The 72,089-nt window shown below is 36.4% G+C and overlaps 1 protein-coding gene across 1 annotated transcript; it reads right to left on the bottom strand.

Annotated features, from left to right (window-relative positions):
• Positions 1-37,627: 37,627 nt before the first annotated feature.
• Positions 37,628-63,890, bottom strand: ugt8 (UDP glycosyltransferase 8). Its single transcript, XM_079846920.1, has 6 exons — positions 63,555-63,890; positions 56,190-57,016; positions 49,772-49,914; positions 43,265-43,341; positions 39,679-39,898; positions 37,628-39,140 (listed from the first exon to the last, which is right to left on the bottom strand). The coding sequence occupies exons 2-6, from the start codon at positions 57,012-57,014 to the stop codon at positions 38,780-38,782; spliced, it is 1,626 nt and encodes a 541-aa protein (XP_079703046.1). The 5' UTR covers positions 57,015-57,016; positions 63,555-63,890; the 3' UTR covers positions 37,628-38,779.
• Between the last annotated feature and the right edge of the window lie 8,199 nt (positions 63,891-72,089).

The following is a 72,089-nucleotide window of genomic DNA, read 5'->3' as shown; positions in this document are numbered from 1 at the left end:
CATAGACAACATTTTAATAATCCTAAATTAAATATTAATAATATAATATACTATTATTGCTGTGTTTTGGTCCATGTAAAGTAAAATCTTTAGACCATTGAATTTCCATTAGAATAAGAAAGAATATTAATTTCCTCACTAATTTCAAAGTCTTGCCTCTAGCTTAAAGATGAATCTGTTGTATACGTAAGGAATAATTGACGACAGGCCGTTGAATTATTAGAAAAATAATGCACACCCGAGGTGGTAATGCGGAGTGGCCGTTACACCTCGGGTGTGCATTATTTTTCTAATAATTCAACGGCCTGAAGTCAATTATTCCGCTTATACTACAGTTACCACACCTCGAAACATTGTTCAGATTATGTATTTCAAGACGTTTGTAAAGTTTTTGTCATTAAAACGCTCTTGTATGTAGGACTAATTTCTTACGCATCTAATCCAATGCCTCCGTTGCTAATTCCAAAACGTCATTTTAGAGTTAGTAACGGAGGTTTGAGCCACTGATAGCAGACTAATGCTGGGGACACACGACTAGCTGACACATTCTCTGACTGTTTTCATCGCAGCAGATTTTAAACACTGACTTTGAACACAGACTGAACGCGCTGAACACGCGTTTGGGCATGATCAGTCATCAAATTACATTCATAACCGGCCTTAAAGTGTGTCCTCGGCTCGGCTTTATGCAGTTATTAGAGAGAGATGTTGCAATAATGAGACAGAAAAGCATGTGCGTCAATATTATTTATTTATTAATTCAATTCGTTTTAATTAATTCGTTCATTCTTTTTTTTCTATTATTGCCAAATAAATGAAGAAAAAAAAAGCCTTTTAACAAGTAAGGCCTATCAATAATTATTTATTTGTTATATTATCTGCAATAAAAATCCGTGCTACAGGACTATCCATTTATTTAGCCTATATTCAGTTTAATTTTCTATTGATTATATAGGAATATACTTTATTTATTAAAATTAAACTGCATGTTTCCATTGATTGTGAAGCTAGACATTGAAAATTGCAGATCAAGCGCATGGGGCTAAATGTTTTTTCTTGTTATGAATTGTATCCTATTTTCCGTTATTACAGTTAACTACGCGAAGTGATATGGAACTGTAATGCGGTCAAGACCTGCCTGGAACTACTTTAGCTGTGCGTTTCCCTGAAAATAATGCACACCTTAGAACGTTCGTCAACCAATCAGATTCAAGCATTCAACGGCCCTGTAGTATAAAATGTTATAATGTGCAGATTTGCAATGTACACAGTCTCAAGTTTCAAAAACATGTGACACACAAACATATTATATGAAGATTTCATATTTTTGGTACTGCAGAGAAGAGGTGTGATTCAGACTTGATGCTTTTTATCTCTGATTTCTTAATTTAGTCTCCAGCTTGCCAACACCTTTCTTGGAAACCAAATGTTGGCAAATGTCATTGTGTCAAAATTGAAGCTGCCCTTGCCAGCTCATTCTTTTCACACTCATGACAGAATTTTGCTCAGGTCATGATCATCATCCAAGAAAATAAAGGGGACCTGGCCATCAAATCAGAATTGATACACATAAAACAACATTATTTGTTACATACTAGATGATTAAGACAAGACTAAATGTCACACCATTTTTAATACTATTTGTAATATTATTTAGTGCTTGATTTGATAAGAATCTAAGTCAACAGAGAGAAAATTGAAAAACATTATGACAATCTTAAAAACCTGTGCAAAGATGATAGAATTAGAAGTTTTGCTCATCGGAGTTTTAGTTCTTATTCATTATAGATTTTTGAGAATCCACATAGACCGTTGCCCATGGCAACACTAAAGGGCCATTTGTATTAAAGAAGCTCTTTAATGTGGTAAAGAGACTCAGTAAGTTAAAATTCTTCAAGAAATATCTAACACTGCCAATGAAGGACATCCCTGTAGTTAAAAAAATATATAAAAACACAGAAAGGCATAATATAAACTATTAAATGTTTAACTTGGAGTTTAAGGAAACGCTCAAAGAAATGAACATGATTCTCTTTGAACCTTTCTCTCATTTCCCCCATCTTTCCCTTCCATTTCTGTCATGCAGGCACATTCTCTCATGGTCTCTGTCTAGCACCTGGTAATAAGTTGACACCCTTGCATTCTCCCGTGTGAGAGTGACACCAGACCCAGTCCGATGATAGATCTGACTTCTGCTTTAACCAGCCTCTCATCTCACCTCCTCTCCACTCCCTTGTCATCTGACAATGCAAATGGATATTTGGGGATTTTGGAAATATATACTGCACTGTATGTCTTAGTGCTCTTTCCCTATGTTTGTGTGCTTTATCCCTTTTGCTTAAAATGATATGAAATGGAATGTTAGATCCCACCTGTAGGAGAATTCCAATGTTACCTTGGAAGACTTGGGTATTGTCCCACTTTATATGCACTTACGGTAATGTACAATGGCCACCGTGTGCCTGTGATCGTAAAGTCCACGAAACCATAGTGTGTCCTGTTTTAGATTTTAGAAGTATGCTCCCGAATGCTTCGCTGATGGCCGATATGCACCCTCGATGCACATTTTTACCAAGCCTGTAATTGGTATGTTACCATTATGGTGATCAGTGTTTGCTTTAGTTGGGCTGTTGACCCTTAGAGCATTAACTTTAGATTTTGATTGGCTGCTGTACCTGAGTTATAACAGCCAGATGAACAAAGAGAAAAGGTGTTCTGATGGTGTTGGTTGTGTTTTAACATAATCATTATTTCACAGTCATTTGACCTGAATCACTGAACTCATATAAAGTCCAATTCTGAGTTAGATTTACTTAATTAATTATAGCAGCACTGTCCTTGAAAAGCATAATATTTGTAATTTTTACAATGTAATCCAAATAATTTCTTAAAAGTTGTTCACATACAAATTATTATTTTTTATTTTTTATTTTAGACACAGACATCAAGAATCAGCCTGTGAATCTCAACAATGGTGACAATTATAAAGCATGATGCAGTGCCTTCTTGGTGCCAGCAATCAAAACTCATTCATGGCTCCCATCATGCATTGCTGCATGAATAAATAATGAGCTTATGTTCAGAGGTGATCTGTTTGTCACCATTGTTGAGATTCATACGCAAATTCTCGATGTCTTTATGTGCCTACCTGAAATACTTTTTAAGATTTTGTTTTTCAATTGATTTGATCATTTGGATTTCATTGAAAAGGCATGCTCTACAAGGACAGTGCTGCTATAATAAGGTAAACTTAACTCAGAAATGCTGCTCTCAAAGAGTTAGGCCAATTCAGGCCAGTGATTCAGGCCAACTAATGATTATGTTAAAACATAACCAACACCATCAGATCACCGTTTCTCTTTGTTCATCTGGCTGTTATAACTGAATTACAGCAGCCAAACAAAATCTAAAGTTAAAAAGTAAGGGTAAAAAAAAAGGGTAAAAATTGCACATATCAGACATCCCATTTCTTAGTCAGTCCATTAAACACCACCCATGTTTCAAAGCATTGACAATAGCCTCTGCTCTGACAGCCTGGTGGAAATATCATCACATCACAAACTCTAATCAGGCCCCATCTGAACTCACCCCACTCTGGAATAACCCTGATTTCACAAGCAACAAAAAAACACTCAATTTCCAAAAATGGGCACAAAAGGGCATCTCACATTTAAATGACTTTTTTCAGTCTAACAACTTTGTTTCATTTTCTTACTTAGTCCGGGAGTACGGTATCGTGAGCAATCAATTCTTGAATTATCTGCAACTCAATCAGCTGTTTTATCCAAAATCAACAACAGAACTATCAATATTCACCTTCCTACCCCATTAGCAGATCTAATTAATATATCCTCCCCAAAAAAATTACTTTCCAAAATATACAAAATTTTAGCTAATTCAAATAAAACCATATCTTTACCAACAATCAAATGGAAAGAAGACCTTTCGATTGCTCCTGATACCGACTTCTAGACTCAAATTTGTAAAAATATTTATTCCATGACTAAAAACGCCAACCTTCAGCTCATACAGTATAAGACACTTCAGAGAACACACTACACTGGGGAAAGGCTGGCTAAAATGGGATTCACATCAGGAATTTGCTCACACTGGTCACAAAACTGTCCGGACACATATATCCATGCCACATGGCACTGCCCACCCATTAAACACTTTTGGAAAGACGTCACTGAATCCCTATCCCGCCTCCTGGGCTGGCCCATTATCCCATTATCCCCCTTACTCTGTCTACTAGGTGATCTATCAACTCTCAATCAGGAAATAACAAACAAAAGGATGCTCCTTGTAGCCTTAGCCATCGCCAAGAAAACTATCTTCTTGAACTGGAAATCCCGAAACACTATTCACATAACACATTGGAAAAATTTGCTCATAGACTACATCTCCCTAGAATATTTTTTACCTCATTACAACTGTATATCGGAACCACAACACTCCAGATCAGACCTCATTCAACTATTACAAATCTGACACACTCATCCTGATTAATTACGTATTCATTTATTATTATACATTTATACAAGGTTTTAGTAATATTGTGAGTATTTTCATTATTATAATTATTATTGACATTATGGTTATTAATAATTTCAATATCATAGAAACTTTTAGCAGTGATGGAATGATGGCGATGTGATGATAATTTGCTTGATATAAGGACGGTAATGGTATAATGTATATCTTAAATGATTAAAATAAATAAATGAATAAATAAATGGATAAATGAAATAATGATGATAATAATGATATAAATATATAAAATATAAAAATATAACCAAATCAAGTCAACACCTAACACATACCACACATGATTTTAATGCACCAAATGCTGATTTTAATTCACTTCACCTTCTTTTAATGCACCACGTTAGCTTAGGCATACATACAAATAGTAACTGTACAGTGAATGAGAAGAAAGGGAAAGAAAAGGGGGAAAAAAAAGAAAGAGAAAAGAAAAAGGGAAAAAAGGAAATAAATAGGGGAAAAAAAAGAAAGAAGAGGGGGGAAAAAACATGCACACTGACACAGAAACTAGGAGATGTGTGGTATGTGTTGGGTGTCTGTCACACGTTTGTGTATTGTTATTATTATTATTATTATTATCATTATTACTACTATAATTATTATTGATATCACTATCGCCGTCATTGCAAAGTGTTATCATCATCGCCATCTTTAGCATTACTATTATTATTAGGCCTATTTTATTTTCTTTAATTATTACTATTGTTGTTATTATTATTATTATTATTATTATTATTATTGTTATTATATTATTATTGATATAACTATTGCAATTGTACTGTCAATACAAAATATTATCATCATCGCCATATTTAGTATTACTATTATTACTGTTATTACTGTTGCTATTATTATTGATATAAATGTTGTTATTATTATTATTATTATTATTGATTTTATCAATATCAATATCACTTTTTTTGTGTTAGTATGAGTACCAATACTGTTATTGTTATTATCACTATTATCAATGTTATATATTATTATTATTATTGATATTACTATTGCCGTCAACACAACTTATCACCATCCTTAGTATCATTATTGTATTATTACTGTTATTGTTATCACTGATATTACTGTTACCATCACCACAAAATATTATCATTATTATTATACATGCTATTACTATTTAAATACTTCTACATATCACTATTATTATTTGTCGTTGCTGGTTTTTTTTTTCCATTGCTGTTATTATTACTGCTGTTTTGTTGTTGTGTTCTGTGTTCACCTTATGTATAATAATAAAAAAAAGAATAAAAAAAATAAAAAAAAGTAAGGGTCAATAGTCCAACTAAACTAAACACCGATCACCAGGGGCGGACTGGTCATCGGGAGCACCGGGACATTTCCCGGTGGCCTGACGGTCGTTCTGGCCTGCCGGCTGCCGCTGTGCAGACCATCAGCCTGGCATGTGATAGGCTGGTGTGCAACTACGAATGCAGACGCAGTGCAGTGCTTTAATGCCTTGTCGGTTAAACATTTAATTCGCGTGCTGATGCGCTGTTCTAACGTGTGCGTTTCTCAGCGCGTACATGTGAAGTTCACATGCACTAAAAGCCTGTCTACCAGCGCCTGGATACTGGACTAAGTTATCTTTTGAGTCTTATTGTGCTAATACTGTCAAATACACACAAGGTTTACATAAACAAAGTCGGTTATGTCTAAAGTGAACGCAAACTTGAGAAAATTGAGAGAAAATCTGCTTGTCAAATGCGTGTATAATAGACGCGTCGTGCGCAACTCTTAAAGAGACAGTAGTAATAGTAGTAATAGTAAACACGCTGCCGCTTCTCCTTAAAGGGATAGTTCACCCCAAAATAAAAATTCTCTCATTATTTACGCACTCTAATGTTATTCCAAACCTGTATTAATTTCCTTTTAATATTTTCTAATATTTTTCTAATATTAATATTTTGAAGAATGTGGCTATCCAAACAGTAGCTGGTCCCCATTGACTTCCATAGGAGAAAAATATACTATGGAAGTCACTGGGGTACATCAACTGTTTGGTTACCCACATTCTTCCAAATAACTTTTATTTTCAACAGAAGAAAGAAACTTATTCGAGTTTAAAACAACTTGAGAGAGTAACTTATGACAAATAGCATTTTTAGGAGAACTATCCCTTTAATGTAATAAAACAACAAAATGCAAAGAGAAAATCACTCACTGCTCCTGACTGATAACTTTTAATAGTAGCTTTAATAAGTATCAATGTATAATTTATACAGTGAAGTCTATGTTTTGTTTTATTTTCATATTTGTTATTTTTGTTATTTTAAGTACTTTCTTCAATGCTACTGTTAAGTACACCTACTGCAGCTGAAAACATAAAGCACTGTTTATTTAATTTGTATATTAAGTTGTGTATGTGTAATGTGTATCTTTGATCTTAATATTTAATAACAAAGAAAATGACAAAAAAAATATCTTCGCCCCTGTCTGCTATTCTTTTTTATTTTATATTTTGTTACCTAAGGCTTTGTTTTTAAAATATGGACATTAGTTTGGCTGTAATGCTCAGTCACAAAATAGTAAAACCAACATTAAAAAAAGAATCGTGATAAAATCGTGAATCGTGATTTTTCTGAAAAAAATCGTGATGATATATTTTTGCCATATCGCCCACCCCTAGAGTTGAGCACTGAAAATACATAAAATGTAAATATTTCAACATGTGAATGTGTCTCTTATTATCTCTTTTAAAAAGCCAATTTTCTATTTGTCATTGGTTTGGTAGTATAAATGGTGTATTCCTAGTGAGTTTTTAAGGGTTATTTTTTTATTCATTTATATTGCATCTGGTAGTCTACCTGGTACATTAATAGGGTTAGCCTACAAGTTTATCAGTCCAGTAGATTACATGAATAGGGTGGTGGTGACTGCAGCAGCAGAGGTGGCCTGGCAGTGGAGTCAAATTCCCGGCCTGAATTATTGTCCCAGTCCGCCACTGCCGATCACCATAATGATGACCATTTTAAATAATATACAAATAATTTTAATAATTTTAACAAATAATAGGACAATATTTGGCCGAGATACAACTATTTGAAAATCTGGAATCTGAGGGTGCAAAAAAATCTAAACATTGAGAAAATCGCCTTTAAAGTTGTCTATTTATGTTCGCGATTGTGCTGCATTCACTCACAAAAATAAATGTTTTATATATTTACGGTAGGAAATTTACAAAATATCTTCATGGAACATGATCTTTACCTAATATCCTAATGATTTATGGCATAAAAGAAAAAGCGATAATTTTGACCCATACGTGCAACTTGTGACCGGTTTTGTGATCCAGGGTCACATACAAGTTGTATGGAACACTTTTATGATGCTTTTGTGTGCTTTTTAAAGCTTGATTATCAAAGAACGGCCTGGATATTCTTTTAAAAAAAAAGAAAAAAAAAAGCATCTTTAGTGCTCTACGTAAAGAAAAATAGAAAGTCATACAGGTTTCCCGTACAGAAAAAAAAAATATTGAAATATATTTTAAAGTGTCAAACATATATGTGGCATATATTCCAAATACATTGAAATATATTTCCATTGTTGTTCACTTATATTTATCATTTTGAAATATATTCTGAAATATAACAAAAATATATGATGTTAAGTGTGAAATATATTTACATGTATAACATGTAATGTAAAATATATGACAAAATATATGGTCAAAAAATGTTTAACTTGCTAAAGAAGGGTCGAAAATGTATTTTGATCATAGTAATTCCTCTACTTTTTCCCCTATACACAACAGTAGGCTACCATATTTCACTACTGTATTATGACACACAGCTATAATAAATACTGTACTTACATTTAAATGACTGCAATGTAAAATGACAGATAGTTGCTTTACTAGGACTATTAGGCCATATTAGGTGGCACGACCCTAACACTAAGTGCAATTATTAGATTTATTGTTGTGTTTTATTGACATCTTTCCTAAAGTCATTTAAATATTGAAAATATGCACAATATTTATGATTCAAGTATAACAGTGACACTCCAACAGTGAAGTGCACTTAAACAATAGATAGAACTCAGTGTCTAACACTGCATATACACACTATTAAATAACTGTATTCAATTCTGTAAAAATAGAGGAAAAAAAACTCTGCATTCTGTGTTATTTCCTACATAAAATTGTCATTTTAGGCCAATAAAGTCAGTAAAGGGGCAGCTGTGGCCTACTGGCTTCGGGCTTCGGGCTTCGGGCTTGTAACCGAAGGGTTGCTGGTTTGATCCCCGACCAGTAGGAAAAATGTGGGCGGGGGAAGTGGTAGAGCACTGCTCTCCCATACCCACATCCACAGCTGAAGTGGTCTATCTAAAAAATAAATTGAAAATGTGTTGTTTGTTTGTGAAAATGTTAACTTTTTAAATTTCTAAATATATTTCACATGAAACAATTAGCAAAAGTTAAAACATATATGAACATATATGTTGTTAGTAAATATATTGACATATAAATATATTCACATATTTAACTAAAATATATTTATTGGGCCAATTTCAAATATTTGCATATATTCCAAAATATATTCTGAAAATATATTTCAAATATATTTCTTTTGTGTATGGGTTAGAATGAAATTAAGGTGCTTTAAGTTATAATCCACTCAAAAATAAAAGAACTGTCAACATTTACTTTATTTATAAGTCGCTCCTGCATGTTTTTTCTTTCTACCTTTCACAAAATAAGATATTTCAAGGACAGGTTTGAGATGCACTGCTTTAAGGTACCTTAAGGTTGCCTTGTTTCCCACTCTGATCTACACAAAGATCTTTACTTTATTATCCTTGATGTGTTGTATTTTTATAATTTCAAATGCAAGGATTTAGCTAGAGTTAATTTGTGTTCTGGTAATAATAATTTTGTTTCCTGCTGTGTCAAAGGTGGCTAATAAGAGGAACGGGGCATCTTGTGTGTGTGTGTGTGTGAGAGTGTGTGTTTTATGTCAGGGCTAAATGAGGATCATTGTGACTGACTAAACATACACAAAAACTGTTTCTTTTTTACTCACACACACACACACACACACACACACACACACACACACACACACACACACACACACACACACACACACACACACACACACACACACACACACACACACACACACACAGGTTAAACACATACACTCTCACATGCACTCTCTCTGACACACACACATTTCAAGATTAGTATTCTTTCCTCCCTGTGGGTGGGAGGTGTCTGCGTTGCCATTGTTTGTTTAGAGAATTAATTTAGCGCAAGCTCGGTGCCGTGCTCCGGCTAATTATTCGCGCCGCTGCTCATCAGAGCGGAACAGAACCGGTGACGGCAGGTGAATAGATGAGTGTATTTAACCTCCACATCTTGCCGCATTAATGGCCTGACTCTCCGTTTACTGACAACACTGACAGTGACTCTGGTAGCCATGCAGAAAATCGCGCCATTATTGCTGCATATATTAGCTCTAAAAAGCATCCACATAAAGGTACAGTCCTGGTCAGAATTATTGGCACCCTTGGTAAAAACGTTCAAAGAAGGCTGTGAAAATAAATATGCATTGTTTATCCCTTTGATCTTTCATTTTATGATTTAAAAAAATCATAAAAATCGAACCTTTCATTGAAGTAAACCTAATGAGTAGGGGGAATCACATCATGAAATAGGCTAATTTTGTTTTTCTCGAATGCACATTGGCTACAATTATTGGAACCCTTAGAAATTATTTTGAGTAAAATATGTCTGAAGAACATTCCCCTTCATAATTAATTTTTAGCACACCAGGGTGACTAGGAACATGAAATTATCCAACCATGACTGCCTGTTTCACATGAGGAAAAACAAAGGCCAAATTCCCTCAATCATCCATCACAATAGGTCAAATCAAAGAAAACTGTTCTGATGTGCAGCAAAAGATTGTTGAGCTTCACAAAATAGAAAGTGGCTGTAAGAAAATAGCTAAAGCATTGAAAATTCCCATTTCCACCATCAGGGCTATAATTAAGAAGTTGTTACAATATAACAATTGTTATATTGTTGTTGTTGTTGTTGTATACAAGTTGTTGGAAATGTTACAAATCTGCCTGGAAGAGGACGTGTGTCTATTGTCTTAATGCACATTGAAGAGGAAAGTTTGAGTGGCCAAAGACTCTCCAAGGATCACAGCTAGAGAATCAAAGAAAATAGTTGAGTCTTGGGGTCAGAAAGCCTCATAAAAGAATATCAAACAGCACGTGCATCACCACAAATTGTTTGAGAGGGTTTCCACAAAAAAAAAAAAAAAAAAAAAAAATCCTCCTCGGTCATCCAAAAACAAACTCCAGCATATTCAGTTGTCAGACACTACTGGAACTTCAAAAGCGACCAGGTTGTATGGTCAAATAAAAAAATAAATAAAAAAAATGTGTTTGGTGCACATAGGGATAAAAAAGTAGGCTACCCGACATGTACGATTAAATACACTGCTGGATCTTTAATGTTGTGGGCCTATTTTTCTGCCAGAGGTCCTGGACATCTTTTTCAGATACATGGCATCATGGATTCTTTCAAATATCAACAGATAAAAAATCTAAACTTGACCGCCTCTGAGAAATCTTCTAACGGCCTGTGGTTGGATCTTCCATCAGCACAATGATCCAAAACAAACATCAAAATCTACACAAAAGTGGGTCACTGGGCACAAAATTAAGGTTCAGTCAGGACCACTTCGCCAAGTATTTAAATGTATTACAATTATAGCATACAGTTAGTGTTGGTGGTATGGTTCTGTTCTGGGCAAAACTCCCACGCCTGTCCATGCAGCTCTGCCTGGACAGAGTGGGGAGAGCAGCAAGTCAAACCCCCTTGGGGTACAGAACAGAACCAGTATATGCATACATAATTACAATTTTCAATTACATAAGTTGTGAAAATACAAATACATGATAGAAAAGCTTGCAATGTATTAAACTGTACGGGAAAAACGAAATAGTCAGAATGATTAAAGGTTCGGTTGGGTGGAGTTGGGGTTGGAGGGAGTTTAAATGCGAGCAGCGATGCTATGGAGGAAATGCTGAAGGAATGGGAGTTTATATGTGCCACTGTGATAGATGTCGACACTGGATTGGAACACGTCATGAACAGTTGGCTATCACGTGATGCGAGTTTGGCTTACGTGGCCTGCCTGAACTTACGCGATGCTTGATTTCTGTCATGACCATTCCAGTCCCTTGACCTGAATCCGACAGAAGACTGAAGAGGAGAGTGTATCAACATGGACTTAGGAAATTGAAGGATCTGGAAAGACTCTGTATATGGAAGAATGGTGTCTGATCTGTCGGGTGTTCATCCAAACTCATCGGGCATTATAGGGGAAGACTTGCAAAAAGTATTGAATCAAATTAAATATGGCCAATTTGTCTCAGAGAAAAACCTTTATTTCATAATGAGATTTTCCCTGCATTTTCAATTGTTTTACTTCAATATAAGTTTTTTTTTTTTAAATAAAGGATTAATAATGCATATTTATTTTCGCAGGCTTCTTTGTTATTTACAAAGGGTGCCAATTCTGACCAGGACTGTATGATATTAGGGCCTGTACACACAGTAGAAAAAGTGCTCGAGTTTCCTAGTGTATTTGTACCAACGTTAAACATCACAACTCTGAAAACAAATACATGTTTGGACAAAATCATATCAGCTTAAGATCTTAATTTATTTCTGGTGATTTATTATTCTCTAGGCACTTTTGCCGTTGTTAGCACCGTAGTTATTGACACCTCAGCTCTGTTGTCACATCTATGGATTCAGTTGGCTGTGTGAGCTATAATATCAATGAGTCTTTATTTAGCTTCGCTGGGGAGCCATTCATTTGGACAGCGGAGGTTTAGCTGGTTCTTACAGAATCTCAGCAAGGGTTGCACAGACACTGATTTCTTCCACTCCAAGACATTTATTTTAATTTAAAACACATGTACCTTATTCTTAGAAATGTATTCTTTGCATTCATATTCGTTTCATAGGTATCTACAAAAGTTTAACTTCAATGCCTTTGAAATGTCATTTGGTAAAGCATCAAGTAAAAACATATTTTGTCCTTATAACTTGAATAAATGTGCAAGTATACATATTTTAATCATCCATCCATCCATCCATCAAAACCACTTGTCCTCCTATAGGGTTGTGGACAGCTAAATAAGTTTTTTTTTAAGTGAAGTATATATTTTACAATTATTTTTCATGTTTTATGTTTCCTTACTTGCATGCTGGTTGCAATACTCTTTCAAGGAAACATTTCTAGGAAATAAATCATTATTTCATACTATGTTTGCAAGAATCTCTTAGTTTTAAAATTTTACTTCTTTGATATGATTTCAGGACAGTTGTGTCATATTGAAAAAAATGTATTTATGTATAGAGAGTTGTATTCAAGGCAAGCTATTTCTGAACAAATGAACAGAGATCTAAAAAAATAAATATAATCTGTATTTCATGTATGTAACAATTTGTTCACATTTATTAAGAATAATTATTAATGGGTTCAAATAAGAAAAAGGTCATTATTACCTGCAGTGGTTTTAAAGAGAATACAAAGACTTATGCACACACATCCCTCGTAACAACACATATGGAGCCACAGAAACGTCTTTCCATTAAAGCTAATTTCACTTGGATCTAAACTTTCAAATATGACCACTCTACTCCCTGTTGAGCATCTTTAAAAAGCTCCTTCAGCCTGTACAATACTCTGTAAAATAATAATCCACTCCTGAGGCTTTCTCAGAGTGTTGCTGTCATGCCCGTGCCCCACGAGACACACAGGGTTGAATAGACCTGTTCTGACATATGAATTTGTGGAATAACGATAGCGAGACAGAAATAAGGCCCTAATAAAAGAATCTACTCCCTCTAAAACCTGCTTTAGATAAGGGCCCCTGTGCGCAGCTAGAGCATTGAGAGCCACACAGAACACAGAATTTCCATTTAGGTTAATCCACCCATTGGTTCAGGGGAGGGTGTATGTGCACACACTCAAATACAATCACACGCACACACACAATCTCTGTCATACTATTGTAAACACATACACAATATCGCTTTACACACAGTCCCTTTTTTTGTTAAACACACACAATGGCAGCAGTTTTTTTTTTTTTTTTTTTTTTTTTTAAGATTTGCAGGCTGCTGTTTTCCTACATTTAAGTGGGAACACTGGAACAGATGTTGGCAAATCGTATAAGGAAGAAATCCCAATACCAACATAATCCCAAAACACAATGTTATTGCTCCAATCCTGCACTGTCGTGCACAAAATTATCCAAATCCAGGATTTCAGCAGAGCCAAAAAACTGTACCGTTTCCAATCTCAAAACTCATTCTGCCTTACAGAGAAGCAAAGTTGTCAAACGAGAGAAATGCATTTAATAAAAAGCATTAGTTCTCAAGGCAGACGCACCAATGGCAGACTTCAGTCATGTTCTCTTCAGGCTGAACAGTAGGCAAAACCGCAATCATTCAGTCATAACCAGTTCATTCCTATTCACGGATTGGCTTTTTTACACTGCAGTTAAACACAGGAGTGTGAAAAGCATAATGAAATGACTATTCCTTGGTATGTTTACTGTTTCAAAATATACCCAATTAAAAGACAAAGTTGATTCCCTGGCCCTCATGTGATCCTGCCATGTGCTCCCCTTGTCATGTTTCCTTTGTTCTCATTGGTTCTTTGTGTTCATTGCTTTCAGGTGTGTCTTGATAGTCATTAGTCCTTGTGTGTAAGCCCTCATGTTTGCCTTGTGACTTTGTTGGTTATTGTTTGAGTTCCTCAATGTATGTTTGTTGCGTAGTCTTGTCATGGTGTTCATGCCTAGTCTGCCTTGGAGTTCATGTTATTGCCTTGCCTGGATTCATGTATTGCCTGTTTGTGGATTATTGTAACTGTTTGCATTTAGATCTTCATCTTTCTTTATTTGAAACAATGCTGCAGATGTTGCAGGTGCACTAATTTGAATACAATTCTAATCTAATATATGAAACAGGATGGGTAGTATCTTATGTGAATTAGGATGAATATAATCTGAATATATCCAACTATGCTAAAAACTAAATCTGGTCACTTTTGTTCCCATGAAGACATGACAAAGGGACAGGCCAATGGATTATAACTTTATGGCTAATAACCAATAGCAAAATTATATATCTTAAGACTTAGAAAGGGTAGTGCCAAATATATTATATGAAGTGAATGAGGCTGTGAGGGATAGAATAGAGTGTTCAATGGATTTTACAGTTGTTTAACAACTTTGTTCAGCTGATGAAAGGCATTTTTGAAAAAACTTTCCACAGACAAGAATATAAGTTGTAAATCACGACACGTACACGATTTAGGACCTTATATTTATCTTATATTATGCTTTAAATTCAATATGATGTCTAACCTCACTAAGGTCTATGGTGTTTTTATATGTAAAATGATTTGTTAAAAAAACAAATAAATAAAATTACAATGGCCTGATATCTTCGGCTTCCAATATAAAACAGGTACCCTACTACCGTTGGCTAACCTGTTTGTTAACCCAACTCAAAACAGTTATTCATTCATGAAATAAAAATAGCTATAGATCTGGGACCGTATGTATAAAGCTGCTCAGAGTAAAAATTTTGTCGTAAGTGTGTCAAAATTCTAAGAATGACGTCATTTTACTCGTATTCCTAAAATTAAGACTACGTGTGATTCATAAAGGTTAAGTGTGAAGAATAGGTCTCAGCTCCTAAATTATTTAAGAGTGGTGGTGAGGTATCCTAATCTAGTTAGGAGGAACAAGATGGCAGCAGAGAGGAGGAGACACACACTTTCCAACGGACAAACAATGTATTGGAGTTATGTATATTATGTTATGTATATTATGACATGATAACAGGGAGTTAAATAAACGATACTTGATCGTAAAAGTATTCTTTATGTAACTGACCTTGTAATAAATTTAATAACTCCTCCCACTCTACAAATCAATGCTCTGACTGCAGTAATGAAAAGTAATAATGACATTTTTGGCAACTGGAAAAATGCAGCAGTGGACCGGTAACAACGTAAGCCCATCAGTCCACAGTAAGCAGGGTCTGAAATATCATTATTGTGGCACTAACCATGCACACCAAACATAGTAGTGGCCAGAAGTGATGAAAGGTTGTTTTTTTTTTATTTTTTTTTTTTTTTTTAATGACCATACAAGTTCCCTCAAACTGCATAAAAATGTGAGGAAAATATTTTATTTTTGTATATTTCAAAATATGAAGGAAGAACTAAAACTTAACAGGCAAACAACAACTACAGGTTTTAGAAAAACAAAAAAGCTCCAGGAAAAAGAATACATTGACAACAATCAGTTATTAATATTTCACTGGTTCTCTCTTGTTTTGCATGTGTTCTTTGCACGATTTGGTATGTTTCAGTGCGTCATCTCATCACAAATAAAACAATTGACTCAAAGCACAACTACGCAATATGCTTACAAAATCTTTAACCTCTTAAGTGTCACCGGCCCACCGGTGGGCCCAAAATCATTACATATTTAAAACAGTAATATCCTATAATAAACAAACTAATCTTGACAAACTATATATCATTTGAAAGCTTACAAACTCTAGTTTTCATATTTGGTGAATAATTTTCAAAATAAATTAGAGAGGAGCTGTAATTTATCAATTTGCAACAACAATATTTTCATATTCCTAAGGCGTGTTCAGACCTTTATTTTGAAATAGCAATGAACATGAAAAATCATGAAAGAATGGTTGAAACCTCAGTTTGTTTTTATGCCAAGAGTTCAAAAGGTATCATCCATTAAATTATTTTAGAAAAAAAGATATTAAAATGTTTTTAATAACGCATATGGAAATGGAGGCGCCCTTATATGGGCAGTAATGGAGTCCGGTTGTCACCTGAAAATGTTTGGTACTGCGCCCAAACAAAAGCTTTGATTTTTCAAAAGCTTTGGCTTTGATTTTCTAGCAGTTTTAGAGTCGGCCAGGTTTTAAAAATATATATTTTATGTAAAATATTAATAATTAAATTTTTACATTGTACATTTTCATAAACTCAAACTTCTATAACTTTTTTTTGTTTCACTTCCTTAATTTATTTCACTTCAACAAAAATCTGCCAAATGTCTTCTTTAAAACAAGACCAATTTTACGTCTATACTCCAAAGCATTCTTTAATTACAACCATTTAAAGTCGAAATGTGAATTTTCATGTATATTTAAAAAAAGGGGGGTGACACTTACATTTTTAAAAATGTTTGGATAAAGGGTGAAGATGTCAATTTTCATAGGCAGCTCAACACTTTTGGCCACTACTCTATGGCAATTCATTGACTGATCTACAAACCATGCGGAAAAAACAAGCCACTTTTATGAGGATTTCGGGCATCCCTGGAGTTGTTGGAGTCATGTTTGCATCATCACTCCAACTGTAAATGAGGAGACATATCAATAGAAAAGGATTCCGTGGAACTTTATTATTTTTTATTTATTTAACTTTTTAAAGTAAATGTAAGTATTGAAATAAATGTTTCAGTGTCTTAATTACGTGATTTTATTATAATTACACTAAATTATTGGTGTCATGCTGCTGTGACCTCACCCTTGCAGGCTCACTATTGGCAGATTCAGAGGTTGAGGGCGGCCATTTTGGGTTGACATTGTTGTAGTCCTTAGTTTGCAGCAATTAAGTGCCACTTCATTCAGCACTTAAGAATCAGTCTTAGACTTTACTGAAAGTTGTTTTTAGCTTCTTTATAAAAGTCTCTGACTCTTAGAAAATTCCTACTTTTCCTAAGAATTTTTTGACACTTAAGACAAAGCTTATAAGACTATTCTTAAGAGCATTTCTGAGAATCTTTACACATACGGGCCCTGATCCTTAACAGTCAACTGAAAATAACCGGATACACAACTTGATTGCTGAAATATTATGAAAATGTAACACTGCAGAGAGTGTTAATGCTATCCTGCTACTAAATCAATAAAGATCAATAAGTGCCAACACTGAAAAATTTAGCTACTGCCCAAACAGTTATCGTGTCATCAATGTCACATCATTGTAATTCTTCCTTCTCCTTGAGCATTACTATTATGTCTTTAGCTAATCAAACATATTTTCCTTCAATTAAATGTAGGCTGTTACATGTGCCAGTGTGTGGTTGGACGAGAGTCAATCTGTGTTACAGAGTTTTCTTTATTTACTTGTCAACTCTCTCTGTATAACCATGTCTTGTTTGTACATAGTGGCCATGGAGGACATTCTTTGTTGGTGCTTTATACAGGAAGGACACGATTGTTGTTTATTGAAGATAAACAGGTTTCCGTGAGCGCATTTGTTCAACCGAGGGTTATGGCAGGATTTCTTGTTTGTTTTCGATTTGTACTCTTTGTCTTTGGAAGCACTGGTTTGTTTGTCTTTGAATTAGAGTTTGTGTGTGTGTGAGAGGGAGTATGTATAGTTGCTTTGTCCATATAACAAGATTAATCTGTGTGTGTGTGTGTGTGTGTGTGTGTGTGTGTGTGTGTGTGTGTGTGTGTGTGTGTGTGTGTGTCACTTTGACAAGGTTCCAGTAGCCGCAGCCATCTTTCCCTTGCAACCTCCCCTCTCTCCAAAGATCAATGCAGCTCCTGTCTTAGCCTTCACCTCCAAGAACACACATTCATTTCACACATACACCCTGGAACAAAATGCTGACTTTTCAGCACAGCCAAAGCACGCGCACGCACACATGCACACACATTATTTATGACCTGTTGTGACAGATGGATCAATAGTTTAATATCAGTGTTTGAGGAGTGCAGTGCCTCTGTCTATCAGATATCCAGACAGGCTACTAAACACACACACACACACACAAAAGTAGCACTTAAACACGCACATTTGAGTGCCATCTGTTTGGTGGACAGACTGCTGCAAAAAATCAGTGCCACTCACTGACCCGGTCCCTCAAACATGACAACCACATGAGCAGCCCATCAAGAGGATGCTGGATGCCTGATTCACATGTCATGGTTTGTGATGCATATATTTGGACATTATTAGAAAAAGTATGTTTTTTCTCCAGTAAAAATATCTCAATATCAAAAAAGATACATTTACTTGAGAAGCACACTCTCACATGATAAGACTTTCAGGAAATAATATCCTAAATTAATGACATTATGCACACACACACACACACACACACACACACACACACACACACACAAAAAAGAATGCACGGGTTCCTCTTTTCCATTAAGTAACAATAAATGGGAATTGGAGTTTGGAAAAACACAACAAAAGTATTACAAATGCAGTCCGATCCATGCGCTATATTGCAAGACAGAAATTTTATTTCATACCCCCCCAAAAAAAAATCTGTTATAATTTACTCCTCTTCATGTTGTTTCAAACCTGTATGACTTTGTGTTTTTGATAAAACACAAGAGACTATTGTGAAGAATGTATAGCAAATGTTTTTTGTCCTTACAATAAAAGTCATTAGGGTTCAATACAGGACAATAATGGACTCCGTTAACTTATTTTATGGGAAAGAAATTATTTTTAAAAAAAAATTTTTTTTTTTTTTTGTTACTTATTTTTTTTTTTTTTCTAACCCAATTTTCCATCGTTTTCTTGTTTTAAGAATAATCCCCTCAAATTAACAAGATTAAACCAATATTTGCCACTGGGGTAAAAAAGCTTAAAGTTTTACTTAACTTCAAATTTTAATGTAATTATACATTCAAAGAAGTCTTAATATGTGGGTTTTGCTTCTAAATCATTTTTTTCCATTTTTCTTATTTGAAACTATTTCAATATGTTTACTGGAAAACAAGACTAAAAATACTGATGAATAAAATGATTCTGTGATGTAATACACTCCAGAGCACATTTTTACAGCTTTATATATCTCGTATGCGGCTTATTTGTCTTTGTGTTTAATGTTTTGTTTAGCCTGTTTTACAGCCAATCGGATCCCAGCCTCATCCGGGTTATTGATTGCTTGCGCGCCCTTATCCTCCAAGGCTGTTCCTTTAATAGACTACAGAGGGCTGTAAATATTATTGCTTACTGTGTGCCTGGCGCACTGCAAATGCAATCACTGTTTTATGACAAATATAAACACCAGTGAGCCAGCAGATCAGGAGTTATCTGAGGTAAGCTTAAAAGAGAGATTTTATTCTTTTAATGTGTCACCCTTTCTCCTTTTTCTTTTCTTGTCGTCTGCGTTGATTTGAACCTTCTGAGAGCCTCATATTTTTTCACTGACCTTTTCATAGAGTGTAACTCAATTTCTGTAATTTTTTTTTAGAATAAAAATAATAGGAAGACATGTTTTATTCACATTTATAATATTATTATGCAATCTTGGATGCAGGATACAAGCGTGAACTGCATTTTTAACTTGTGTTACAGATTAAATAATAAATTATCTGTTATCAATATTTAAGTGTCAGGCGTACGTATGTATCAAACATTAATAGACTATGGACTACCACTACAGTCTTACCCACACTGCACTTTATGAATATGATTGACATGGCATCCTCAGCTGGGGGATGTCAGAGGCTAAGCACTTGAAAACATGTTGTCTCTCTCTTATGCTTCCCTTGCTGCATTTCTTTTTTTTCCCCCACATTGCAAATTTTCTATCTGAATTCTTTCTGTTCCTCCTGCTTGCTCTCCTTCTCTGGGATCGGCTGTCAGAAAGTGCCAAAAAGTTCTGGAACTGTTTAAAGAGTTTCAGATTTAAAGTGGGTTACATTACTGCCAGTTTCAGTGCAAACTGTATGTTCTCACAGTAATAGCTGAGATGAAACAGTACAGGCCCATTTAGGCAAAGTGACACCATTTAATTCCACTTTTTATAATTTGGTTGTAAGGAAAAACCTGTGTTTTTATTCTACAAATAAAGTCCCCCTCAGATTTACGTCAGGTCAGAGGTCACTCTTCCGGCCGGAACTAGACTCGCGTATGGCCATTACCGAAAGCCAGTGATTATAGTTTATAAAGTTATAAATATGAATATTTTTCTTACAAAAACACATTGCTTTGCTTTAAAAGGCCTTTATTAATCCCCTGAAGCCGTATGGATTACTTTTATGATGATGATTTCTTTTTCCTAATTTCACCATGTAATCACATGTGAATCACCATGGGCAAAGGTCAAACCAACAGAAAATATGACTACCATCCTGTAATATCAATGGAGAGGGTAGCATCAATACTATATTTCTGCCACGCTACAGTTTCATTTATATTCATTGGTATGAAGTGAGGCAGTAATTGTTGCCAGAATAACTCGTGCCCATTCTGGCAAAATTGTCCCCTATTAGAGCAAGGAACCATGCATGACCAGTGGCTCTGCTATTATGATGCAAATGAAAGAATCAGTCAAACAGATTCTAAAGTGAATTTGTAATATTCTATAATATTGCTCTCCAGTTCTGAAACTATTACCCAGAGTTCTATTGTCTCTTCACTCAAGGTGAACTGATAGGGGACGAAATTGACTGTGACACTTCTGATGATGTGGCTGGTTTGGAAACACAACTGTCAATCAATCAAAGAGAAACAGTTAGGCAAATGAGTTGCTCAAAAACAAATATACTTATTTAAATAAATAACAATGCATCATTTTCAGCCAAAAGCTGTCCTTGGTGTCTTGAAAAGTTTGAAACTGAAATCAACAGCAACTGCATACTGCAAAAAAAAAAAAAAAAAAAAAAACAGCTTCAATTAGTAAGCAACCATTTATAATTATACAAAACACAGCTATTCAAATGGTAGTGATCAATTTCATCCAGATTATACACATTACCAATCCCTGAAAAACCAGTTGAAAGGTGCTATTTTTTGTTCCAGTATGTTTCAGACTGTTTACTGAAAATATGGCGATCAGTACAAATGAGGGGTTTACACCAGTTAAAGGAGACCTATCATGCTTTTAAATCGTTCCTTTTTACATATAAATCATACATTTGTAGTCTATATAAAGCGGAACTGCAATGCTTGGGTCTGAATTCCTCATTATTATAGCTCCACAGGCCCCTTTTCTACCCCTTTCCTGATGTGCGTCTGAGAGCAACTCGTTTTGGTGTGGTCTCTTTAAAAACAATTGAGACACTTCATACCCCGCCCCCTCTCCAGGATGCAGAGGTGACACTCGGTTCAACTCCACCCCGTTCGGCCATTTTTGTAGTTTGCTAGCAGAGATACGATTATCTAGCGGCACAGAAACTTTTTATTCACACGTTATTAACAAAATGTCAACAACGGAAGACTCGTCCAGCCAGCCTTACATGTTCGAGCCAGAGTCGGAGCCGGAGCGAGATGAAAATGAAGACGATGAACCTGCAGAACAACGTCTTCATATGGATGTATCGCAATGGTGTGTTACTGTATTTACACATGAAACTTTGGTCTTCCGACCTTTTACCACCGTGTCGATTTATTTTGATTAATATGTGCGAGGGAGAGAGAGCAAGACAGCGTCTAGTTTGGAGACGGTGTCTTGTTTACATTTTCACCTGGCTCCGAAGAGAGAGAGAGTGCGTGCGCGCGACCGGGTCTCTCTCTCTCTGCTCGTTCTTTCAGTTAAACATGCGCCCTGTCACAAGCGCAGCAGTTCATCTACATTAGACGGTGTAATGAAGCGTGTGGGTTACTACATCCAACAACCGAACATTTTAACTTACCCTCTCGTAACTTCTGCATCTTTTAGCTTGGACTACAAAATTGCAGCGAGAAATAAAAATGGCGGATTGCTCGAAGTGTTGGGCTGGAAGTCAATGTCCTTATTTGGCAGTTCCGCTGCAAATACTGTGACGTAATAGTTCACAAAACATCATAGATAACAGATAACAGAAATCGGAACAGGTTGAAAAATAAGGCCAAAACAGAATATAAAGATATCAACGAAGCACCTGAAAGAATAATTTAAACTTTTCTGTATTTCTAAACACTCCAAATATACAACAAAATGCATTTAAGGGCTAAAAAAGTGGATTTAGCATGATATGTCCCCTTTAAAGCATACATTTTACCTTACACTATCAACAAAAAAACTAGACCACAATGCAGTGCATTTAAATTACAATAATAAGCTATTATTAAAAACCTAAAAGCTATTAATTTCCAACCACTAGTCATCAAATACTTTGCAAACACTGCAAGAAACAGTCGAAAACACCTCTTTTGCGAACACAACAATAACTCCTGAGCTAATACTTGAAACTTGGCATTGTGTACAGAATATATTCTTGGCTCTAATCATAAATTGCTTGCAATGATCCTCATTTGTAAGTCGCTTTGGATAAAAGTGCTAAATTAAGAAATGTAAAATGTTACGTAAATGATGGTGACAGGCAAAAGGTACACCTTTCATTTAAAGGGTTACTTCAGGATTTAGCATTAAGCTTTGTATTAGTAGAAAACCTGTAGTATTTTCGAATTACCATGCTTTCCACCCTCATATCCCCCTGAGACAAGAGATTTATGTATTTTTTGTCTGGAAAAAATCCTCCGATGACGCAAAAATCGTCATTTTGCGTCATCGGAGGATTTTCTGGTCAGAGGCTAAAGACTACAGCCAGTAGATGGCGTTGTTCCGCATGTTTTCAGCCCGCCCATAGAGGGTGGGATCTCACTCACAGAATGTACACAGTGTCAGCCGTCTTTCTTTGGAAGCTAAGCTAGCAGGCTCTTGTTCTGTGGAGAAAGCTGAATAGTAGGAGAAAGCTGAGTAAGTAGGGGTAAACAACAACATCCTCCTTTTCCCGGACTTGTCCGGCGGGCGAGATCGTTCAAAATGTTGGGGATTCAGCTTTTGCGTTCTGCAGTCGCCATTCATTGTTTACATGCACATGCACCTTTTGTTTCAATCTAACTGAATTCATTCCGATTGGTGAATGTGAATGTAGTGTTTACATGAACGCTAAACAAGTGATCGGTTGATGTGCGTTTTAACATTGCTAAGAAAATTCCCGCTCCTCCGTGAGAGATGCGAGACCCGGCGCGTCTCAGTAATGACGCCACCGGCCTCGCGCCGTTCTCCCGCGGCCGTCAGCCTCGTCCTGCTCGCCACAGTAAACATAATGAATGGCGACTGTAGAACGCAAAAGCCGAATCCCGGACATTTTGGCCCATCTCTAAATCACTGGCAAACTCATCACGTAGGCTAGCCTTGTTGTTTTCAACTACGCACTGTTACCGGTAGGCGTGGCCCCCTAACGCAGCGAAGCAAGTGCATTCTGGGAGTTGTTGTCTTTCATCCACATAAGACAAAAATGCATTTTCTGGCTTTTCTCGGTCTAGAAAGCTCCAAATTCAAAAATTTCTTCACATTTATTTTACTTAAATGACCTATTTTAAATACACATTCATCTTCCCAGAGGTGAAGTATCCCTTTAAAAGAGCTTAGTGCTTGCTAAAAAAAAGTTGCTCTCAGATCTTCACATTTCCATTCAGATGAGACCAGAAGTGATAATGTCTGAGTGGGAGTGCGTTTACTTTGGAATTAGTCTGTCCATTTCCATCAGTTTGACCCATTCAGGCAAAACAGCTGCGAACAAAATAGTCTGGCATTATCACATTGACAGAGCAATTAGCCAATCACAGCAAGAGAGGGGCACTGCCTCCTCTTAATTGATGTTATTTAATAAAAATTAGTGATTTACATTCTACATTTTGTCATATTTCAAAACATTACTTTTGTACTATTGCCTCTTTAGTGAAAAAGCCCATGCAGTGTTAAATGGCGATATACAGTACACACTTCAAAATAGTACTTTCACCCCTTTAACTTCACTTCTGCAATTCTGAGTTTGAATTTTCAAAACAGCAGGATTCAAAAATAAATTATTCAGGATTCAGGACACACATTGTAGACTTGGCCAGTAGAATTAGCATACTGAAACTAAAGCCTCAGGGATACACTCAAAACCCACTTAGGGTACTCTCAAGTTAAAGACACAATTTAGTGAAACTGAATAAGAGTATGATAAGGTTATTCAAGGTTAATTTGAAGCCATTTCTTCTTATCTTCTGTTCTGATCTCAGTGCTAGAGCTATGGATAGCAAGCATTACCTTTCACTTATGGACATGTTTTGTTCCCAAAATGGCTGCCTGGTATCATCTCAGAAATGAGGTTTGTCTTTGGGTGGGAAACAGGATTATGACTGCATGAATCTGTCCTCAGTCCAATATACTTTAAAAGGACATCTCACACTCAGTGACAAATGAGGATAGGCTCTCAAAGCAGGGTTTAAACAGCATCACAAAAAAGGTTGGAAGAGAAACATCTATCAAATGCAGGCTCAACGTTGGAACACACCGACAGTGATGGAGAAGAGGAGTTAGACTATTGTCAAGGGTGAGAAAATTCCTTGTCTTTTTCAGAGCAACAAAAATGCTGATTAGAGGAGATGAGATGAGACTATATAAGATGAGAGAAGACAGGAACAGGGGAGAAAATACTGATTTGAATTACTGAGAATTAAAAAAGAGAAAGATGTCAGGCACAAATCAGAGGGCTGCATGCGTCACAATGTCTTACAAGACAAAAGACAAATAGGCAGAGACAGTAAAAGGGAGGAAAAAGGAAAAAGTGTAGGGGTAGAAAGAAAGATGATTCATGTTGAGTATGCTGACATTTGAGAAAGCTGGAGATGAAGGCACATCAGGGGGAGTAAAAGACAAGACAGTTTGACGTATAAACTGATCACTTTTCATTCATATGTCCATTCACTTTCAAATCTGTTTGGTAAATTTGTCACATTAAAGATCTTATTGTTATATAAGTCAATCAGACAAAAAAAAGCACAATTTTTCTGAAATTAAATTCAATTAAATGTAGAACAAAATGCCAGTCTATTATCAAGACACGGTCTATTTCAGAGAAATGGGCTTTAAATGGCAAGTAAAAAAATGTGATTGCATTTACATTTACTAATTTTTTCAAACGCTTTTATCCAAAACAACTTAAAAATTAGAAATACAACAATCGATTAATCTTAATGAGGCAATCACAATTTTCAAAGCTAGAACAGGGAGGGATACAAGAAATAGTGAAAGCATAGAATTTTCTTTTTCTTCTTTTTTTTTTTTAAGTCAGCAGGGTGGAGTTATGATTGGCTTGTTAACATGGCAGTCACATGGTCTCTTTCTGTCTAAGTGGGCATTTCTTGGCCGTATAAGGTGCAGTAGTGACCAGACCTCATGCCGTTAAGTCAAAGATTCTTGCTAAAAGAGACTAGTTTCATATCAACATCAACAATCCATGTAAATGAGTCAGTTAAGATCAGTTGTGAACTAATCTAAAAACTTCATTTCTATTCGAGATAAGAAAGAGAAAGGAGACAAGAGATGCTGTTAGGTTGATGGAGGTCAAAAGATGGGCTGGAGGAGAGATAACATGTGAACCTTTCAGCTGAGAGAGCCCAAAGCAAGGGTTGATAGAGGTGATGAGATAAAATCAAACCTCCCTCGTGCCAACCACTAAAGGAGAGCAAGACAGAGTGTGAGAGAGACAGGAAGAGAGAAAGAGTAAGAGAGAGGGGTCATATTCAGTCACCTTTCCTCTCCAGACACCTCCAGACTTTATCATCAGCCCATCAGAATGGCCTGTGGTCAGCAGAGAGAGATTGACTCACGACTCTTGTCTTATGAGACCACCTGGAATTATAATTCACACCTTAGTACAAATTTATCCTTAGGGTTGCCTGCCCCTGATTTACTGTATAAATTAGGTGAATAATTTGGCTTCTTATCAGCCAGTCTCATGAGAAGTCGTAATAATTTGTACAAGAAATTGTAAACATTTGGTCATTTAAAAACCTATAACCATGAGTGTAATTGGAATATATATGTATATCAGTGGTGACGATCTGTGGGTTTGTTAAATTCAATATATTTAGGTAATTGGGATTTCGCACAAATATCACCAAAAGTTCAACCAAAAAATGAATAAACATGCTAAATAATTTAAATGCAGATACGTTTGTGGGAGTGTTATGTGTCCTTCAAGTGGATTTTTAATATCAAAAGTGAAAGAAAATACTTTTATATTTTACAAGTAATGATGCTGAAAAATCAGCTTTGCCATCACAGGAATAAATTAAACAGGCATTTTAAATCGTAATATTTTAACATATTACTGCTTTCCTTTAGCTCAAACAGTAGAGCGTTGGCGCTTGAAATGCCAAGGTCAAGGGTTCGATTCCCAGGGAAAGCAAGAACTGATAGAATGTTAATGTGTACCTTGAAATGCAATGTAAGTTGCTTTGGATAAAAGTGTCTGCCAAATGCATAAAATGAAAATATAAAATATAAGGTCTAAAAAGACTTAAAATTATGCGTGTGATAAAAAAAATGATTTACTATACTTGTTATACAATATTTCAACTCTTGTCATGATCAGGTGAAGTCAGTGACCCCTGTAACTTTCACACAATACATAAAAAGACATTACATTGGCAACGCATAACCAGGTATTCATACAAGAAAAGTAGTTCCACCACTGAAAGGACGATTTAAATAACTGCACTGCTCAATACAGTATTTTGTAGAAAGGAATTAATACAAGTGCTTAAACAACTATAACTACATTTCTGTTTTAAACCCTCCAGAATGTCGTGCCCCATAGACTACCATACGATTAAACAATTTTTGCTTGTTTTTAAAAATTGTGAAACTAGTGAATTTTTTTTTCTCCCTATCACAGATGCGATCGAAGGAGCTTAACTTGTACTGAACACAGAACATTGTTTTAACACAACAGTTGTAAGCTATCTCTGTTCACCAAATGTCCAACACTAACAATAGTGCACAAGCAGCAGTGGATGGAAAAAGGAGTAAATCCTCTTGCAGTAGCATTATGGTTTTTTTTTTGTCTTCGCACCAGTGTTTTGCCCCCCACACTCCAATTTTATTGAACAGTATCCTGTCCTTTCTTTCTCTCTCCATCTTTGTCATTGTGTTGAAATATCCACACCCGAATAAACGATTTGTCTTGATGAGGTCACTATACCCTGCATGAGATGACAAGGAAGGGACAGAAAAGCCTACAGAATTGAGGCTGGTATAATCAGAGCCAGGACAACAGTTGGCTGACCATGTCCACTGGTTCTCTTCCAACTCTCTTTTGTGTGTGTAAGTGTGTGTGTCGCCTGGTATGGTTCCAGCTCATTTCAGCGTTAAACCTCCCAGAGATGATTCCTGTGTATGTGTGTGTGTGTGTGTGTGTGTGTGTACATGGATGTCATGTCTAAGCTGTTTTCGGTGCTAAATCTCACTAAGACGACTACTGCTGGAAATGAAGAATTTAATCTTCAATCTACACACAACCTGTAAATATAAATCTTGTACACCCCACACACACACCTGACTTTGACGACTTGACTTTGACTCAGTTGTGACGATCTGTGTGGGTTTGTTAAATTCAATATATTTAAATATGTAATTGGGATTTCGCACAAATATCACCACAAGGAAAGTTAAACCAAAAACGTAATAAACATGCTAAATAAATTAAATGCAGATAGATTTGTGTGATTGTTACACTCTTGATTGCAATGTGAAAAACATTGCATAAACGTTGATCTATAATGAAGATGATATCATATAGCCTATCTTTATTCTATATAGAGATCAGTGAACATAAAGTCTGTAGTGGATTCAAAATTAGGTAAGAATCTAATCTTGACATATTTTGAAATAGGCCTACATTGACATATCTGAAAAACAAACTTTATGTTGACTTGAGGTCTTTTCTTAAAATGTAAAATAATTCGAAGGTCAAGATTAGATAGAGATATTTTTGTGTTCTGGGTTGTTGCTCAAGTGCTGCTAGGCGGTTTGTGGTTGCTAGGTTGTTCTCTGGGTGACCTTCCATTATGCCCACATACAGACATCTGTTAAGAGGTCTCAGACGTCTCAGTGCTTTTGTTGCTCTTAAACCTGCCTATAATATTAACAAATTCTTCTTTATATGGGGAACAAAATAGGATTTTTACCTAATAATTTATTTTCCAATTAAATGATTTAGTTTGAGCAGAAGCATAAAAAATCCCTTTATAAATCTATCAGTTTCAATACGAGTTATAGTAATGATAGGCCTAACGAGCTCAGAGACGTTTAGAATGTGTTGAAGTGTTAATAGTTAATAAATATTAGTAACTAATTGACTAATAGTTAATAGTCAATGGATATTGATATTTTGTCATTAAGGAGAGCAAGAGCCAAAGGTGAATTGGACCCCTAGTGAATTTTATGTTAACTGCAAATTGTAAACTATCAGCCATTTGAAGGCTGTGAAATTAGTGTCGTCTACTAGAGGGAGCCACAGGATAAGGAATCTTTTAATACTAATGTTTTTCTATCAGTCTCCATTCCTTTGAATGGAAAAAAATGCATTGATCTAGTTTACTAGATGAACTATGATGTACTCACAGTAGTAGTGTAGTTTTATATAGTGTATAGAAATCTGTGAAAATGCTTAGCCTACAGGTCATTAAATGTTTATTCAATATTTATAGATTAAACATTGCTGTCCATTTAAAATAAAGAAATCATTTTATTTGTCTTTTTCAAGATAATATATATACCATTTCTATAAAGACACATATTCACTGTTGTGGTATGGATAATAAAACAATGTAAAAATGAAAAGGGCCATAAGATAAACGCTTCAGATAAATACGATTTTGAACTGCAAATGATTTTTCACATTTATTTGAAATGGTCCTGTGACATCCTATGACATGAGATTAAATGTTGAATATAACACATAGGCTAGGCTACACCACCTATTATGATCACATTCCTTACGACAGTAAACATTTTTATACAGGTTTTTTGCCTTAATTTGAATATAACAGTAAAAGGAAATTCCTTTGAAATTCAGTTGCCCTTTTTGACACCTGTATGTTTCTGTTGCCTGTTTCATCAAACCATAACTTTGAAGATTGAAGATTGTCTTCTCCAACTTGAATCAAACCACATAGACTACGTTAGTCTACTTAAAACAGCCTACATTATCGCTATCATGGGCAATATTGGTGCTTGGACCCTGATGATTGCCAATTGTGGCTATATTTTGCTTTTAATTATACTATAAATTAGGGGTGCAACGGATCAAAAAACTCACGGTTCGGATCGTTTCTCGGATCAGAGTCAACGGATCGGATCATTTTTCGGATCAGCAAAAAAAAAAAAATTTTTGTTTATTAACATAATATATATAAAATCAACTTAAAGTGCACAAGGCGTAATATCTTCTTTTAAACATAATTAATGAAAAACAACTTAAAGTGCAACATTCCTTTAAACATGGACCAATGCTTGATGTGTTTCCACTGTTAAACATGCTCAAAAATATTCCCTCTAAATAAACACATATTCGAACTATTCGAACATCTGGTTGCGCATTTTGTCAATGACGCGCATTATGTCAATAACAGGACAAATTAATACAAAGAGACATAACTACTTGTATAGATAGTTTATTTAAGTTTAAACATATTTGACAACGTATTACCTACACAAAAACAAGTAAATCAACTAATGGCCAAGACCCGAAGACCTCTTTCTCTCTCTTGCCCTCACCCATGCTGCGTTCACACCAAACGCGAATAGAGCGTCTGACGCGAGTGATTTCAATGTAAAGACGCGTTTACGCGCGTCTGGAGATCTTGCGGCGCGAATGAGGCGTCACGCTCTACACTTATCTACACTTTAGTAATGTTTCTGTTTAATGTTAAATAAAATGACCTGTCCCTGATCCCTCAGGCAGCGCGCCCACTCACAAAGCAGACAGCCGCGCCTCTGCTACCGCGGGCGTTTTTCCACAATCGAATATTAATTTTCACCTTCTATATTCTGTTTTTTAAAACTATTCGAATATATATTCGAATTTAGAATATTCGTTGACAGCCCTACTGTCATATGGCTTTTTTTGTGCCACAGTGCCTATACACACCGTCACGGTTTTATCCACTAACCTCTTTCCTTCATCATTATATTTGACAGGGAAACCAAAATGCTCCCATACAGGGGAATTAAATGACGCGGGGCGTTCAAGCTCCTCCGTTCCTCCGCTCGCCATCCATTGACCACGCTGTGTGTGGACCGTCTATGGTGTGGACTGAACATGCGCACAACTTTCTTTTTTTCATAAATCAATCCGCGGATCACGTGTGTGCCGAACCGAAGATATTCGAACGGATCACGGATCAATGATGATCCGTTGCACCACTACTATAAATGTAGCATAGATTATATAGTAGATTAAACATCATTGAATGCTTGTTTGCTATGTTGCCACCCCTCGAAGTCCTAATGCTACCATATAAATAATTTTCTAGATCCGGAATAAAATGTGACGTGACTAAAATTTATAGCAACTTACCTGAAAAATAACACATCCGATTTAATGTCAGACATTTGAGGTTTGTTACCGTAAGACCAACGCAAGTATGTTCAAACGGACAGCGCGTGCCAGTCTTTCAACCGGAGTCCCGGACCACGTGCTGTGTGCATTGTAGCACTTGCGTTCGCGTGCTTGCGTGAAGCATGTTTACATTTATATTTTAATTTAGGTAGGCTTCATGTTTTTTCTATTATTAGGGAATAGAAAATATTTAGCTCATTACAAAAACAATACCCAATGTCAAAGACGTGTTACAACTGAGGGAGAGTTTTTATCAGTGTAATGTCTTTGCCACTATTATCTGAATAAATCAAAAATTATAAGGTGTATAATTGATAGTGAGACCAATTGTGTACATGAGTGTTGCATATTTTATTAACTCTTCCCCCTTAGGCTATTTGACCCAACCTTGAGTCACTGGTCTAATCACAATGTGACTCTTTTATGATTACAGCAAAAGATCTATCAGCTGAAATATAGCAGTGTCATCTAATTGCACAGAAATATGGTAGGCCAAGTTTAATCTTTTTTCACACACTCATTCTCAGTATTGCTGAGGTTTACATCAGAAAGGCCGCCCTTCATCAGCAAAGACAAGGGTTGCAGTTATGAAAGCTGGAGAATTGGTGCCACTAGAACTGAAACAGAAGAAAATCTGGATTCATCTTACTGTACAGTAGGCTACACTTCAGCGGGTGAGTTTTGCTGTAGTTCTGGTCTGCTACATTTATAAATCAACAGTGCCACCTGCTGTTCTCATATAATAGCACTACATAGTGTTCTATAGGGCCCGGACCCCAACTCTCCCATTAGTAGAAATTTAAAAAACAACACAAAATCTAATCAGATCATATTAAAGGTTTTGTTAACGTTTATTATTTTGCTAACTTCAGCCATTCACACCCTCTGGTCTAAACCCCACCCTCCAAAGACAGGTCTGCTACCTTAACATATAAAAGACAGAGACAGAGAACATTCTGTATTTGGATAGGTTTTCTGGCTGGATTAAACTCTTTTTTTTTTTTTTTTTTTTTTTTTTGCTATTTACAGTAAAGGGTCAAGGTTTGACTGGTTAGCATGTCCCCATTAGCCACTGCTGATTGATGTAATTATACCATCTGGCAGATGGTACTATAATTACTTCAATCTGGACAATGTTCTGCTGGGAAACCCTGGGTCCGGCTATTCATGTGGACGTAAATTTGACACGTGCCACCTACCTAAACATTGTTGCAGACCAGGTACACCCCTTCATGACAATGATGTTCCCTTGTGGAAGTGCACCTCTTTCAGCAGGATAATGCCGCACTGCACACATTATTCAGGAATGGTTTGAGGAACATTATGAAGAGTTCAGGGTGTTGCCATGGCCTACAAAATCCCCAGATATCAATCCAATTGAGCTACAGTGGGATGTGCTGGACCAACAAGTTCGCATCTCGCAACCTATAGGACTTGAAGGATCTGCTGCTTTTACTGTCTTGTTGCCAGATACAACAGGACACTGTAAGAAAAAAATTATGTGGACGTCGAAGATCTCAAAAATTTAATTTATTACAGCATAGCATTGGCAAAGTACACAAAGCACCTTGGGTTCACCGGCATCAGCATGAACCCAGAACATCCAAAGCTTAAACCTTTTATCCTGTTACAGTTTACCACTCTTAATGTAAATGAAGTTGCTCTTGCTCCAACAGCTGTGGTCTGTATGTTAATGAAGTTGAGACACCCCATTGTCTGAGATGGTTCTCTGTGTCCCACACCCATTCTACAATTGACCATTTGCTCAGGATGTGATCAACCCAAATGGTGAAGAAACAATGTAACTTGACTTTCTTTCATCTCTATGTTAATTAAGCCATTTTGGGGATGAGCTCATTCTAAAATATATTTTGGAGAGGTATCTGGGTCGAGGCAGATTACAATTTCTTACAACACCTTCAGAGGTCCTGTTGGGTCCATCCCTTGGTGGGTCGGCTCTGTTTGGCAGCACGCGGAGGACAAACAGCATATTAGACGTGGTCATAATGGTTTGGCTCATCGGTTTATGTACATACATACTGTATTTTAAAAAAATACTGTATTTTAAAGATAATTATGTAAAATCCAAATTAAAGGGGTGGTATAATGCTCTTTTCACAAGATGTAAAATAAGTCTTTGATGTTCCCAGAGTGTGTATGTGAAGTTTTAGCTCAAAATACCCCACAGATATTAGCATGTTAAAATTGTCCATTTTTGAGGGTGAGCAAAAACACACCGTTTTGTTTCTGTTCCTTTAAATGCAACTTAGCTGCTGCTCCCAGCACAGAGGGCGGAGCTTCAACAGTTTGCACTCACACAGACATACACTGAAAATTTCTAAAACCTTTAGCCTTTTATGTTCAAACTGGATTCAAGAAGACTCAAGAAGAAGTGACAACATTTAGAATGCAACAGGACGTTTCTGAATGGTTGAAGAATTTATGTAGCTTATGTGTAGTTATCTTCTAGTCATTGATTAGCATATTCTGTCTTGATAATCTATAAATCGTGTTCAGGAGGCGGGGTTTATGTAAATTTTAGGGTTGGTGATGTCACTAACCCGGGAGGAATGTTGTCTAGTCCCTACCAGCCGTTTGTTGAAGTCCTTAAAAAGTGAATTCTTTAAAAGCAAATATCTCCCTTTGCTTTGAACTTTGAGCGTTGTAACTTTGCAGATGTTGTTTATGCTCAAACAGCAACATTACACACTAACTAAAGTTAAAAAAGTGAAATCATATTCAACCACCCCCCTTTTTTTTTTTACAGAAGTTTTTACAGATCTTTATTGGAAAGGGTTTAAACATTGTTTTTCATGTTTGTTCAGTGAACTATAAACAATTATTGCACCTGTGGAACACTTTACAGACAATTAAAGTCATAGTTTTATGACATTAAAGAGACCTTAGTTACTGACTCTGAAAAACACCAAAAGAATGGGTCCATGGGTCCATGACTTGTCTTTTTTTTTTTTTTTTTTTTTTGCTGCTTTTTTTCTTTTAGTTTTTAAGTTTATAAAAGCAATATCAGTATTGCAGTCTATGATGTGCCTTTATATTAGCATGGCTGTGATTACTTGCTGTATATATTGGGTAATATTTTACTATTTTATGGTTTTTAGCGAACTTAAAATGTGCTTATCTTTTGCCCTGCCTGCTGCCTTTTAGGCTTGTCAAGGTCAGTAATAAAGGATTTGGGATCGCATACTCTTGTTGTGCCATCAACCAGGCAGTGTTGTCATGATATAATTTCCCCTTGGCTCTTAAATGGTTAGTCTCATGACATTTACTGCCCAGTAACTGGCTCAAAAGCATTCAAGGTGCCCTGGTATGTGCCTGACCGACTGATCAGGTCAGGTTAGGGTTGGGGCCTCATTAGCCTGTCAGGTTAGAATCGAGGCACTTTTCTGCAATGAAGGAGTGTTTCTCAGAACTCTAATTGAAGCTTGTGTCCTTGCTCCCCCTTTTTCGGCCTCTGACCTGTAAATCGATTGAAGTCTGCCACCATGAAGGACATATCAATTCTCTGAACATACTGAGGAGGCAACAAGAGAAAGGAAGCTTCCAAAAAAGCTAAGAGGATCACATCTGAATCTTCTACTCATGCTTCATGTTGCCAGAAGCACACTCCTCTAACTGCAATTTAGGCTGTACATTTTTGCAAACTTCCATACAATACACTGCAGTTTCCAGCTGAAATGAACACTAGTGGCCGTAAAACACCAACAAATGTTATCCCTGTTCACATGATCCATTCTGTTTCATTGTGATTAGAGGGGCAGATTATTGATTAATAAAAACAATTTTTGCACGGTTTCTTGCAAAATAATATATGATCTCAAAACTAGGCACAATATAATGGCCACCATATCGGTATTGGCTGATATATATTCATTTTTAATGTTAGCGGCCCGATAAGAAGATTTAGCCGATATACAGTATTAAAGAAGCCTTCAGCTGAGACACTTCAGATTCACACTGTTAGTCATGGTGGTTTTGAATTTGAAACATGATTGGAACCACTTAAAAAAGGAAAATACAGTTAAGTGCAACATGTGCAGTCTGTCATATAGGCTACAATAAATTATAATGAGAACATTATAATTGTGTGCTTGGGACATGGCTTCTTTTTTTTTTTAATCAGGCTCTTAAAAATTTGAATAAGAATTTGGATTTAGAATTCAAACTAATTCTAACTAATTCAAATATAAAGAATTATCGGTTATCGGTATCAGCTAAAATGTTCATATCGATGCACCCCTACTCACCCCTTACCGTAGTGCATGGTATGTAAACTAGAACAAACGTTTACATGCACATAACCAGCTTCATATGTATAGCTTTTCTGATGTAGTAAACTTGGGGTAGCTCACCTGGAACAGCATCGTGTATGAGTCTCGCAAAACACAGGTCACAAAAAAAGAGCTCAAAGACATGTAGAAGCAAGCTAAAATGGCATGGTAGTTGTCGCTGAACGCGATAGCATCTCATTTCTGAAATGCCAAGATATGTACAACAACCAAAGTAATAAAACGTTCACATTCATTTTTAAAATAAAACTGGACATGCTTTTAGCACCACTCATTGGACATTTCATTTTGAAAGTGTTGCGAAATGTGCAAGAAGCAATGTAATATCATTTTGCAGAAATGTCGCCACAGGCACGTTTTTTTCAATGAGCATGTGTTGTCTAATTGTGAAACCAGAAAAACTGTTCAATTAGCAATAAACAGTCTTAATACACAAACATGCACACATTATCTGCTAAACTCTCAGTGAATAATTAAGGGAAAGATGGGATAATGTGTCAGTTTATCTCTTAATCAACTCACACACACAACTATTTTCTGGATACACACCCATCTAGTGTGGCAGCGCTGAAAACATAAGGACAATACCTGATACCTGATGTCCAACAGGCGTGTAGTTTTACACTCCCTCATGTCCCACCGCAGTCATCTGTTATCTAAGAAATCAGAAAAATAACCTGCTGTCTTTTTTATTGCAAAACGTATTGTAAAAAAAACAATGAAAAAAAACAATGGTTTGATAAATGTTTCTAAGCGCTTTCACAGGATAACAATAGTGATTTAGCAAAGCGTATCAACCTGATAGCATGAAAAAACATTTTGTAGAATAAGGATTAGACAAAACTATCAAAGAGGTCATGGGAAAAAAACGAGACTTCAGGACAGTGGAACTTGACACCACGCATGTGCCCTGTGGCTTTCAGAATAGCTCACTGAATTTCCATTGGTGTTACAGGTGGCAACATCTTCTTACACAATCAAGAGAGAATCATCAGATGACAAGAATAAGCAAACAAAATGTTTAATGTTTATTTAGCATTAGTACTTTTGTTTGTCTTTTTATGTACATGATAACACAGACACACGTGAAATCATTATGAATAAAAAGAAAGAAGAAACGACTAAACTCCTGCGAGCAGCTTTTAACATACGTCTACAAGAACTTGATCAGGAAACAGACTACAAGAGACAAAGAAAGGCATTGATGTACTGTGAACTGGAGCATTGGTTTTAAATCATCAGTATATAAAGTGAAAGCTGGGCACAAGTAGGCTCAAGCAACCCCATTCAAATGTGCACGCATACATTTTCACAATCTATACCCACTCACATACACACACACACAGCCTTTAATGTCAGAGCCCATCTGCAGCTTTTTTCTTTGTTGTTAACCATCTAATATTAATACTGAAAATCATACAAAACAAACTACAAAAATAATTATAATGTTCAAAGTGTGCGTCACTGTTTCACCAGTCATAGCTCTAATGCATTTGCAGCCAGTGTATTTTCAAGTATGGACAGTCTAAAACAGTGCTTGGCTCAATAAATGCTTTAAACCTCATGGTAAAAACAGTTTCCAATTTTTATGACTTCAATAATTCTTCAGTTCGGTTATTTTGGTTTTATGTTCTTAGGTGACGGTGTTTTGGTGATCTGGGAAAAATATGGTTTACAGTATATGAACAGTGCTAGAACATGACAGTGCTGTTCTAATGTATTTTACAACACTTTTCAAGAACTGATAACCTTTATAATCTCCACTTAATGCAAATAACTATGCCTACTGGCTTAAATATGTCCACAATTTCATAGTCATTCATAAAAACTTAAATGTAACGTACCACTTTGTATTTTGATAAATCAAGTGCATTTCAAATGTTGTGGTGCAATTAAAACAATTATACACTTCCAAACTGAGACCATTACTGGTAACAGTTCAGTCTGACATTGAGTTGTAAAACCAGCATGTGATTTTAACAGGTTGTCCAGTGGCATTTAAAAAATAAAATAAAAACTCTGAGGGTGAGAATGCACTTTAACGCACAAATAATTTGCAGAAGTTCTGTTTATTGCCACTTCAAAACATATTTTGAAAAGTTGCAGAACTAAATGTTAGATTGAAATGTTACCAAAAATCGCCTTTCACAGAACGCCCGTTGATGAAAATGGCTGAAAGTTAGAAGGAGCAGTAGAGCACCATGGGATATGTTAATTACAGTACAAAAATCCTCCAGGTCACTCTAGGCCTATTGATTTGTGGGAACATGTCAGTAAACAGACTTTTGCTTTGATAGCAACACTAGTCTGATACACGTTATAATAAAAATGTAGTTTGTTTGGGACATTTTGAGACACAAAGGCACTCACACATAAAAATTCTGTATACCCCTCCCGCGTTTGAAAAAAAATGACTGTTCCTCCTATGATTTGCTTAATGAAAGAAACCATACAGTAAAGATGAACGGAGGACTTTAAAACATCCATAAAGCAACAGAATAGGGTAAATGGCTTAATTCAAATAAAATGTATAATTTTGCTCATTTGAACCCATATCTGCCAACAAGTGGACTGTGTGAAGAGATGTTACACGTGATCTGCACCCTTCTGAAGATAAACTAAAGTTGTGTTATCAACGCTAGCTGAGAATAGCAAAACAAAAGGGGAAAAGTGGTAAAGATGCTCTAAGAATGTTAGTATACCAGTATACTAGCTCCAGGAATCCCAAATTATTGTAAATGGAGGCTAGATTTGAAGTGTAACTATTCTCAACAAAGGCTCTAGCCTTTTGAATAGATAACTAGCAATATAGCAACTAGCAGCATTAGCTTGTGCAGATTTTTCTCTACAAGGAATGAAGATGTAAGTTAGCAAAACATGCTATACATATTTAAAGATTAAGGCAAGGCTGGCAGCATAACCATTAGCAAATATGCTAGCTTGCTAATATCCAAGAATTCATTTTGCTTAAGAAATGAAAATGAAGGGATGGAGTGCGTGAGAAATAAATATAGAACATAAATTCAATTCAGTGCACAACAGTCAACAGGGCTCTGTGCGCAAAAAAGTCTGAAATTTATATAAATAGATAAAGATCTGTATTGTATTTGGATGTAGTGAAACCTGATGCCCCATGATAACGTCTTGTTAAAACCACCAACTTCTAAACTTCAAAACCGTTGCTTTTTCCACAAGTATAAACTCAACATTCAGGACCATTGAACAACTGAACATTAACTCCACTCAACAAGGAAAAAAACGTCCTCAGGAGTTTTCCATTTATGTTTTCAGGTTTCCTTCCATTCTTCCTTACTTTGGCTTCCTACTTACAGTTCATTGTTATAATGGTTGGTTTGTTTCTTTATTGACCCATGTATTTATTTCCTGGATAGGCCCTGCTCTGAGTGAAGAGTAGTTAATTCCTCTCTTTAGTAAAGCGTTAGTGTTGATTTCTCCTAGTGCTTTACTTTAGTTTCTTATCTGTACTTCTAACATGGCCATTTCTTTTGTGCTTGCCATTTGGAATTCCATTATGACAGTGTCCATTCACCTTTTCCCCTGGAGATGAACCGCGCCCCACTCGTGACTGAATGCACTTGCCTATTCGGTATAGGCAGTAGCCAAGAAGAAGCACACACACTCCTATCACCATGGCAACGTCCAATAAGAAGTACTGGTAGGTGGGGATCTCGTAGACTGCAGTGCGGAGGTGATCGGCGCCATGGTGACGGAGTATATAGCTAATCCAGTAAACTGCCCGATTCACTGGATGACCAGGCTGATCTTTATGAATCTGAGACAGCAACTGTGCTCGCTCACGATACCTTAATAGAAAGAGAGATGGAGAGGTTTCAGAACATCCAAGACAGCAAAAGCACATCAACAACATGATGTTGATATTGGCCACAAGATGGCACTGTACCATAGTTTCTCTTCATTAAAACCCTAGTTTTCATTTTGGGGTGAACTGTCTCTTTAATATAACTAAAAGCTCTAAAATTCCGTCTCTAGAAACTATTTTTTAGACTACGTTGCTCTTTGGCTCCATTGGATTTGTTGAAACACTATGGATCTGCAAATATTGACACCATTGCAGGGTCTTCAACAGGTCTTGTTTATCGTTAAACTTCCACAGTCATTAAAATTTAACCTGGCTGTGTGTGTGGGTTTGGATTTGTATTACCTGGTTTTTTTTGACAAACATTTTACAATGGCTGCAGTCAGATAGTGTGTGTGTGTGTGTGTGTGTGTGTGTGTGTGTGTGTGTGTGTGTGTGTGTGTGTGCACGCTTAACAATGCACTCGTTAAATGAATACTTGCAATATTCATTTTATACAGGCATTTTATACACATATGATTTACCTTTTGTCTGTAATGACATTAACCATGGCAGTATAAAGGTCTTCCTCACTCATCCTTTTCCACTCAAGCATTATACCCATGCCTTTGGCTTGAACTCGTGTCATGGTGTCATAGTGATCTCCAAACAGCGGGACCCCCACCACGGGCACACCGTGATACATGGCCTCATAGATGCTGTTCAAGCCCCCGTGGCTCAAGAAGGCCCGTGTGTTTGTCTGTCCTGTAGGTGAACAAGAGATCCAATGTGTGTGAGAGAAAAAAACTACAATTATATTGAAACATGTGCAATTTACAAACAAATACCATGAATCCCTGAACATTCACCATAGCTTCTGCATTGTAATCATCATTTAACTGTGGCATTTTGAGTGAGACCATAGTAACTACAGGGTTACTGGATGGATGGCTCCTCTTTACCATGGTAACATTAATAACTATTTTTTTGAGTTGTTGTAAAGATGTTCTGGGTGGTTGCCAGGCCATTGCTGTGCAGAAGCCAATGCGTTTTTTTTAAATGTTGCTATACATATACTGTGGTTTTCTGGGTAGTTGCAAAGACATTGCTAGGATGTTCTGGCTGGTTGCCAGTGCATTGCTATGTAGCTGCTAAGGTGTTGTTCTAGGTTGTTGCAAATATGTTACTAAGGCCTTGTCCAACCTAATATGTTTTCGTTTGAAAACACATTTTTCTCTCCATTTTGGCCTTCTGTCTACACTGAAATGACATTTCTATGAACTTTCTGAAAACGCTCTCCAAAGTGAATACATTTGAAAACGCTGTTTTCGCGTTGTAGTGTGGACTGTGAAAACGGAGGGTTGGGGTTAGATAAAATGATGACACGTTTAGTCATGTGATGCATACTGAACCGATGGATATTCATGTTTATACCGGTATTATGCCTGTTTTGTGCTATTTACTTTCACACAGTTGTTAAAATATGTTACTTTGCCCACTCTTGATATCACAGTCATGCAAATATGACAGATAATTTATTCACATTTGCTGTCCTGCGGCAAAACATGAGAGCTGTTGCGTTTTAGATGAAACATATAATGGTGAGTGAGTGCGACCTGAATGCATCAGTGAATGGTGAGATATTGGGCTAAATAAAATGTACCTGCCAGAAGAATTGCGGGACAAATTTTTTATTTTGTCTGTTCCATCTCTATAATGAGGGTTTACGCATGTGCAGTTGGGTGAATTTAGCGTTTTCCAACGTTTCAGTGAGGACGAGAAACTTTTGGAAAATGCTTAAAAACGCTAATGTGGATGGAGAGCGTTTTGAAACTAAAACGTTGGTTTCAAATATATCTGGATTAATGTAGACGTAGCCTAAAGTGTTCTGGGTGGTTATTTTCCCTATAATGAGCCCACCCTGTAATATTCTGTCTCCTTCATTTTAACTCTCCAAATATCTGATTTGCCCATTTTATCATCTGTAAGTCTGATTGCTTGGAAAAGTAATGGCACACCTGTCATTGATAAGTGATTAGATGTATAATTCATGTACCTGGCATAAACAGTGTGAGATGCGTTACACACCAATGATCAATATTGAGGGTTTTGTATTCAGGAGACAGTAACAGTGATGTGTGCCTCACAAAATTCCAAAACCTATAAAGTAAAACTGCCATAATTCTAATAAAATTAAAGTTGACAACTTGATCAAATAGTAAGCAGTTTTTCATTCAGTTGCTTCTGTCTGTACTCGTTCCTCCCTGTGCCTGCTAACACTTCTTCCTCTGTATGAGTTACAATGAACAAAGAGTTTTATTCAGAATTGCTAGCTGTACATTAGCTATCTAGTACTCTCATATCTCTTTAAAAATACACTTAAAAGAGACATAGGAAAATCAAAGGAACATTTGCATACTTTTTTGTAAATTTGCCCGAGGCTTCTCACGGATAGGGTGGAGTGTGTATCACTTCCTCACTGGTACTGACATGAAGTAGGACTGTTTCATTTCATGCATAAAGCTCAGTTGCATTACAGTGTGTTTAAGTGCATTGCAGGCTCTGATTAAAATGGAAGTTAAATCATTGTTGTTTACTGTGACAGTTTTGACCATGGGTCACTGATTTTGAAGTTTAGTCCAGCTGAACCTCAAACAAATAAGTGTTTGTGTTAAACAGCTGAGGGTCCTCAGAGAAGAAATGCCTTGGGGTCACCCTGTCTATCGACTTTGTGTATCAGACTTTTTTCTAGTCGTTACTTATGGTTGAATGAGAAGACCAAACTAATGGAAGACCAAAGCACAGGATGCATCAACTAGGTCATTCAGAGAACAGGAAGTGTGGCGGACAGCAGAAAGACAGTGAGAGAAAGAGAGAAAAGACAGAATGATGGAGACATAAAGGTCCTCTGTGACCTCAAGCCCATGGTGTACAATGAGACAGAAACTCATTCACACAAACAAACACACACGCAGGCTTTGTGTCCTCTAAGACAACAGAGACATTATCCTAAGAGATGCAGAAAAGAGCAGTGAGGAGGATGTGCTCTCTCTCTTCCTTATACTAATTTTCTAAATCGGTTTTCCAGTAAAAAATATCTAAACAGCCTTAAAACAAGGTATAATTTACTTGAGAGGCAAAACTGCATAAAAGTTAAAGACCAATTTTTGTGTTTTTAAATTGAATTTATATTTTTAAACTTATCATACTGTGAATGCAAAGTAAAAATAGAAAGTAAAAAAAAAAAAAAAAAAAAAGATTAGCCAACAGGGTAAGTTTAGAATTGGTCAGATTTTTTTTGTTGTGAATTCCCCTAAGCTCACAAAGGTTACATTTATTTGACCATAAAACAGCAATATTGTGAAATATTATTACAATTTGAAATTTGTTTATGAAAAAAAAATTTGTTTCTCCCTGCGATGACAAAGCTCAATTTTCAGCAGCATTTTGCATTACTCCAGTCTTCAGTGTCACATGGTCCTTCAGAAATCATTCTAATGACGATTTGGTGGTCAAGAAACATTTCTTAATTAATATTTTAATACTTATTGTTAATATTTTTGTGGATATTTTTTTGGAGGATTCTTTAATGAAGAACACAAATTTCTAAAGCACAGCCTTCATCTGAAATTCAATATTTTGTAACAATGAAAAAGTCTTTGTCACTGTTGATCACTTTAATGTATCCTTGCTGAATTTATTTAAAGCAGTAATTTCTTCTTTTTTTTAAATAGTAAGGAGGACTGGAACAAAAATTCAGTCACACTTGAGATTAGGGTCCAATTCTCACTATTAACTAACTTTTAATTAAGTCTTAACTAAATTAAGACTTTTGCCTCAAATAACTCCTAATTACTGCTTATTAATAGTAAGGTAGTTGTTAAGTTTTGGTATTGGGTAGAATTAAGGGATGTAGAATATGGTCATGCAGAACAAGGCATTAATATGTGCTTTATAAGTACTAATAAACAGCCAATATCCGAGTAAGATGCATGCTAATAAGCTATATAGTTAATTGAGAGAATTGGACCCTAAACTAGTGTTGCCAAAAAATCCAGAGGGAACATTCAAACTTCATATGACTTTCTAAAAATGTACTTTTATTTAGTGAGAGATAGGATGTATACTTACCCAACAGGTCGTTCTGAGGCATCCAGTCCACTAGTTTAGTATTGTTGCCAAGATTTGGGGGAGGAACTCCAGAAAACCTACAGAGAGATTGAATTCAGTAAGATACAGGCAGCTCTTTCTATAGGCTCTTTAAAAACATTAAAAATCTTTTAGGCCATATAGGGCTAGTGAACGAGACAATTGTCAGCTGATAAATATGAAGAATTTGTAAGTTATTCAAAGCATCAAAGACACATTGTGAGATCAGAGGAGTGGGGTATACTGGGGAAAAAAGTAGAGTAGAGAGATAGAGACCAATTATTTTGCATGCATAGATTGGTTTAGTAACAAAGCTTACATTCAGAAGGCAAATAAAAAGCAAAAGATGAAAGATAATCCACCAGCATCAAACAAACTTGTGGATTCCTTCAGAGCTTATAAAGGCTACAAAGTAGTCATGTATGCTGTATTTAAACATTATTTTTGAAAAATAAAGAGCAATAACCATTATACTTTTGAGCATGTAATTGAAAGGAACATGAAACTATATTCATTTGACTATGTAAAGTGACAGATTTCCAAATAAAACAAAAACAATGAAGGATGGGACCTGGAAGTCAAATTACTGTGGTAACTAACTAGGGGGAGACCGGGGACAGTTGCAACACTTTTTGCATTTCTCTCAATTACTCAGAGACTATTTGGACTAGACCAACCAAATTTGTATATATTAAACTTGCATCTGTCTGCTAATTACCCATACCATTTAAAGATGATTATATATGACATATCGTTCACAGTATTTATTTGAATGGAAGAAGTCAGATGTTGCAACTGACCCCGACCCAGGGGACGGTTGCAACACAACCCAGGGATGGTTGCAACATGTTAAAAATACCTTAAATTTCATTAATTAACTTAAAGAGATACTTCACCTCTGGGAAGATGAATGTGTATTTAAAATAGGTAATTTAAGTAGAAGAAATGTGAAGAAATTTTTGAATTTGGAGCTTTCTAGACTGAGAAAAGCCAGAAAATGTATTTTTGGCTTATGTGGATGAAAGACAACAACTCCCAGAATGCACTTGCTTCGCTGCCTTAGGAGGCCACGCCTACCGGTAAGAGTGCGCAGTTGAAAACAACAAGGCTTAGCCTACGTGATGAGTTTGCCAGGGATCTCTAGAGATCGCCCAAAATGTCCGGGATTCGGCTTTTGCGTTCTACAGTTGCCATTCATCATGTTTACCGTGGCGAGCAGGACGAGGCTGACGGCCGCGGGAGAACGGCGCGAGACGGGTGGCGTCATTACTGTGACGCGCCGGTCTCGTATCTCTCACGGAGGTGCGGGAATTTTCTTAGCAAGGGTAAAACGCACATCAAGCGATCACTTGTTTAGCGTTCATGTAAACACTACATTCAGATTCACCAATCGGAATGAATTCAGTTAGATTGAAACAAAAGGTGAGCTGCATGTAAACAATGAATGGCGACTGCAGAACGCAAAAGCTGAATCCCGGACATTTTGAACGATCTCGCCCGCCGGACAAGTCCGGGAAAAGGAGGATGGTTTTCCCTACTTACTCAGCTTTCTCCTACTATTCAGCTTTCTCCACAGAACAAGAGCCTGCAAGCTTAGCTTCCAAAGAAAGACGGCTGACACTGTGTACATTCTGTGAGTGAGATCCCACCTCCTATGGGCGGGCTGAAAACATGCGGAAGAACGCCATCTACTGGCTGTAGTCTTTAGCCTCTGGCCAGAAAATCCTCCGATGACGCAAAATGACGATTTTTGCGTCATCGGAGGATTTTTTCCAGACAAAAAATACATAAATCTCTCCTCTCAGGGGGATATGAGGGTGGAAAGTACAGTAATTCGAAAATACTACAGGTTTTCTACTAATACAAAGCTTAATGCTAAATCCTGAAGTAACCCTTTAAGCTTTTTGTCTCAATGAGCAAAGAATTCTGAAAATATTAACTGTTTTAGGCCTACTATAATATTATAGTATTATTTATTTCAATAATATTATTGTAGCCTATTATTTATTTGTTTAGTCATATTTATCAAATAACAGTTATTGAGTTTTGTTTGTTCAAGTGTAGAACATAGTCCTACATAGATTCGGTGTGCAGGAATTACAGATGCTATTCAATCTCTCCATATTTAAGTGTCATACAGGAAGAATTGAACAATTTGCAATGCAACAAACTTTTATTAAACATGCAATTTATAACTTGTTGCAACCGTCCCCAACCCTATCAGCCATGACAGAACATCATATTCCTGCTAGACACACTGACTTTGATACATGCTAACCATGTCACTTAGAAGTCAACAAAACAATAATTCAAACAAAGTAAGTTTTGATTAATTCATACAAAATTTCAGGACAGTATGACAAAAATACATCTCATGAAAAAATTTACTTTCAAACCTCCAAAACAAGTTTTGTTCAATAAATGCAGCAGCAGATGTTTAATATGTCTACTGTTTTCTTGGTAGGTGGAGGGTCTAACCGTGCATGTGCAGTATGAGTGTCATCACTCTAGCTTGTTTTTGATTGGAGAAAAATGACATGTTGCAACCATCCCCTGTTGCAACTGTCCCCGGTCTCCCCCTAAAGGCTGCTCTTCCTCCAAAAACCTTCCTCCTCTCTTTCACCAAAAACAATGCCAAAATAGCTAATGTATAATGCTATTTGTTAACATGCAGGGGTGTGAAGTAACGAATAACAAATACTCACGTTAGCCTACTGTAATTAAGTAGTTTTTTTTTTTCAGAAATTGTACTTTTTTGAGTAGTTTAAAAATTGTGTAATTTTACTTTTACTTGAGTAGCCTACATTTTAAGTGATGTAGCCTATCGGTACTGTTACTCCGCTATTTTCCTTCTGTTTGTGGTCGTTCCTCGTTACATGCTTGTTTTAATTTTATTTTTATCCATCAACGTGATTGGATCGAGTAATCGGTCTCGTGACTGTCATCAAATCAGTTGTACTGGCTGGCGGGCAAGAACGTCATTCTCTAGCAACAAAAACCAGTAAACTAATCAAGGATCTTGCCAGGACGTTGTCAGATGTAATATGCAAAAGTTGGTGTTTTGAGGTGTACACGACATGTCAGATAGTTGTTGTGCGATTGGATGCTCTAACCGCATTTGTTGCCCGCCAGATATCACGTGACTGCAAAGTATCAATTCCTGCTGTTACTCGTGGCTGCTGTTGAAGTGCATTCTTCAAGCATCAATTCAATCCAGATATCAGCGTCTTTCTCTAATATGACAAGGACAAGGTACATTTCACATTTATGCTTAATATGATATTTATATAGGCTGGGCTATCTACAGGGCCTAACATTTGGTGTGAGGTTCACGCAATACCCCCAGCGTGACGAGTTCATAATGCGGTGAATTCCCGCTTACATTTACTTCACAATCACATCATAGAGAGACGCGCGTCACGATCTGTGCACTACCGCGTCTCGCGCTCGCCATGCCGCCAGATTCAGTATGTAGTGCACCATCACCTTATGAACCATGGCGTTAACCTGAACTGCGTTTCTGTCAGTGCGTGACTACAGCTCGTTAATAAACAACGTTGTTTGATTGATCCATTTCATACAATCCGACTTCACTTGCGCAAAAACATTTTTCATGTTCAACTTTTGTTTTTTTGTGTGTGGATGCTGCTGATAAAACAGCTTCGCCGAGACTACAAGAGAGACATGCATTTGTGTGTGTGTGTGTGTGTGTGTGTGTGTGTTTGTTTCTTTTGTAAAAGTTTCCCGGATATAACTTCCCTATTTAATGCACAATTTTCCTTACAAATTATATTATCAGCATTACAATGTGAGTAAATATAGCCTTGTAAAATGTAAGGGATGATGCCACCCTTCTAGAACAATGTGCATTTACGTTTAGATTGTAACATATTTAATAGCATGGAATCAGTGTAATTAGTGTTAGCTCACTATCTTAGCCTTTTTCAGTGCATTAGGTGAGGTAATCTGATAATATTAGTGATTCTCATTTATAAAAATACTAAAATTGGTACCGTTTTGGAGAGAAATTGGGTATTTTTTAATCTCTCAATTTAACCCATCTCATGGTGTGTGATGCTGAACTATCATATGAGTTTCTAAAGGTTTTTAAATTCTTTGCACAGTTATGAATATTGATATTTTATGTGCAGCAATAGCATGCTCAGGCTCAGTGGCCTTTTGCAGCATTTTAAATGCTTTTTTATTTTCAAATAATATGATTTAAATGGTGATGAGTGTACTGATTTGATGCATTTTAAAAAGATGGATGATAGATATTCTTCAATCTTTCTGACAAAGAACAAAATATAATGTGAATTACAGTATATGTGCATTTTTTTTTAATTTATAAATTGTAGTCCACAGTGTTTATTATAAGGGGGTAGAATCTGCAGCTAAGTAGGCCTACTCACTACTCACTACTCATGAGTACTTTTAAATAAGCTACTTTTTTACTCTTACTCAAGTAGTTTTTTGGACAAGTACTTTTTACTCTACTCACACTACATTTTTTGGAATGTAATGGTACTTTTACTTGAGTATGTTTTTTCAGTACTCTTTCCACCACTGTTAACATGTTGTGCTGACCACATGGCCTAGGCGACATCAGAAGAAAAGGGAATTCATTTTAGACTATGAAGATTTAGAATGTGGAAGTTTGTTGCACATAACCCCATCACAATGATTTCTGAAAGATCATGGGACACTTTGCCATCACATTAAAAAATTGCATGATAACATAATAAAAACTGTTATTTTAAATTGTGATTATATTTTACAATATTACTGTATTTTTGAATAAATAAATGCAGCCTTGGTCAGCATAAGAGACTTCTTTCAAAACCATTAAAAAAACAGACCCCAAATTAACTTCTGAAAAGTACGTATATTGATAAATTACAGGGTCAACTGTTAGTTGGCTTTAAGAAATAAATACTGTGAGTCTTTGGATATCTGCTAAATGACTAATTAAACCAACAGCAATAGTTCTTTAGTGGAGATAATATGAAGCCTTTGCTTTGAAGACTAGCTCAAGACTTAGTAAAGATCCGGGATTAATGTATGTCTTCTCTGTCATTGGTGGGCAAATGCACACAGCCTACAGGCAAGTATGTGCCAAACCTAATGACAAACATTCAACAGTTACTAAGAAACCTGACAGCAGTCAGTGACTCTAATAACCATTACTAAAATGTATGCACATGTCAGAAAGAAAGAGTTCAGACCATATGTTCATTACGTAACAACAGTGGTATATTTTGTGGATCACTGGAGTGTGTCTGTCTATCTGTACATTCTATTTATCTGGTATGTGTGTGTTCCCTGGGCATTTCCCCTCCCAACAGTGTCCTCATTAGTAAAGTCTTGCCATGGCACATTTGCATGAACACAAGAAAGCAACTGAGATTATATGGCATGACTACGGGAGTCATGACAATATGAATGCCCATGACAACAAAAGGTGCTGCTATTTATAAGCATGCAGCTTCACTTAGGAAAATATAAAAAAAATATATATATATATATTTTTTTTTTGGCATAAAGAAACAAAATTCCTTCAATGAGAGATTTCAAGTTTACATGCACTTGTGACACGTTGTCCATTAACTGATAAGAGCATCACATCTCAAATTCCCTAAATTCTTTTATACATTTTATTTAAAGTAAATAAATAATTCCCTTATGTGGTTCCAGACCTGCTTGTTGATCTTTTCCATGGCATTATTACTCATGGGGACTGAGGCTTTCAAGCTTCAAAAAGGAAAATTATCATGATTACAGTATCATTAAAGTGGTTCTATATTAATAGCAAAGTTACATTTTGGTCTATTTTTCACATAAAGCTCATATGGCTTTAGATGACTTGGAATTTAGCACACAATATGAACTACTTTTAGATAGTACCCATTTATTGTAATTAAAAAAGTAATCTGTAAAAATCTTTTAAAATGTCAAGTCATATGGGTTTATGATGAGTATATAATGACAGAAGTTTTGATTTTTGGGTGAACTACTCCTATTATGCACAATTCCTATATAATTAATGTGAGGGTTTGAGAGGCGATTTGTATACCATTTTAAAGATAATTTTGTCTCTGAGCCCATTGTAATGTGTATTTCTGAAAGTTTTAAACACAACATACCACAGTATGAAATGATGATCGGAGTAATGATTACATAATCTTTTGCAGATTGTCTTTTTAAGAGACCTGTGACCACATCTCATGTTGTATTCATGAAGTTTTGCATTTAGAAACCATTGGAAAGTCTAACAAACCATCAGATCATTTTCAATGAGGGTTTACTGGTTTGGAAAAGGAAAACAAAATAGTACGTTGTAGCCACAGGCTTATCAGTGGCCTGCCACCATATCAGTTGCCAATGGATACTTTGTGATAGAAAAAACTTTAATGAAATGATACGCAGGGGACTTGATCTGTTGGTAAAATGGTTCACCGATCACTTGAATGAAGGAATGAATGGCAGTACCTCCAGATGACTCTCTGGGGTAGACGGCTCAAGGCTCCAGCTAGTTTCTGAGCAATGTCATCTGACAGATACTTCACTCCTGCACCAAACGACACCACCACGAAACCATGTTCATCTGTATTCTTCACCCAGGTTTCAAACTCCTGTACACACACAGATCAAATACAACACAGTTCAACAGTCCATCTATGAAATTTGTGATGACTGTATTCACAAGACAAAGCAATTCAACATTACATGGAAATCAAAAACCAGACCAAAACATTTCAAAGGATTGTATATAAATCAAAAAGGTTTATTTAAATCATCATTTTATATGACTAAATAAACCTAACATTGTTACATCAACAACATTTTACAGTCTGATGAAGTAGAAATTCAGTATGAGTGATCACCAGCATGTTGCAACCTTGTCCAAAGGGACAATGCTAACTTTCAACATTCAATTCTAAACAAGAGAAAACATTTTGATCATACTATGAAATTGTTTTAAGGTGTGGACATGTCTTAAGCTACTTTACCTTTGCCACAGAACCCCTCAACCTGAACTATTCATATAAGATTTCTCAAAACCTGTTTCTCATATTTTGTCAACCACAGAGAAATGGCATTTTCAAATAGTTGCGATGGTAATGCCACTACTATGGAAAAAAGAATATAAAAAAAGTGTCTTTTTAAGCCGTGTTATCTTTAGACCAGGTGTGTCAAACTCATTTTAGCTCAAGGACCAGATTTATTCAAACTTTTCACATCCACAGAGAGCAATCTGGAGAATATAATGTGCAGAATGGTTTTATTCTGCTTTAATAACCAATATTGGGTAAATCAAAAAGGAAGCATATGAAATTTACTAAAATAACTTAGATTACATTTACATAAAGTTAAAGGGTTAGTTCACCCAAAAATGAAAATCCCATAATTTACTCACCCTCAAGCCATCCTAGGTGCATATGACTTCTTTTAGCCAAATACAATCGGAGTAATATTAAAAAATATCCTGGCTCTTCCAAGCTTTATAATGGGAGAGAGGGGTACCTTACATTTTGAAGCCCAAAAAGTGCATCCATCCATCATAAAAGTAATCCATAAGGGTGTTAAAAAAGGCCTTCTGAAATGAAGCGATGCGTTTTTATAAAAACCTAATAAACTATATTCACTGGCTTCCGGTAACGGCCGTATGCGAGTCTAGTTCCCGGCGGAAGAGTGATGGCTGAAAGAAGAAAGTCATATACACCTAGGATGGCTTGAGGGTGAGTAAATTATGGGATAATTTTCATTTTTGGATAAACTAACCCTTTAACATACACATAAAAAAAAAAAAAAATCACAGAATATTGACCAAACAACACTTCTCTTCGTAAAATAAGCCACCTAAACCAGAACACCACAAAGTAAAGCCTAAAAGAAAACACTGTATGGCTAATAATCAGCTCCAAAGTGGAAAAAAATTGTTGTGTCACACAAAGATATTTTGTTAAATAAAAATGTGTTCTGTCATTAAAAAAACCTTCATATGACTAATGTGTATTTACTGAGACTGTTTATGTACAGATGTATTCAATCTTTTAACTTTGTGAACCTGATGACGACAACATGTTAGTAACCTAGTAACTTTGACACAATATGTGCCAGAAGTTACCAGAAAAGGGACAGGGAGTTACTGTCTGTAAAGCACTGTTTACATGGAGCAAACATAACCAGAAGTTCATCCACCTTGAAAAGTATACCCTTGACTAAGGCGTATTACAATATTAGTAATAGCAACTCAAACTGAAAGTGCACTATGCTAAGTAAAAAGTGCATTGTTGGCACTATAGTGCAATTGTAGGCACAAAAAATTATAGTATTAATGAGACTTAGCCTTTTGTGTTAGCAGTTAGCATAGCCTCAGAATGAGCATGTTTTTGTGTAAGAACTGTTTTCTTGCTGTCTGAAGCAGTCCAGCTGCAGCTGAACAGCCTGCATTGGCCTGGCACTAACTGTCCGCCCCTCACACTGGTCTCAGTGTCCTTCATACACACCCGACAATGGGCACATTTACACACACACACACACTCTGCACTGACAAACACTATTTGCATTATGGCTCCACAGCATACAATGATGCCATTTGGGCGCTTGGTATTCCAACAGTGCAAGCTTAGGTTCAGAACCCCCACTCCTATTCAATGGACAGCTCCACGCAATCACCCGCATTGATAACAACGACCTTTGTGAGCATAACGCCCTGGTGGCAAAATCAAAACTTCATATAATTACGGGTGAAATGTGACTGAACATAATAATGACTTGCATAAACTAGATTTAAAAAAAAAACATGTTTATATAGAACTTGCATTTTGCACATTTTCACCACATCAGGCCTAATGAATATGAATAAGTGGAAGGTTGGACCAAGGTCACTGTTAGAGGGAGTGGGTTGTGGCATTTGTTAGGCTGAAGATCTTAAAATGAAAATGAGGTTCCTGCGTCAGTCGATCCCCATATCATGACGTCATTTTCTTGGCATTCATGAACTCAAGCGTCAAAAGCACTGCATGTGCACATAATGCACTGAAAGAACAAGGCAACTTTTGAATGTATCCTAACAGTCGATTGTGGAGCAGACAAACACATGTTGGTATTTAAATTGATCCAAAAATACTGTTTATAAGCCTGCCTATGAACTAATGTGAACCAGTATAGACAACAAAAAGAGTGATTAGGAATGCACAATATTAAAATTATATACTATTTTGACGAAAATAATAAAAAATAAAACACTAAAATCTAAAATCATTCATTGTAAATGCTGAATTTAGGCATCACTTTATAATGTACAGTATGACAATTATTAAATTATTTAAAAAACACTCTCAGTAAAGTGTATCATTCACCAGCTGATATTAAAGTTTGGGGCAGTACCCTAGGCCCCATCATTTATATGGCTGCCCCCTCCCAAATTTCTGATCGTTTAAAATAAAAAAAATAAGGATTATTTGAATTGTTACTATAATTGATTGACTGATCAATCAAAATGCTGGGAAGTACAATTCAAACTGGTTTTATTTTTGTCACTTGTTGTTCGTAGCCTATACTGTCGTCTTCTTTGTGCCTTAATTAAATGTGATGGCGGGTGCACAAATTTCAATATTATGCTATTCCAGTATATCACTAAAAGATGAGTGAGAAGGAGAAAAAAATTGCATCTAAATCTGAGCCTACTTCACCTTTCCAGGACTAAATCAATAGGGATTAAAGGGTTAGTTCATCCAAAAATGATCACCCAAATCATTTACTCACCCTCATGTCTTTCCAAACCCAGAAGTCTTTCATTCATCTTCGGAACACAAATGAAGATATTTTTAATGAAATCTGACCGATTTCTGTCCCTCCATTGACAGCTACTGAACTAGGCTACACCTTTGACGCTTCAAAAAGTTCATAAAGAGATTGTAAAACTAATGAGAGACGTATTCTGAAGAGACGGAATGTTTTATATGATGAACAGATTGAATTTAGGCTTTTATTCACATTTTAACACTGATCAGCGAACATAAACAGAAGCTCAACCGAACCTGCTTGGTGTGCGAGAACAAACCTCATTGCACATCAAGTGAACATGCTTGAGCTTCTGTTTACCACCAATGATGTGTGCGTTGATGAATGTTTATATGTGAATAAAAGCCTGAATTGAATCTGTTCATCATATAAAGCGATTGTGTCTCTTTAAAAAATTTGGACAAACCACTCAATTCATATGGATTAGTTTTACAATCTCTTTATGAACATGAAGTGGTAGTTGCGTAGGCTGTCAATGGAGGGACAGAAATCGCTCAGATTTTATTAAAAATATCATTTGTGTTCTGAAGATGAATGAAAGTCTTACAGGTTTGGAACATCATGAGGATGATTACAATTTTTTAGTGAACTAATCCATTAATGTGTGCAGTCACAGCATGTTTACCTGGTGTATTTTATTTAAATTTTTTCAAAAGATGAGCTACTGAGAATGCCATGTGAACACTAGGTGTTTCATTTGAAGAAGCAAGAACAATACATTTTCTTTTTACTTCTGCGTAGGAAAATTGAAGATGGTCACTGTTCTGTCTTTTCCCTCATAGAAGTTTTGGACACCTGGGGCCCTATTTTAACAATCTAGGCGCATGGTCTAAAGCAAGTGCAGTTAGGGTGTGTCCAAATCCCATTTTGCTAGTTTAACGACAGGAAAAATGGTTGGCGCGCTCAGCGCGTGGTCTAAAGGGTTATCCCTATTCTCTTAATGAGTAATGGGTGTGTTTTGAGCATAACGTGCCAAAAACCAATCAGAGTGTAATTTCCCATTTCCTTTAAAAGCCAGTTGCTCTCGTGCCATGGCGGATTCGCTATTTACATGGCGCAATTTGCAAAAGGAAAGACTGAACGCATCTCCAGAGAGCAAACGGATCTGCTTGTGCGTGAGGTTAAAGCACACAAGTAGACCATCAACGAGACAAGCCGGATTCCACCATATCTTTATGTACACAATATTAATATTTTACATTTTTATTTGACATTTTTGTGTGCTGCTGCGCGTCCCTGTGTGTGTAATAAGCAGAGTGTAAGCGCTTTGTGGACCTGTCAATAGGCGCACATTAATAAAAAAATATATATTGTGCCATTGACTTTAGACCAGGTTTCAGTTGCCTCAAACTAGCAACGCGCCAATACATGTGCCTGAACACACCTCGTTTTCAGACCAGCAGCCCATTGGCACTCAAATGGGCGCAAATGCATTTGCTATTTAAAAACGTGGTGCAGGACGTGAAAATGATAACTGCGTCGGGCTGAAACTAGCAAAAAACACTTGCGTCAGGTGTATGATAGGGCCCCTGATGTCTTCCATGAACATGTCAAACATGAGTCTCTAGTCTAAACTGTAAAAGATAATGATCACACTGCCTGATTTCTTGATGTGTTGAAAGAATTTTCTCAAGAATCAAATCAAGTTTGAGATCATTCATAACACTGTTGCATTCAAATAATCTTTCCCTGTTGCCTTTTGAACAGGAATTGGTGGATTCTCTGGACTATGCTTGCATCAACATTTTTTATAATCACCCTCAAAGACTTATGTAAAAGGTATAGTCGCCGAGCTATATGCTGTAGTTTAGGTGTATAATTTGTATTAATTAAATTATTTATTATTAATATTTGTATGTTATTGTTTTCAGTGTTTTTGACCCATGTAACTAATAAATAAGTTATTCTAATAAATAAGTTTATGACACCAACATTTTAAATACCAGTGAAATGTCACAAATAGCTGCCTAGTAAGAACAAGCAATAACAAATGAACAATAGAACAAAAACACAAATTAAGGTACGACTACAGACCTTTTATGGGTAAACAAGATGACCCTTTAAGAGTACAGCCTCAATAACAAGCTGTTGTAGCCCTAAAGGTAGAATCTTTGCACATTTTCTCTGACAGTAAATGCTATGGTGGCTCAGCAGTGCATAACACAATGAAGAAAAAAAAAAAACATAAGTTAACAAAGTGAAAATAAGCCACAACATAGCAAAATCAAGCCATGACACAATGGAATCAAGCCATGGCACAACGTTCCTTTCTCAGCCAGGTGCTGGTATAGTAAAACCATTTCATTAGATCATTACCTCTAGTATAAAGCCAGAATGTTAGCATTAATGCACCCTCTATGGTGGCCAAGAAATATCACTATGAAATGGGCTGATACCGCAATAGGCGGTTCTGTGTGAATTGGCCCATATGGGAAGTTCAGTATTCTGGCTTGGCTCATTCAACTCTAACGCAGAACCTGATTTCACCAAGTGCAACATGTTCCTGGATCAAAATCTTTGTTGATTTTGGAACAACATTCCAATCAACCAATCAGGTTGAGGGACAAGTTTACAGTTTATGTAAAGTTTAGGTTTACAATCAGGGTTTGGTGCTTCTACATCAGTGTTATTCACCTATCATTTTGCCTCTGATTTTAGGGATAACTTATGGTTAGGGTAAGGTTTACCGGATATGGATAAGACTACATTTCCAGACAGGAATGTTGTTCCCGGATCAACAAAATTTGTTGACCCAGGAACACGTCTAACATCGCCATAGATATGGACGACTTAGGGAAGAGCCATGTTAAAAGGGAGGTTCACACATCAATAAATAACTAACAAATAAGTAGCTGAATTTAGCCTTGTAATAGTACACTAGTGCGTGGAATCATTTTTATTGTGTTGTGACTTAGACTTGGTTCCACTGGATGTTAACTTATATTTGCTTTTAAATTTTGTTGTGCTGTGCACTACTGGGCCACCCTATTATGGTACCAATATCTTGTGCATCCCTAAAAGTCATGACACTAAAATAGTCGGAATAACATAGCAATGTTTAGAGAATGTTTTAAATATAATAGCATTGGTTTCTTACCTGTGGCAAGGGGCTGGGGGGTTTGGTAAGGATGCCCCCAACATAGACAACATGTGGCAAAGTGGGTCGTGGGAACTCCAGTGCCAGGTCAGTACACAGCATCCAGAGTCGACTGTTCTGAACCAGATCATGCATGGACACCGATGGCTGGATGTTGTACTTCCTCATGATGCGATCATACTTGGGTAGAACCAGGAACTGGACACCAAACCTGGAAACCAGGTACACTGCTGTGTTAGCTACCCGTTGAAACAATGACATACGGTCCGTTAGCAGAGAGTTAAATTCTGGGACATAAGACAGAGGTGCTGGCGCCCCAACTTCCGCAGGGTACCACAATCCTGTGCTGAATACGGCGTACTGGACACCCAGGATGTGAGCAATGACAAATCCACACATCTCATTGGGATCAACGAGCAGGAGATCAAAACGTTCACGTTTTAGCTTCTCCATGACAGCAGCACTCCCAACAGCGGCATCACAGTTTTGAGAATAGTGGTCTAGGATGTCAAACAGCTCCAGTGCTGTGAGACGCCCCGAAAAGATGTTGCGAACTTTTGATTGGAGGAAGTCGTCAGCTGAGGTGCTGTTAAAGATTCCAGGGTAGCGCTGGAGACGATAATGGTTGGAAGGTGGGATCTCCCGACCTTCAGAGACCAGGAAAACTGTTTCATGGCCCTCGGCGTGGAGAGCAGAGGCCAGGGTCTTAAAGATATACAGGTGGCTCTCAAACATAATTGGAGGAACTACCACTATCTTAGCTGCCCAGGAGAAATTTGCAGCTAAACACCACAATAATGTGGCAAGCAGGAAAAAAGGCTTCATGTCTGCAGAAAGAAAGAAAGAAAACATTATTAGTGACTCTTTTGTCTATCATTAACTCCTGTACCAAGCATTAACATAAATCAATCATTTGTGTTAGCATCCATTAAAGCATAACTGTGGCCTGTTACAATATTAGCAATGCTAACCAATTCTATTTCCAAACTGAAAGTGCATTATAGCCTTCTGTTTGCATTGTAGTGGAATTGTTATCACAAAACAATAAATGGGATTAATTGTACAGTATTTAGAGTTAGTATTTTGTGTTAGCTGTTAGCATACACTAAAACATTTTTTTATTTACTTTAAACCATTAATTTTGAAATTTTCAAATTCAAACACAGTAGCATGGTGTTAACTTAAACTGATTTGGGGGTAACTCAGTGTTTTAATTTTGAAAGAACATGTTTCAATCAAGTAGGTCAAAAATAAATGTAGCTGCTTGTTCAATTTACTTAAATAAAACAAGTAAATCCAACATGATTCTTTCAAGATGTTCTCACAACTTAATTTCATCAAGTTTAACCACTCAACTTAATCCATTTGAGTTAAGACTATATGAATGACTTTAGTTGTGTCAAAGTAGCATTATTGAAAATAACAGGATTTCCGCTTCCCATCATGTTTTGCACAGTGCTGGATAGGGAGTGTAAACGATGAAATAAAGTAATATTTATGCATTTTTAATCAAGTAAAATGGGGAAACTTGTTAATGTTTAATGGTCTATTATGCTGGTATTTAAAAGAGTTTCTGTTTTAGGGAGACACCATTGTGGTGAAGTGTAGAACATGTGCGTTGGGACCCGCTAACAAGAATTTAAGTTGTTTTAATAAAATAAGCCACTGCTATGAGAATGCCATGGATGTAACCATGATGCAAAACCCAACAAGGAAAGCTATGTTAAGCTTGTTGTGTGTTATCTTACTTTAAATTAATCATGGACAGTGGTTCCATGTGATTGAAACATGTTATTTCTACTCAAATACTTTAGGTAGGATGAACTTGATTGAAAAAGCTCATAAAAAAGAAGTATTTGAGTAGAGAAAACATGCTTCCATTATGTGAAACCACAATCCATAATTGAGTTGAGTTCATTTAAAGTATCATATTTTTAGTGTAGCCTCAGAATGACCAGGATATTGTTTACATAATTAATTGCATCAAAATAGCAACATCTGTACCACTGCATGAGCCAAAGCTGAAGTGCTGGAAAAATAATTATCAACTGTTACTGTTCATGATTGTTGCTAATTTTTCTGTGTTTGTAAATGTTATGAGCTCTGACCATTTGTCTGAATCACAGCTTCATAACAAAGCCTTTGCATAGGCAAATTTGTGCAAATTTTCTAAATTCTAAATCATCAAAGGGATAGCATTTAGAGTCAGTGGCTGATTCAACCAGCACAACCAAGACACACACTGTGTACTCTTTGTCAGAGCAAATGTGCATCATGACTGAGGTTGTATGTGTGGGTGACACTGTAGATTGTTTCCTCTATTATAATGACCAAAGTCCATTGTGTAATCTGCAAACATACACACACAGAAGTCAATTTACCATTACATACATATTTCACACAAAATAGCCTCCTTGTGCTCCCAACTATACTCAAATTTATGGGTTGTTCTCTTCTCAAGCAAATTAACATAAGGAAGAATTACATTTCAGAATTTTTATTTACATGCAGTACAATACACAATAATGAACAACATTATTTACATACATATACACTACTTTGGGGTCAGTACGATTTTTATTTTTATTTTTTAAGAAATACTTGAAAAAGCTTAAATACTTTTATTCAGCCATTGGGCAATTCCGCGCAAAACTGTCACATCCATAACACCAACACAATGCAATGGTATTTAGTTGGCGTTATGGATGTGACATTTTTGCGTGGAATTGCCCCATTCACATTAAATCGATTGTCCGGGTTGTGTTCAGTATTCCTGTGTTAGGAACATGTTTCCTTTGTTGAAAACACTTGTGTTGCTTGTGATACATTTTTCTCAGGTTTTTTTTAATGAATTTTAAGGTCAAGAGGACAGCATTTTTTATTAGTTTTTTGTTACAATGTAAATGTTATTGCCATCGAATGTCACATCTGGGTTGCAAAGATGAGGAGAATGCATCTAATTGCAGCAACTTAACTTTATTTACAATAACTTAAAAGAAACAAAACAACAAAAAGGAACAAACTCTTCGACATTAACAGAACAACCAAGCATTTCGCAACAATAACGGACAAGAACAAAACATAGGACTTAAATAGAACAAACTAATTAATGAATTAAACAACAGGAGTAACTGAATCAGTAACCAAGGCAACAAACACGGAAATTAACACAGGCGGGACTGGGTTAATAAATGCCTTCTGAAGCAAAGTTTTTTTGTATGAAAAAAATATAAAATATATTTAAAAGAATTCTAAAATATAATCACTGGCTTCCGGCAACGGCCGTACGCGTGTTCACGAGACATTTGAGTTCTGGCCACTGATCTATATAAATTTATATATATAATTTATATAGATCAGTGGTTATATTAAACATTTTTCTTTCTCGTTTTAGACTTCTAATTCATGACCGCCGTTTTGTTTTGCTCTATCCTCTGCGCTTCCGCGTAGTTCAATTCTCACCTAAGAGAATTGACGCTACGTTATTGACGCTACGCGACACTAATTGACGCTACGACGCTACACTACGCCTACGTCATACTTCATACTTCATACGTCAGATCAGAGGTCACCCTTCCGCCTGGATCTCGACTCTCTCGTGAACGCGAAAGAAGAATGTCATACACCTAGGATGGCTTGAGGGTGAGTAAATTTTCATTTTTGGGTGAACTATTCCTTTAAAACTTTCATACCTCTAAGTCATAAGACTGATCTAATTACATGTCAGAATAAAGTCATTTGAGCCTTAGAAATACAATAAATCAATAAAAATTACCAATTTAGCACATGGTTCTCAGAAAATGTCTGCATGACTTAACGTTAACAGCCCCAGACTTTAATAATAGGTTTAAACATTCCCTAAGGCTTTGGTGTTCTCATCTGTCATCTTTAGCCTCGCTTTAGTCTCACACCTTAATTAAAGAACAGAACACAGCAGGTCACGAGTCTGGAGATCCAATAAACAGGTGTACTGTATGTGATAGTGTGAGGGGAGAAAGACAAAGATGCACACAAAGGTAAATCAAGAGGCAAGAACAAAACGGTAATGAGAAAGAGGGCTTTTTATTCCGTTAATGAAGTCCACGTTGTTTCTAAGGTGGACATGTCCCTGTGTGATCTGGGCAACTCTCAAACTATTGTACCTTTATTTAGGTGTTCATTCAAATGAGGTTTGCCACAATTCTCTTTCCTCGGATAGCTAAATCAACAAGCTATGAATATTGCTGTTGTGTTTAAGATTTACAAACTGCTCTGTTCCCAAATATACAGAAAGATTGTCCTTAAATAATAAAACATGTTCAAGTCAAGTGTGATGAGAGCCCTACCTGTAAGTAACAAACAGGTGTTTAGTGGTGTTCGGATTATGAGAACAATGAGACTTCAGAAGGTATGTTTCCCCGACCATATAAGCCAGCTGTTGGGGTAAATTTCCCATTTCTCTTGCCTTTAAATGACGGCTGTTGTTTCTACCGTGACCCTTCCACCATTTGGCTCTCTCAGTTTCAGGTGGGCTATCACTATTACAACTTTTTTATACCAGACTGTTTACGGTTGCCATGGCAACCATGCCAGAGTTAAGCTGTACCCTAGCAACGTCATAGCTTGTGTTACTAATGGACGGTTCAGGTTTCCTGCCCATCAGAAAAGAGAATCATTCGCTATTAAACACATGGAAATGTTGAGATGAACGATAAAACCCGATAATGTGATTACATTGTTGTCTATGCTGCCACATAAAAAAGCCTGATGAAAATGTATTCTCTTGATCACTACCGCTTATTTTCCATACTATAATTAAGTGATTTTATAATGCATTAAACTGCATATAAAATCAACGACACGATAGATACGATACTGCTTTTTGACATAATAATAACTACATGATCATTAGACTACAACAATAAAAATATAATATGCACTAATACTTATACTGGTGGTGATTATTGTTGTTATTACATTATAATTATTGTGATCTACATGGTCAAAAAAAGTTTATGAAAATAAAACCGTGTTATCGGTATATCTCAAAACTGCCTTCCAAAGTCAAAGCCAAAATCTGGACTAATATGAATTTGTTTGTCATGTACAGCAGGATAACACCTGCAAACTTTTATGAAAACATTATTATACTGAAGGGCATTTGTGATTTAGCACAAACCATTTCCAACTCTTTCTTCATCTGTTCGTTAAACTGAAACAGTAAAAATTGAGAGAAACACTGCATATTGCATTTAAATATAGTGCATGTGTCAGATTAAAGCATTTAAACAAACTTTCTAGGAGTCGGGGAAAGGTTAAGCAGGCACAGCTTGATGATATCATCATGCCGTTTTACATGCCTTCAAGACTTGAAGTCACATTAACACACGTGCATTGCATTCAGGTGACACATTATGATCGTGCTATCTGATAAGGGCTAATGAATACCTAGACAATCAATCAAAGAACAAATCCATGGTGTGATCAGAGTAAATTCTTGTTAGGGGTTATCTGGATTTCTTTAAACACAATGGGGGATTTCCCTACTCATGCAAAAAGCTTTTTATATTCATCAAATAATGCTAAATAAAGTTTAGAAATCATATTTTATGTGCTTTTTATTTTGTTTCATTTTTGATACAATAAGCATGGACAAAAGGTACCGTGACAAGGCCATTTTCTGCTAAATTAGGTAACAAATGAACTTGATCTAAATCTCTAATGTTTCACTAAGGTCACACAACTGACATACCACAAAAGTCCAGGAACAACCTCATTCCAGGACCTGGAGCTTCGTAAAAAGACCTTGCAACTTAACAACAAGTTCAGGGCTTAATGTTGACAACAAACCCCTGCCAAAGACCCCACTAAAGGCACGTTATTGAGAATAAGCGATTAGCTAATGGATGAGTGCGAGTATGTGCAATATGCAAAGAAATGCAAAACCCGCTAGGCCACATCCTTTTCAAGGAAAAGAGGTCCTCTTTTCACAAGAGGACAAAACAACTGATTGCATCTTACAGTAAATCTTAATGTCTTGGAAAACAGGTAAGATTGATTTCAGTTAAGTATTAAAATAATATCTCACAGAGATTGAAAGAAAAATGATATACACAATACTTTTTTTATTTTTTAAAACAGCCACATTAGACTTCTACCATCACACCATTTCTGATCAATACTAGTGGTTTTCACTAGAATTGAACAAGATATACACAGGTATCACAACAGAAGGCTGTAAGATAAAGTCCAAACAACAAGCACTTATGACAACAGACATTAAACTGGCCAAACAGGATCTTCCCTCCCCCCACTGCACACGTGCACATGCTTACTACTGTATATGCCCTTTAAATGATACTGCTCAGACAAAATGGAAAAAAATGAATAAAAATGCTGTATAAGTGGTGAGTTTTTCATATTATTATTTTGAATTACATTACATCATAGGACGCTCTTTTACATACATCAAATGGGACACTCACCCAGCACTGAAGTGGGGACTGAAAGATGTAATTCACATATGATATCGGTTTAGAGAGAAACTGTAAACTGTGCAAGGCAGAATATTAGCACATTTATGCTTGCATTCACCAAGCTGGCCATGCTGGGGGGGTTATTGGTCTGGATATATCTTAAATATTATAAAACTGCATTATTTGAATACACACGTTCTATAATGAATCTATTTTGTGTACACTTGTGCTTATCCAGAGTGCAAGGAAAGTGTTTTAGTACTTTTTATTGGTTACACGATTTGTCTCTTTAGTAGGCCTATCAATTATTTTGTGTGTAGGCTATATCTCACCTTGGACATCCTTAAATGTCATTGACCCCTGTGTACATTTAGGCTATCCAGTTAGTTTCTTTCTCTTTTTACCCAGAAAATAGCCTATTTGAACAATTATCCAGAAAGTTATCTCTTTATTTTAGTTTAGATTTTTTTAGATTTTTTTTTTAGTTCGATGATAAGCAGGAGTTGAATGTCAGTCTTACTGCAAGATGCCCCCTGCTAAACTAACCTATCGCTGGCCAGTTAAATATTAATGATGTGGGCCGGTAAAAGTGAGCAGGTAAATCTTTAGATCATGTCCCAAACGCTCACTTGTTTCTCAATCCTCAGGAAACTATTTTAAAGACATCATGTGACGGGTAGGCTACTCGATCATATGATACAGTAGGCTATTATTTAAAAAAAAAAAAAAAAAAAAAAACACATCGAGACTTCAAAATATGTCACATGCAGGAGCAGCGCGAGCACAAAACAACACAAAATCCGAAGGACACACCTGAGTTTAATCTTCCTGTAAATAGCGACGGCTAATTTATAACACTGTTTCTAAAAACACCTGTTTCTAAAAGGAAACGCCGCCCTTCGCCGCTTACCTGTACAGGTGAACCCGGTAAATTCGGTGTCCTAATGTAGGTGAAATTCACGTCCCCTCAATCTCCTGAGCCTCTGACACTTTTACATAAATCCACAAACGGTGTTGGCCGGTTAAAACTGCCCGTTTGCCACAACAGGCGAGGTGGTTTTCCCAATGGCTATGAGATGAGGCGTTGTGTATTAGAACTCCGGGGAGGGCGGGATATGCGAAACCTCAATTCACAGTCACTACAGGGAGTGGTCGAACCATGGCAGTGTAAACGCTAGAACAATAGAGACCTCGGCCTTCCAGATCCCCTGGGAAGCGTCAGGTGCGTCGTTTGCTCTTTCGACACAGGTATTTGCATTTGAGGAGCGTAGGCACAGCGCTTCCGTTTAGGCAGAGCTGTGTTATAAATATGATAAAGACTCACAGAGTCATTGACCACTCCTGAAGATAACATCTTCATTCTACCTTTGACGTTATAACTCTAATAACAGGCTAATACGCCTGTTGACTGCGTAATAGTAAAAAAAAAAAAAAAAAAAAAGAAGCATTTCGAGGATTAATTGAGTGTTCGGTTATAAGGATGCAGTTTACAAGTTAACTGATAACACTTTACAATAAGGACTCATTAGTTAATGCATTAACTAACACGAACTATCAATGAGCAATGCATTTTTACAGCATTTATTATCCTTTTTTAACGTTAGTTAATAAAAATGTTTATGTTGTTGTTCACAGTCTTAACTATTGTTACCAGATATCATTTTTTATCTTAAAATTAACATTTTGAGATGAACTAAGAATAAATGCTGTAAAAGTAATGTTTTATTGTAAGTTCATGTCAACTAATACCAATGTAGCCTATAGTGTTAACAGTTACAATAATTATTATCACTATATTATTTCTAGAGCACAAAAATAAAATTTTTGAACAAAATTCCACCAAAACTTAACAGTTAGTACAATGTCATCTTTGTGTTTGCATGTGTAAGTGAGAGAGAGAAAGAGAGAGAGAGAAATAGAACAGCCATGATGATTGTGTTTGAATCATTGATGATTCTCTTCAGTTGGTGCCGCTCATGTTTCTGTGGAGTGCTTCTGTGGGTGTTATACAGCTTAGAACCCCAACCCATCAGACATGCATAAAGTTTAACTGAAAGCTAAAAAAAAAAAAAAAAACGGCAGCCAGGTATTTAAAATTTGCAATAGATTCTTGGAAGGCACCAGCTGACAAATGTTGTTGTGCAAGGAGTTGCTGATTATTTTGACAGCCTGCTTCTTGAATATTGATTCAATTGGGCAGACAGTACCCAATGATTTTAATTTTTCTGTAAAAAAAAAAATCCTGTTGTTTTTACAAAAAAATCCATGTCAGATGTGAATAATTCTGTAGTAAAAAAAAAAAAAAAATACAGTCAAAATGTAAACATATTTACAGAACAGCCTGTAAATTTGTACATTAAAGTTTACAGTATAAAACTGTAATTTACACACACACAAAAAGCAATTTAAACTGGTAAATCCAACAACACACACTGCTTCTAAAATCTATTAAAAGAGGAAGCCACATCTCACAATCTCACAGAAGTAGCCTTTCCACAAGTTCAATTTTACAGAAGTTGCACAGTCGCAAACACAAAACAGAAGATGTAACATAAATCCCAAATGTGCATAACTGCTAAAAACAGTTAAGCAACAATTATTTAAATGAAATACTTTCAAATGTGAAGTGTCCCACTGGGAATTCTAGTAATGTTAGTTTTTTTATTGTAAATTATAATTTGTTGAAACATTTTTACCTGTATATAGTACAGGAACTTATTACCAGTTTTTTTTCCATAGCGTTTTTGCAATGTTGTACAGTTAAAATTACACTCATTTTTTTACAGTGAAAGTACAATTTGCTGCAGTCTCATGCTGTGACTAACCCATACCAGACATTTACTGTATACGTTATTTTAGCAAAGAAGACAATATCGTCCTATTTGAGCTTCTGAGAAATGATGATTCCTAGAAAGCTAAGTGACTCAGCTGTGGTGACAGTTGAGCCCAGAAGTCCTTCTCCTAATTATGGTTGCATGCCTCTAGACACTGCAATGAGCTGTGTTTGTCATATATCTCCATTCACTACCATAATGCAGTTGTTGTTGAATGTGTAGCTAATATAAAGTTGTTTTTGGTGCTACAAATAATTAATAAAGTAATGTAAATTATATTATTATTAAAATAATAATATTTGACAGAACTGTAAGTTCCCACCATGCCCCAAATCCAAACATTTGTTCTTCCTTCTCACTTCCTCCCCCCGCCCATGCATATGCAGTGAAATATACATTCCTACAACCCAACATGCAAACAATAATGAACTAAATTTCAAAATAAAAAATAAATACAAAACTAAATATGCAACAAACGGTTAGACAAACGGCTACAACAATTTATTTTAAATTAACTGAAGCAAAAAGGTTTAAACTGCTTCCCTGGCTGTTACGACCTATTAATACACCCTGACAATTTAGTATTTAACTCAGAACGAACTCCCTGTAAAATAGATCCAGACTGGAATTTCCAGTGTTATTTCTTTGTACTTATTAGAGGGTGTGGCATTCAATGAAATTTATACTACCAAAAGACTAAGCATTTCCATTCATTTCAGTGTCATCATAATGTCATGAGTTGAAAAAAATGACATGGCTACTTTTGAATGCTCAAGTTACCACTAGAATGATTTAGTTACAGCATCTGCCAGCAGGGGCTAACTGGTTCATGCTAACCAGACAAATTCTTTGAGTTCAGCGTCTTTTTCCTAATTGCCTTGCACGCCATTACTCACTCAGTGTCATAATTCATTGATTGGTCCAAACCCTTTGTGCCCTACTTACAGTATTCACAATGTTGTTGTTTTAATCAAAGTTATATTAGGAAGATGAGTCAGATATAGTAGGTGTTTAAAATGTTTAACTTTTTTTTTTTTTGGTGAGGGATTTAGAGTAAATATGGGCAGTGTGTTAGAAGTGTGATTTCCTGTGCTGACCATCACATTATGGCTTTGCAGGTTTCACCAAATGTAATTAGACAATAACATTCCCTTGGTTGAAATGTAACTACTAGGAACAGTCTTTCTCAGATAGTTACATTCAGTGTTACTCAAGGTTTCCTGGGATTGTCTCGCCAACACCTACAAAACAAAGCATTATAATCTCTACTAGTCATTCCAAAGATAATTACAGGTTGGCTTAGTGCGTGCAGATCAACTTTTATCTGCTTGTAAATCTGTCCAAACACAAATTTTCTGAAACAAACATCTTTTCTTTAACACTGCTTAAGAAAGATAAGAGAAGAAGTCAAGACAGAGAGAAATGAACAGAAACCAGCTTGAGAGAGAGTGAGATAGAAAGAGAATGAGAGACTTTCAGTGCCACGACTGCCGGGTACCAAGTGGTATTTAAAATTTAGAATTAGCAAATGAGAACTGAAACAAACAATTTCATATGTATGGTAGAATATTTCATATACGTATTGTAGTATGGTAGTAATATAGTCGTGATATATACTGTAGGCTATGTGTGTATGGGGAGGACCCTGGACCACAAAACCAATCTTATGGGTAAATTTTTTAAATTGAGATATAATTTAAATAAGCTTTCCATTGATGTATGGTTTGTTAGGATAGGACAACATTTGGCCGAGATACAACTATTTGAAAATCTGGAATCTGAGGGTGGAAAAAAATCGAAACATTGAGAAAATCACCTTTAAAGTTGTCCAGTTATGTTCGCGATTGTGCTGCATTCACTCACAGAAATAAATGTTTTAAATATTTACGGTTGGAAATTTACAAAATATCTTCATGGATTTTTCCTGTGTCTCCCTGTGTTTGCAGTCCTGTGCTGGTTCGTTGTCTATGTTTCTTCGTGTTTCTTGTTTGATGCCATATGCCTGTCTTGTTTTCCCCCACGGGGAGTTTTGGTTTGTAGTTTTGTTTAATAAAGATCCTGAGTTTCCTGCACATGAATCCTCGCTTCACTATTTACCATTCTGTGACTATATATATATACAGTATAATATATATATATATATATATAATGAAGAGTTAATATGCAAAAGCCTCTAAGTGCTATCTGAAATTTTCTTCTAGAATGATCATTTTTATAAAGCTTGTATATTTAAGTTAAGTCATTTCACTTAAATGACAATTAATAGGTAATTTGCATTGCCATTTAAGTGAAATTATTGAACTTATACGAGCTTGATAAAAATGATCATTCTAGAAGAAAATTTCAAATGGCACTTCAGTGGCAACTCTTCATATACAGTATATACACACATATAACTGCTTTAATTCTTTGTGGCAGAGATTCAACAAGGTAATGGAAACATTATTATATTTTGGTCCATAGTGAGTTGCTGCAGATTAGTTGGCTGCACATCCATGATGCAAATCTCCTGTTCCACTATGATGCTCTATTGGATTGTCATATGGTCACTATGGAGTTGAGGCCATTTGAGTATAGTGACAGTGAAGTCAGTGTCATGTTCAAGAAACAAATTTTGAGATGATTTGAGCTTTGTGAAATGGTGCCTTATCTTGCTGGAAGTAGCCATCAGAATATGGATACACTGTGGTCATAAATGGATGGACATGGTCAGCAACAATACTCAGGGAGGCTGTGGCGTTTAAACAATGCTTACTTAGTAGTAAGGTGCCCAAAGTGTGCCAAGAAAATATCCCTCACACCATTACACCACCAGCATGAACCATTGATAAAAGGCAGGATGGATCCATGCTTTAATGTTGTTTACGCCAAATTCTGACCCTACAATCTGAATGTTGCTGCCGAAATCAAGACTTATCAGACCTGTAACATTTTTCCCAATCTTCTATTGTCCAATTTTGGTGAGCCCGTGTGAACTATAGCCTCAATTTCCTGTTCTTAGATGACAGGAGTGGATCCTGTTGTGATCTTCTGCTGCTGTAGCCCATTTACTTCAAGGTTATATGTGTTCAGAGATGCTCCTCTGCATATTTCAGTTGTAACGAGTGGTTATTTGAGTTACTGTTACTGTTGATTTTGTATTACCTCAAACCAGTCTGGCCATTCTCCTCTGACCCTGGCATCAACAAGGCATTTTCGCCCACAGAGCTGCCGCTCACTGGATATTTTTCTCTCTCTGACCATTCTCTGTAAACCCAAGAGATGGTTGTACGTGAAAATCCCAGCAGATCAGTAGTTTCTGAAATACTCAGACCAGCCTGTCTGGCACCAACAATCATGACACATTCAAAGTCACTTAAATCATCTTTCTTCCTCATTCTGATGCTCAGATTGAACTTCAGTGTCAGCAAGAAAATGAAGACGGAAATAAAAGTGCTAGATCTATTTGCTTTAATCAAATTAAACTCAAAATGTCACTTCTTACAGGTTATCTGGAAAGAGCAACACAGGAAACAGAACAACCACTTTTTTAAGACGATCTGGCAAGGAAAGAAACAAACACAGGACTATAAATCCACAGGATAACTTATCAAAGGAAACGAGAAGCATCGGGGAATGAATCAAGCAATTAATCACAATGGTAACAAAAAAGAACACAGGAAACAGAATGGGAAAACTGCAAAAATCAACTCAAAGTCAAACTTAAATACAGAATACACCTGTAACATTCAGCAGATTGTCTTTCTTGACCATGGCTGAATCCGAAATTGACCCCTATACCCTCAAATAGGCCGTTATTTGAGGGGACAGCCATTTGTTGTGGTGTACGAAATCATAGTGGACGTTATTGAGTGCACTCATTCAATCCCACATTGCACCGCAATAACGAGAGTACAACCAATGTAAGCTCAATGGCTGTCTGAATTTACTCACTCGTTTTCATTCATGAATAAAGAGAAAAAAAGCAACTAATCTATCTTATCACTTTCCCACAGTGCCCATATGCCCCTGGTGCCTAGGGGTCTTTGCCAACGCAGTGCCAATTCTCACAGTTGCGGACATGTGACCAGACACAATCCCGACTCTCTGGGCTCACAGCAGATGTTGGAGGTAAAAGAAAACAGTTCCTCATATGTGACTAAACCATTAATGTCACGGATATGTTTCAGTACAACACACTCACTTATAAAAAATGAATATCTTGACTTGCTTAAGTAGGACGTTTTCCTGGGTCAACATTGTTTGCTGGTTCAGGAACAGCATTCCTATCTTCCAGATTTTTATGTTATTAGGTTAGGCTTAGGGTTACGGTTAGGCTTTAGTGCACTCCTTCAAGTGAACTGTATTAGTGGACTAACGTAGGGAATAGTAAATGAGGGTTTAAGGGCCGATTTCGGATTCAACCCATGACTACATGCCTAAATGCATTGAGCTGCTGTCATGTGATTGGCTGATTAGATATTTGTGTTAACGAGCAGTTCAGTTGTTTTAAATTGTAATTAATATTTCACAATATTACTGTTTTTACAGAATTTTTGGTCAAAAAAATAAATGCTGCATTGGTGAGCTCCTATCAAAAACATTTTGAATGGTCATGTATATGAAATACTGAAAGAATGTAAATAGAAGGAAAATATATTAAAGAATGTCCAAACTGTTCTTTTACATACAATAAAAGTCAGTGTTGACCAAATTGGAATTCACCCCATGTTTCATTATGCTCACCTGTTTTCCATATACTGTTTGTTAGTATAAATGGTTTCATTGTTCAATTTACATATTTGTGAAGACATTTGTGACATATTTGTGTTATCTTGTCTGGGAGGGAGGAAGGACCCTCATACAGTACATCAACCTTATAATTAACTGAGATCTATTGACCACTATCGTATTAGCACTATATAGCATTAGTCTTATGTGTCAGTAGCACAATGTACTAAAGACTAAGGTTATTTCAGCCTTAACCCTAAAAGTGGCAATGTGATCTGGGTGTAACATAGTTTTTGTCGTCTTTTTTGGGGTGTAAGAATGATTTTTTTATCATTTAACACAGCCTGGTCTGTCTTGAGTATGCTGGTCACACGATTTGTTTAAAAAATTTTGTGATTAATTAGTCAGCCTGACCTAAATCCAACATGGCTGCCAGTGGTGCAGGACATTCAGATTTTGAGATAAGTAAATATATATTAAACTTACTTTTCTTTTGAAAAAATAATACTAACACTGCTAACATTAATTATGAACATTGTCTTAAAGGAGACATATCATGCTTTTAAATAGTTCCTTTTTACATATCATACATTTGTAGTCTATATAAAGCGGAAATGCAATGCTTGGGTCTGAATTCCTCATTATTATAGCTCCACAGGCCCCTTTTCTACCCCTTTTCTGAAGTGCGTCTGAGAGCAACTCGTTTTGGTGCGGTCTCTTTAAATACAATTGAGACACTTCATACCCCGCCCCCTCTCCAGGTTGCAGAGGTTCAACTCCACCCCGTTCGGCCATTTTTGTAGTCTGATAGCAGAGATAGGATTATCTAGCCGCACAGAAACGTTTTACTCACACGTTATAAAATGTCAACAACGGAAGACTTGTCCAGCCAGCCTTACATGTTCGAGCCAGAGTCGGAGCCGGAGCGAGATGAAAATGAAGACGACGAACCTGCAGAACAACGTCTTCATATGGATGTATCGCAATGGTGTGTTACTGTATTTACACATGAAACTTTGGTCTTCCGACCTTTTACCACCGTGTCGATTTATTTTGATTAATATGTGCGAGGGAGAGAGAGCAAGACAGCGTCTAGTTTGGAGACGGTGAAGTCTTGTTTACACTTTCGCCTGCGCGCGCGCGACCAGGTCTCTCTCTCTCCCTGCTCGTTCTTTCAGTCAAACATGCGCCACAAGCGCGGCAGTTCATCTACATTAGACGGTGTAATGAAGCGTGTGGGTTACTACATCCAACAACCGAACATTTTAACTTACCCTCTCGTAACTTCTGCATCCTTTAGCTTTGACTACAAAATTGCAGCGAGAAATAATAATGGCGGATTGCTCGAAGTGTTGGGCTGGAAGTCAATGTCCTTATTTGGCAGTTCCGCTGCAAATACTGTGACGTAATAGTTCACAAAACATCATAGATAACAGAAAAATCGGAACAGGTTGAGAAATAAGGCCAAAACAGAATATAAAGATATCAACGAAGCACCTGAAGAGAATAATTTCATCTTTTCTGTACTTCTAAACACTCCAAATATACAACAAAATGCATTTAAGGGCTAAAAAAGTGCATTTAGCATGATATGTCCCCTTTAAGGTAGCCTGGTAATACCAGACTCTGCTACTTCACTTTGCTTCGTAGACAGAGTCTGGAATGGCATAACAGAGAAGTGTTTTCTCTCTTGCTAGGGGGCGCTTGTCTGAAGTTTAAAATCATTGGTTACCCGTAAGCCAATCACATAACGTTTGGTTATGGCGTGTGTTATGCGCATGCTCAGCCGCATTTAACTTTCACTGTAAACACATGTATGATGCAAAAACAAAACCATCGAGCGAAATACCGGAGTGAACATGGCTGTGAACGACTTTTGCAGGTTAAGTGAAGTAAATCTA

Source organism: Squalius cephalus (genome assembly GCF_949319135.1).
Source record: "Squalius cephalus genome assembly, chromosome: 2".
Lineage (NCBI taxonomy): Eukaryota > Metazoa > Chordata > Actinopteri > Cypriniformes > Leuciscidae > Squalius > Squalius cephalus.
The sequence above is the reverse complement of the archived record's forward strand: the minus strand, read 5'-3'. Positions and strand labels throughout refer to the sequence as shown.

Excerpts from the sequence above, each read along its gene's own strand:
- ugt8 (XM_079846920.1), bottom strand. The coding sequence starts at position 57,014 with ATGAAGCCTTTTTTCCTGCTTGCCACATTATTGTGGTGTTTAGCTGCA. Across the intron at positions 49,915-56,189 it reads CCCCCAGCCCCTTGCCACAG|GAGTTTGAAACCTGGGTGAA; the intron begins GTAAGAAACCAA and ends GTGTGTGTACAG. Across the intron at positions 39,141-39,678 it reads AATGTCATTACAGACAAAAG|GTATCGTGAGCGAGCACAGT; the intron begins GTAAATCATATG and ends CTTTCTATTAAG.